The sequence below is a fragment of the Gopherus flavomarginatus genome, chromosome 5 (genome assembly GCF_025201925.1).
Source record: "Gopherus flavomarginatus isolate rGopFla2 chromosome 5, rGopFla2.mat.asm, whole genome shotgun sequence".
Classification (NCBI taxonomy): Eukaryota; Metazoa; Chordata; order Testudines; family Testudinidae; genus Gopherus; species Gopherus flavomarginatus.
The window spans coordinates 107431432-107503520 of NC_066621.1; the positions used below are offsets into that span (position 1 = coordinate 107431432).

Genomic DNA, 72089 nt, shown 5'->3' on the forward strand with positions numbered 1-72089 from the left:
TGGATAGGATAGAGTACTGCTCATAATCTGTGTTGCAACTTCAACACCACTTTATAGCATAGTGGTTAGCAGTGAAGCAGGAAGGGGCAACTCTCAAACTAGTTGTTTGCACAAAAGTTTGGCTTCACGTAACTATCCATTGTCCAGTTCAGGAAAGGACAATGGAGGACCATTGGAGTTAATGGAAAGACATTGAGAACTCGAAATTGAAAAGAACATCCCAGCTCCAGAACATTAAATCAAGAAGGAATTCCCCCACTCAGATTAATCACGAGTCACTGTGGACTGAAAGAAAAAAAGAAGAGAAAAGGAAAGGAAAAAACCTTTTAAAAGCAGGCTTGGAACTGAGGTTTTTATCCAGAACTTGGGGGACAGTCTAGAGAAGGGAGGTTGTCTCTGAATACTGGATCCCTGCTATAGCTGGGAAACTGTTCTAAGGCAAAAGGTAACTTAATAGAAATGGGATTTTATCTAATATGAAAATGTGAAGCCTGAGGTTGCACCTTTATGTTTGTTTTTGTGTAACTTGTATAAGTTTGGTTTCCCTTATTAGTTCATTATTGATTCTGTGATTTTTCTATTAAATAAACTTCTTGTTTATTTTTACCCCAAGCAGGTTTCTGGTGCACAAACTATATGGAGTGTGTGTGCCAAAGTGACCTGATATCTGGGATGCTAGTTTCACACCTTTGGGGCTGAGTATCTGGCAGTTAAGATTTTGTGGAGGACGTACTTGGGGAGACTTGGGACTGGAAGGGCTGTCTGTGTGGCCTTGCAAAGAGTGATTGGGGGGCTGGTGAGATCTTGTGCTTGTGGGCTGGCTTCATGTGTCAGCACAAAGGCCCCCAGGGTTCCAGGGCAGGCGGTGACAGAACTCATTACTACTATGAGTGGTCCCAAAACATCGCAGTCACCACCTTTGTATCTCCCTAATCCTCATGCAACAGGGCACTGGTTCGCTGCTGAGAAATAAGTTAAAGCCTCTAAGCTCTAAATGTAACCAGGTGCAATGGTCCTCAAGGGAACCATAGAAGATGCCTCTGAATGGGGGTTGGAAGGGGCTGGTGTAGACCCAGTGATACCATCCAGGAATCCCCCATGTAGCCAGTTAAGCTGGCTTTAAGGTTTTATTGTATTTCAGCCCATGAAACAGTGATTCAAAAACAGGTTAAATAACATGCCCAAATTCACCAAGAAATTTAGTGGCACAACCCAGGAGTAATGACTCCAAATCTCCTCCTCTAACTTCACAACAATATTCTCTCCAATGAAATTGGCATTTTCTACATATTAAGAGCATGATCGTGCTTAATATAACTTGTCTACTGACCAATGGTCTGACTTAGTGGTACATGATAGAAGGATTAGGCCTGACCTCTACCACCCTCAAAGCTATTTGAAGATCTTCAGCTAATCTTCTTGTCCTAAACTTATTTTTGTTTCCTCCACCAACACTTTGAAATCAGCAAGTACTGAAATCTGCAATTGGACCAAGCCTATAGCAGAATACCATTCCCTACATGTGAATTAGAAATAGAAAAAAAATTAGGGTATAGGAAGTTTTGGTTCTTGTATGACATATACTATTAGTAATTTAAATTCTCATTTCTGAAGGATAATGGAAGAGTCCAAGAGTAGTACATGAGCATGTTGATTTTATACAGCAAGCTGAACTGTAACATTTGTGATTATTTTCAGGAGTACGTCTTGAGATGTGTAATTATTTTCATTTTGGTTTTTGGTTTTTTGCTTTTAAAATTAACAATTTTCCCCATAATTTTAACTTGAATGTGTCAGCTATGTTAAATCTAAGCATGTGCATTGATAATAAACATCCACCTAGTGGAGAAGAGTAAAATTGATTTCCATCAGTGACAGAACTGCAAAGATAGCCTGAACTATACTGTAAGATATTCTGATTTTTATATTAAAATGTATTCATAATTATTTTCCAGAAAATAATTTTTAATACTTGTGAGTGTCTATAGATTATGATTTCCATCCGATTTAAGTTCTTGGTCTGGATTTTCCATTAGAACTTTGAAAATGTTCTGCTGTACTGTACTGCTATAAAATGTGATGTAAAGCTACTGATTTGTTCCACAATTATCGTGAACAATAATTGGAAGGAGATAATTTGTTACTTTTTCTTGCACAGCCATATATGTGATTATTCATGTTAATAAAAGAGATGGTCAAACATCTACCAAGCAATGATGACTCATCTTTGCAGTTCATACATGTATAAAATGGCAGAATAATGAGTGTTCCAGAGATCCCATAGGTTTGATTTCCCGAGCACTGGACTGAGGTGTTTTAGAGTATGGTCTTGATAACTGCCTCCATCTTTATTTTTTGCCTAAAAGCTTACAATTCCAAAGCAACCAGGGCAAAAAAAACAGAGGTAGCTATAATATACTTAATTAACTCTAAACTTAGCTAATGCCAAATACCAGATGAACTCTGGTTACAGGAACTATATTTATAATTAAAGATAATTTGGGCTTGCTTAATCTATATTTGCAGAGTTCAAGTTCTTGTCCTGAAGGTATTATTTCTTCGTATTATTTAAAATGGCCACACATGTAAAGAGTAAGAACCTGCAAGGGATCCCATTTTAAATACTTTTCAGTCAATTCCTGTACAAATTTCTCCTAAGGACCCAATCTTGTAGAATCCTTGTAACTGTAGGATAGAAGCTGAGTTTTGCAGATGCTGTGGGTCTGACCGAACATGTTTTGAGGATCTAGAAGAATTATTTTTTCCCCACCGGGACCAAATGGGCAGAGGCGTGGTGAGTTTTTTTCATCTTTCTCACAGCATCTTGGAGGCATAGTTAGCTTAAATAGCAGTAGGGCTTAGTAATTATTGATAGTACTTGGTAGTGAGAGTAGTTCACCACAATTTTCAGCCATTTGTCAGTGTGGTTAAAGAAATAAGAGACTTGGGATTTTGCTGGTGGGCCTTGTGGCTATGAGGTAGGGGGAGCCCTTGTGGCCCTCATGGGCTGAGGTTCCCCCCTCCTTCCTATTTAATATCTTGTGGGATGGAAAAGGGAAGCAAAAGGATTGAGAGGCATAAAATCATGCCTAGGGGCAGGCTGAAATGAGTCTATCCTGAATTACAGGTTATATGGTAGTCAGTGCTTAATTTGTGCCAAGACTTGCCAGGGTTGAGATCCGGCACCTCTGAGCTTGGCAGTTCATAGCTGCGGCACCTCTGGGCTTGCCAAATCAGACAGGAAAATAAAAAAGTTGCTTGAGCCCCGGCACCTCTTTCATTACAAATTAAACACAGTTGGTAGGAACTCTGCAACTTTACCACATTGTAACAATTTAAAATAATTAGGTGAGCTGTAAGGCAGTGAAGAATCAAGCCTCAACTCTCCAGACATTTTTGGTGTGTAGCTGAGGCTGCCACTTGTTTCACCACTTCAGGTTCACATAAATTGATTACATTAGTCTTTCAGAGCAGCAAAGAATCCTTTGGCACCTTATAGACTAACAGACGTTTTGGAGCATGAGCTTTCATGGGTGAACACCCAGTTCGTCGGATGTATTCACCCACGAAAGCTCATGCTCCAAAATGTCTGTTAGTCTATAAGGTGCCACAGGATTCTTTGCTGCTTTTACAGATCCAGACTAACACGGCTACCCCTCTGATACTTGATTAGTCTTTCAGTCAACAAAAGGTGCTTAACAGACAACACCAGAAAGTTAAATCTTCTACCCACAGACCACTTCATTACAGAATCTTTATGTTACCAATGGATCAGTGGATGGTATTTGGATCTTGTTTATATCTAGACAATGATTCTTAGTTTAGATTTGGGACCAAATTGGGGTGATGGCTCTAAAGTAATGTAGTCTGCTTGTGTAAGATTTAGAGCCAACATGGTGAAAATCTCACAATGTCATCTCTTCTCATAACATTTCTACTCTTAGGCCACAATCCAACTCAGTGGGGAAACAAATGGAAAAACGAGCAGTTCTGGACTTTGTGGATGGAAGATACATAGTAATAGCATATAGTTTATAGTATCATAATATTAATTACTAGTACTTTATAAATTTATATTATTTATGAATCATTCACAAATCCCTACAGCAATTTTAAGCTTATTTCCACTGCCAGGACTGAAAGAAAGATATTTGTAAGTGATTGGTGCACCAAAGAAAGAAAGAAAGAAAGAAAGAAAGAAAAAGAAGTTCCTGGCAAAGTTTGTTCCTTGCTATTGTTTGGAAAGTTTTGTAAATGCTTAATACTGAAAATTGGGAGCCTAGTCTCCTTTCAACGTGCACATGAAAATCTCATTATGCATGTGTATTAAGGTGTATATAAACTCATGTGATGTATTATGCAAATGAGTATATCAGATCAAAAATAAAGTCTGACTATCTTAGATTAGTTACTGCTGTACACCATTATTGAGTGTAACTCTTCAATGTAGAATTTTAAAATATGTAAAAATAAGAAGGTTGCATAATGACACTAAGTTTCAATTAATTTTTATGTAAAGAAATTCTCAAATAGTCATTCTAATGCTATTCATCAGTTCCAAAAGTACAAGTGAATTAGACCCATGTCTAAATAAGGATTACTCACAGCTATTTGTAGATATTAAAAAAATGCCTGCACATTACAGCTAATCTTACTGACTAATACTTGCCAACAGTATTCATCAAGAGATTAAGAACAAATTCAGAAAGTAAATTTAGGGGAAACTTAAAGCAATCCTGAATTATTTTTGAAGATTAATGTAAGTAAGAGAGGAGATAGATGTAGATAAGGCTCTGGGGGTTTTTCGCCTTCCTCTGCAGCATGGGGCATGGGTCATTTGCTGGAAGATTCTCTTGAAATCTTTAAACCATGATTTGAGGACTTCAATCCTCAAATCATGGTTTGTTACAGGAGTGGGTGGTTGAGATTCTGTGGCCTGAGTTGTGCAGGAGGTCAGACTAGATTATCATAATGGTCCCTTCTGACCTTAAAGTCTATGATTCTATAAGCAGTGATAAGAGAACAGAGAGTAAGATTACAAATGCAACATTGCAAAACACCTGCTCAGAAATCAATGCTTGATACATGGAGTGGCCTGCAGGCCAAAAGAGACTGGCAGTGTGACCAATGGCCTCCATCATTTTTGATGTAGAGGCATACCTTACTGAGTACAGGTTCCAGAGTGCACTGCTCCATCATTAACTGAAAAGCAGGTCACAAACCACACTTCTGTGTTATATTTCCTATAGAGAAACAGTGAAAGGCCTATTATGCTTTCAGTCCAGGCAGCTGTTGTTTTAGATTAAGGAAAACAACAAACAGACAAAATATCCATGAGAAATAAAGCACACTGCATCTCACTCTATATGATCTGCGATCTTGAATCCTCTCACAGTCTTGCCCTCTAGATCAGTGCTTCTCAAACCGGTCTGCTGCTTGTTCAGGGAAAGCCCTGGCGGTCAGGGCCAGTTTGTTTATCTGCCATGTCCGCAGGTTTGACCGATCGTGGCTCCAGGCCAATAGGGGCTGCGGGAAGTGGCACGGGCTGAGGGATGTGCGGGTCGCCCTTCCCGCAGCCCCCCTTGGTCTGCAGCAGCAAACTGTGGCCTGTGGGAGCTGCGATCAGCTGAACCTGCAGACACGGCAGGTAAACAAACCAGCCCGGACCGCCAGGAGTTTTCCCTGAACAAGCAGCGGCCTGACTTTGAGAAGCACTGCTCTAGCAAACAGAGAGGGAAACTTATTACATTAAAGGTGCAGTACAGACAAAACAGAATAATAGCTAAATACCTCACATTCCACATAAAGGAGGAGATTGATTAATCTGCTTTATATTATGTAAAATTAGGTATGGCTCTCAAATCTTTTGACAAATTGCCATTACAGCTGTTACTTGGGCAAACCCTATTGGCCTGGAATGGTGAACCACAGCCAGTGGGAGCTGCAATCGACTGAACCTGCAGACGCTGCAGGTAAACAAAAACCATCCTGGCCTGCCAGCAGATTTCCCTGATGGGCCGCATGCCAAAGGATGCCAGTCCCTGCTACAGGTAATGTTTCTGTTTGAGCCCACAGAGATATGTAGACAGAAAAGCTTCTCATATTCAGACAACAATGCATTCCCTCAACCCAGAAAAGTTTAATACACATGGGAAACATGGACAGACTTTTTTCTTCCATATGTTTCAGTCACAATGATCCTTCTAAACACTCAATGTGGTGGAATTTAGGTGGGTAGAGCAGGTGGTGAGATAGAGGCCTCTGCCGTTGGCCCAGTAAGAGTAAAGTAAACAAGGCCCAGATGCAAGAGCCCTCAACAAGCCAAAGGGCCACTTCACAACAGAGGAAAGTCCCCTCTATCCAGGTGTGTTCATGGCACTCCTGGTTCACCCTGCCAATTCTTACTTCTGTTCCCCGAGCCATAAGATGTACCCCAGCAATCTCCAAGGATAGGTGTGTGACCATGGCTCCCTTCCAGTCTTGTCTTAATCCACCCTTGACCTTTGCTACATATAAATCCAACTTTCCAAGAGAAGCCTACAAAGAGACACTCACAAATATTGCTGTTTTGTTTTCTTTCTTGCACACCCACTCTTTCAGTATGACAACACAATATTGCCTCACATCAAGGGACAAACATAATTAACACACATATCTAAAGACACAACATGAATGGATTCTAAAGAAAAGGACTGTTTTAAATTATTCTCTCCTTTCATGTGTCTTTTGCTTCTGGGATGAGTTGGCATGGCTACCAGAGGAAGCTAAAAGGGTAGGCAAATTACATTCGGTGCTCTGTAGTAGTGGTTCCCACAGGTTCAGAATTTAAGGGTGAAAACACCTTTTATCAACATGTTATTTAAAAGAGTTGTTTACACCTAGTGTTAACAGGACTGATTGTAATTAATTAGGCCTATGTCAGTGTATGTATAATTCCTGTCTCCTTAAAATAAGAGTTTATAATTCTACATTTTATTGCACCAATTATGTAATATGATTTAAAAAAAATAAATTTATTTAGAAGTACCAAATTATTTCAAAACACATTGAATATTCTTAATTTGAATCATTACTGCTTATTTTCCAGTAAAAATTTGAAAATTTGAAATAATTGGAGTTTATTTTCCAGTAAAAATTTGAAATACAACAAAATGATTTGGTGTTTGAATTGTTCGTATTTTAATTGAAAAACTGAAATTAAATATTTTGAGTTTTGGGTGTCTAAAAATTGATTTATATTTAAGAAAACTAAAATTTTCTTTCAAAAGTTTTCCTTTGGTCAAAATACCAATTTTCATAAAAAACAATTTTAGTGACAAAGTTAGACCAGCTCTATTATCCATACAATACGTTTATATCTAACCCATCATTACCTTATTATCTTATTCACAAATTGAATACCTCCTTCAATGAGCATTTGTCTCAGGTTACAAAGCTTATCTAATCTAGCATTTCCTACACCTATGGAACAGCCATGGTTTTAGAAATTTATAGCTACCAATCTGGATTGATTCTCAAGCTGGCCAACATCAATGGATGTTAAACTGTGGACTGTCAGAATGTAGCAGATTTGACATAGCAGTTCTGAATCCTCTTGGGAGCAAAAGTATCAAGTGTCTTCCTACCTAGCTGCCAACCCAGCCAGCTTCCCCATGAAAGATTTCTACAATGAAGTTACATGCTTCTGTTATCAAAGACTGTGGCAGAGTGAAAGTGAAAAATGTGTCACAGCCTAAACCAAGTATCACAATAAATAACAGAGGGAATTTGTAGTTTTTGAATTTTGAATTTTCTTATTTAAATCAGCAACCCTCTCCCGCTCCCCAATTTTGTTCATCTAGATGAAGCTGCCACAAAATTTCCAATGTAGTTTTTTATAGCACTACAAAAAGCACAAGCTCTGCTGCAGAAATTAGCTCCAGACTGCCATGGTGTACACAGGTCTCCTATTTTACTTATCTTAACCTTGTATATAATCACCAACACCAGCTTGTGAATACAGTTACCAGATTTCCATTTCGGCTGTAACTGCTCTTTCAGGGAAACCTCTCCGAGATTTTCATTGATTACCAGTCACTTCTCCAAAAATCCAAACTTATCGTTGTTCAGAACTCAGAGAAGTTACTAGATTAGAATCCTTTGTTTTTCCAGACTAGAGGTGGTAACCTTTAGTGTTTTTGTGCTTCCACACTGGCAAATGCATAGCTATTTACAGTAAATTGCAACATACCCTGGGAGCTAAGTGTTGTCTCAGTTGACCACTGAGAATGAGCTACAAGATAATAAGAGGAGAAGGACTGGAAGTTTACAGTGTTGTTCTCTCCACTGACTTTTTATGATAAAAAAAATAAGCATAAACAACTTGAAGGAAGAAGAGAAAGTCAGACTAGCAAAGAAAAGGAACAGATACTGTGTCACACAGAAACAATGCAAATCATGCACTCTTGTATTATTTGCCTATTTTTATAAGTTTAATTTTATAATCATATGACACTGTAGTGGTAAACAAATATACTTGTATATTAACATATGCACCTCACACACACATAGAAAACAAATTCCATCATATCTATTTTCCATCGTATTTTCTATCTGAAGTCATACTTTAACAGCCTAGCGTGATGGTTAGGGAAATGTGAATAAATGATTTTCTTAACACTATGTAGGGTTTGTCTACACATAAAGTGTGGCAGCGGTGCTGCTGTAGCCCTTCAGTAAAGACTCTACCTATGTCAACAGGAGGGATTCTCCCATTAGCATAGGTACTCCATCTCCAAGAGTGGTGGTAGCCAGGTTGATGGTAGAATTCTCCTGTTGACCTACGGTTGTGTACGCCAGGGGTTAGATTGATTTAAATGTGTTGCTCAGGGCTGTGGATTTTTCTCACCTTTGAGCAATGTCGTTTTACCAACCTAATTTTCTAGTATAGACCAAGGCTACAAATTGGGTGAAATCCTGGTCCTATTGAAGTCAATAGGAGTTTTGCCATTGACTTCAATGGAGCCAGAATTTCACCCACTTTGCAGAGCAAAATCCACAAAATGCTTAGCAGCCAAGTGTCATCCCTGATCCATATTATCATACTGCAATTATCTTAGATGACATTGTAACTCAGATAGCAGTGTGGATAAATACGGTAGCTGTGGTTAAGTTTGACCCCTATGTTTATTCCTTGTGATAGGCATACACTCTTCTCCCCATTGTTGTATTAATTTAGATGGAATAGATGGGCCCAAGAGTCAAAGATGTTAACTTGATTCTGTCATAACCAAACATTAAATAAATAATGTTAAACAAGGTTTGGTATATGGAGAGTGTGCAGTCAGGTGGGGTAAATGGTGCCAGTGTAAATGAAAGTTGGTTGAGTGTCATATACTATTGTAACATGCACTAATTGATTTATTGATGTGCCCCCTATGACTTGAAGTGGTTGTGACATTTGATTAATTTCAATCTGTTATATCATGTTTTTCTAATGTGACAAAGTTCCTCCTCTACCTTGGTGGGTCCTGCGCTTATTGGCAGATTTGCTTACCTCAGTGATCTTCCCCACAGTCTGAGTCAACTCCTCCTGTGTCTGATCAGGAGTTGGGAGGTTTGGGGGGGAACCCAGGCCCGCCCTCTACTCTGGGTTCCAGCCCAGGGCCCTGTGGATTGCAGCTGTCTATAGTACCTCCTGTAACAGCTGCATGACAGTGACAACTTCCTGGGCTACTTCCCCATGGCCTCCTCCAAACACCTTCTTTATCCTCACCACAGGACCTTCCTCCTGGTGTCTGATAATGCTTGTACTCCTTAGTCCTCCAGTAGCACACCGTCTCACTCTCACTCTCAGCTCCTTGTGCCTCTTGCTCCCAGCTCCTCACACACACTTCCTCTCCTCTGGCTCACCCCTCCCTGACTGGAGTGAGCTCCTTTTTAAACCCAGGTGCCCTGATTAGCCTTCCTTGATTGGCTGCAGGTGTTCTAATCAGCCTGTCTGCCTTAATTGATTCTAGCAGGTTCCTAATTACTCTAGTGCAGCCCCTGCTCTGGTCCCTCAGGGAGCAGAAGCCTGCTTCTCCTGGGGCCAGTACTGACTCTTCCTTCTACCACTCTGCTGTAGAGGAAGGAGGGAGAGGGCTGCTGCTGCTGCTGCTGTTCCTGCTGGGCGCTGGGCCCTCGCTGCTGCTGTTTCTGCTGCTGTTCCTGCTCCTGCTGCTTCCCTGGTTGGGCTAGACACCACCGCCTACCCCTCTCTCTGCTGTCTGTTTGCTGGCTGGCTGGTGGTTCCCCCCCACCTCAGTTACTGCTGTTATTCCACCTACAGCCCCTTGGTGGGGGGCTGCTGGCCTGCTTCCCAGAGAGGAGGGGAATGAGGGACCCCAGCTCTTGTTGCTGAGGACACCACCCTCTGAGCAGGGTCCCTCCTGCCTGGATGCCAGACCATCACCACCTGGAGCTGCTGGGGCTACTGTGGCTGTTGCTGGGGAGCTGTTGGTGCCCGGAGGAGGAGAGGAAGGAGAGGAGGACCACCTGCTGCTGGAGACAGTATGAAGACCACTGTGGAGGGGGCTTTTCTGGACTGAGTCTTTTTCGAACTGTGCTCTTGTGGTGGGGGTTTAGACTGTGTCTGCTGGGGCACCGGGGGTGTGGCGTGGAGCCTGCCCCCAGTCCATCCGTGTCCCCCTTCGCCCCCACCACCATCGTTGCCCCCTCCACCACCCCCGCTGGCTGTTTTTCCTTCTGCTTTGGACTCCTGCCTCTGGGTCTGAGCTGCTCGCCTGGCTCACCACGCCCACTTCCACCATTTGGGCCTGCAGCAGCAGCAGCCAACCATTGACTTTTTGGCACAAGTGCCTGTGGGTGCACCACCTCCCCGCTCATACTGGACTGACCCCCTCCCCTTTGCCACATTTGTCCACCCCACCTATTTCCCTCTGCTGCCTGATAGTTCTGCCCCGGCCCTGTAGCTGTCCCTGTGGTCCCTCTACCCCAATCTCAGCTCGCCCTTTCCCCCTACCCTGTGTTCCCCCAGCCCTGATCGGTTCCCCCTCATGCGCCCACGCCCCCTCTCAGGCGCTTGTGCCCTTCCCCATTTGGTTTCCCCTTGTTCACTGCACTCCCCCCTCTGCCGTTGCCCCCCCGCTCCCCTAGTGCAACTGGAGGAGCCGGAACCCCCCTCTGCATTGGTGCCCTGCAACAATCCCACCCTTAGTCCTTGGTTGCTCCCTACGCCCCTTTAGCCTTCACCTTCTGGCGCCCTCCTCCCCTGCCTGCAGCCTAGCGGGGAGGGGTGGCCGCCTCCTCTCCTTCCCCTCCCCTCGCTGTTTGTCCCCCTCACCGCTCTCGTTATGGCGGGGGATGCGGAGGGGGAGACCCCTCGCGATGCTCCCACTGCCCCTCCTCCACCTGCCCCCGTGTCCACTGCCCAAGCCTCTACCTCGACCGCCGCTGCCGATCCACCTACCACCGCCCCTGCTGGGGCACCGGCGGCGGCGAGTACTGGGGAGACCTCCGTTGCTGCCACGTCTCTCGCCCCTTCTGATTCGGGGGGAGCCCCCCCAGCCGGTGGGAAGGGTCGGGGTGGGAAGAAGGGTAAGGGCACCGCTAGAAAGACCAGGCCCTCCATGGTGGAGACTGCCCCCGCTGCCGCAGCGCCGCTACCGGCTGCGGCATCCCTCCCCGTTATTCCCTCCACCAGCTCTGCAGGTGTCCCTCCCCCCGGCCCCCAGGGCATACGCCCAGGTGGCGGCGGTCCCCCCGCCTGCTGCTGCTTCCCCGACCGCTGCTTCCGCCAACATCTACAGCGGCCGGAGCCCCTTTCCCACTTTGACCAGGAAGCACGGCGTCCGTTGCCTCCTGGTGCCCGCCTCGCCCCACGTGGAGACCTACGTGCGGGCGTTGGCGAGGGTGGTGGGGCCCATGGCCATCGTGGCGGCCTCCAAAATGTACGGGAAGGTGGTCTTCTTCCTGGCATCGGAGGCCGCCGCCCAGGAAGCGGTAGAGACGGGCCTGGCGGTAGGGGGCGTGTTCGTCCCCCTGGAGCCGTTGGAGAACCTGGGAGTCCGCTTGATCTTGACCTCCGTCCCTCCCTTCCTGCCCAATGCCGCCCTGCTGCCCGCCCTTTCTGCCCTGGGACGCCCCATCTCTGTCATCAGCCCTCTCCCCTTGGGCTGCAAGGACCCCGCCCTCTGTCATGTTCTCTCATTCCGCCGGCAAGTGCAGCTTCAACTGCCGCCGGCGGCGCGTGGCGGAGAGGCGCTCGAGGGATCCTTTCTGGTCCCTTACCAGGGAGCCCACTACCGGGTGCATTACTCGATGGGGGAGGCCCGGTGCTACCTCTGCCGGGCGATGGGGCATGTCCGGAGGGACTGTCCCTTGGCCCAGCACGGAGGAGCGTCCGGGACCCCCGAGCCCTGGCAAGGCGCCGGCCCTGTCATCGCCGGTCCCTCTAGCTGCCCGGCACCCGAAGCTGCCCCTCCTCCTCCTTCTCGGTCCACCTCTGTGGAGGAGGGTGTGGCGGGGCTATCGCCGGCCGTGGGAGAGGGCTCGTCCCAGGGGGAATCCTCCCCGGTTTCTGCTGTCCCACCACTGCCTCCTCGAGTCCCTGAGCCATTGCCCTTGCCCCCCGAGCTGACCCCTGTTAGCCAGCCCCCGGATGATGCCATGGAGGGCTGGTCCTTAGTGCAGGGGAAGCGGGGCAAGCGGAAGGCTCGAGTTTCTTTACATCCTTCAGATTCGGAGGCCCCCTGGAAGAGCAGGAAGGGGGGCGCCGATGTCGAGTCTTCCGCCTTGTCCCCTGATGACTCCGAGTTTGTGGTGCCGGCTGGGGATGCCGTGGCAGCATCGGAAGGTGACACCGCCCCTCCTCCGGGGTCCCTTCCCGTGGATGCCCCCGAGGGAGCCTCTCTCGCCCCCTTCCCACTTGGCGCCTCTGAGAGCGCCGCGGTGGGTATCGCCTCGGGTGCTGGCGGGGAGGGCCCTGGGGTGGTGGACTGTGATCTCCCTCCCATCTACGCAGAAATCGAGGCCCTGGGTTTGACCCCGGTCACGCAGGGGGAGGACGACCCTCTGCCAGCGGGCCTCGATCTGGGCGACCTCACTACGTCCCCCCTGTCCCTGGGTTCCCTTCCCCTACCCGCTGTTTCTGCTCCCACCTCTGAGGGTCCCCTGGAATCTTCCCTCGACTCGGCTGCGGGTGGCACTCTGTTGGCAGCTGCCGAGCCCCTTGGGGCGACGGCCAGTGCCCCGCTGCCGAGACCCGCTTCCCAGGGGGTGTCCCTCTTGGGTGTGGAGGACCCGCCCTCCTTCCTCAGCGGGGACCCCATTGACCACCATCTCTCTCTGGGTGCCGAGGCTGCCGCACGTGCCACAGTGGCTGAGCCCGGCATCGTTAGGGGTCCCCTGCCCACTTCCCAGATCCTTGAGCCTGGCCAGGAGGAGCCACCTTCTGGTGTCTCACCTATGGAGGCTCCGGATCCTGCCTCTACCTCCTTCCCGGATTCTCTCCCTGATCCCCGCCCTACTCCTGTTGGCTCTGTCCTTGTCCCCCCCACTTCCTGTGATGCCAGTGTCGCCCCTGGCAATACCTCCCAGGGAGCGGGTTCACTAGTTCTTTCCTGTCCCGACCCCCCAAGGGCTGCTGTTCTCCTTCCACCGCCCCTTCTTGAATCTTAGGGAGCGGGGCGGGTCATGTGGCGTCGGTCCATCTGCTGCCACGTTGGGGATCTGCCCCCTGCCTACCCGCCTTGGTGGGCCACGGGGCTGTGACGGGGGCCCACTGGGGGCCAGTCATCGATCAGTGACCCCACCCCCCCATGCGCTGAGGGAGGAGCTGCGGGAGTTCCTTGAGGACGTCCGTGGCTCCCGGAACAAAGTCCATCTTGCGCTCCAGCGGTGGGGGGATTTCCATCAGGTCCTCCGGGCCGCGAGGGCCCTCATGCGGGAGGGTAAGAGGACCGGGAAACAGGCCGCCGCGGCCTACCGGCGGGTCCGTGTCTTCCGTGACTCCTTACTCACCTTCGGGGTTGGTCACGGATTGCTGCGCGGCCTGCCGGAGGCCGTGGGCGTGTCTGCCAGCGAGGATCCCCCCCAGCCCTCCTCATGGCGCCGATCATCCTTGCCACCTTAAACACCCGAGGCTGTAGGATGGGTCTCCGCAGGAGCCAGGTGCTCTCCTTCCTCCGGGAGGGGGGGTACTCTGTGGTTTTCCTGCAGGAGACCAATACGGATCCGGCCGCTGAAGCTAGCTGGCGGCTGGAGTGGGGGGACAGGGCCTATTTTAGCCACTTCTCTGTCTGCGCGGCTGGAGTGGCGACCCTGTTCTCCCTCGACCTACGGCACGAGGTGCTAGGGGTCGCCGAGGCTGTGCCGGGTCGCCTGCTGCACCTCCGGGTCCGCATGGAGGGGCTTGTGGTTCATCTCGTCAACGTTTACGCCTCGACATCGGCCCCGGAGAGGCTACGTTTTTATCAGCAGGCATCCGCCTTCCTCGGCTCCCTGGACCCTCATGAGTGCCTGGTCCTGGGAGGGGATTTTAACACCACCCTCGAGGAACGGGACTGCTCGGGGACCGAGCAGTGCCCGGCAGCTGCGGATGTCCTCCGGGAGATTGTCGACCACCACTCCCTGGTGGACGTCTGGCGCGACCACCACCCAGGCGACGTCTCGACGTTCACCTTCGTCCGGGTGGAGGCCCATCGATCGTGCCACTCCCGGCTGGACCGTATTTACCTGTCACGTTTCCACCTTTCACGGGCCCACTCCTCCAGCGTTCGGCCGGCCCCCTTTTCGGATCACCACCTTGCCACCGTGACGGCCTCTCTCTGCGCGGAGAGGCCGGGGCCGGCCTATTGGCACTTGAATAATAGTTTGCTGGAGGATGCGGGCTTTGTGGCGTCCTTCCGGGAGTTCTGGCTGGCCTGGCGAGGGCAGAGGTGCGCCTTTTCCTCGGCGCGGCGGTGGTGGGATCTGGGGAAGGTGCGCGCCCGGCTCTTCTGCCGTGACTACACTCGGGGTGCCAGCTGACGGAGGGATGCGGCGATAGGGCAGTTGGAGCGGGAGGTCTTGGAGCTGGAGAGGCATCTGGCCGTCGACCCCGCGGATCCATCCCTCTGCGGAGCGTGCCAGGAGAAGCGGGAGGAGCTCCGGGCCCTCGAAGACCATCGGGCCCGGGGTGCTTTTGTTCGATCCCGCATCCACCTCCTTCGGGAGATGGATCGCGGCTCCCGCTTCTTCTACGCCCTGGAGAAAAGGAGGGGGGCCAAGAAGCACGTCACCTGCCTCCTGGCGGAGGACGGCACCCCCCTCACGGATCCGGCGGAGATGTGCCAGAGGGCCAGGGCCTTCTACGCCACTCTTTTCTCCCCGGATCCGACCGATCCTAACGCTTGCAGAGTGCTCTGGGACGGGCTCCCGACGGTCAGCACGGGCGACCGGGACCGGCTAGAGCTGCCTCTCACTCTGGCCGAGTTCTCAGAGGCCCTCCGTCACATGCCCACCAATAAATCTCCGGGCTTGGACGGGCTGACCGTGGAGTTCTACCGCGTGTTCTGGGACGTCCTCGGCCCAGACCTGGTCACTGTCTGGGCTGAGGCTTTGCATAGCGGGGTCCTCCCTCTCTCGTGCAGGCGAGCCGTGCTGGCCTTATTGCCGAAGAGGGGGGACCTCCACGACTTACGGAATTGGCATCCCGTCTCGCTCCTCAGCACGGACTACAAAATTGTTGCGAAGGCCATCTCGATGCGGCTAGGGTCCGTGCTGGCGGACGTGGTCCATCCAGACCAGACCTACACCGTCCTGGGCCACACCATCTTTGATAACTTGTATCTGGTCCGGGACCTTCTGGACTTGGGGTGTAGGGATGGTCTGTCGTTCGCCCTCCTGTCCCTGGATCAGGAGAAGGCGTTCGACCGGATGGATCACGGGTATCTCCTGGGCACTCTGCGAGCGTTCGGCTTCGGACCCCTGTTTGTGGGTTTTCTGCAGGTGCTGTACGCTTCTGCGGATTGTCTGGTCAGGCTCAACTGGACCCTGACCGAGCCGGTCAGCTTCGGGCGGGGAGTGCGGCAGGGGTGCCCCCTCTCGGGCCAGCTGTACGCTCTGGCGATCGAGCCCTTCCTCTGTCTCCTCCGCAAGAGGTTGACGGGGTTGGTGCTTCAGGAGCTGGGGCTGCGGCTGGTCCTGTCAGCATACGCTGACGATGTGCTCCTCGTGGTCCAGGACCCGGGCGACTTGGCGCGGGTGGAGGCTTGCCAGGCTGTGTACTCGGCGGCCTCCTCCGCCCGGGTAAACTGGGTCAAGAGCTCCGGCCTGGTGGTCGGGGACGGGTGGCAGGCGAGCTCCCTCCCACCTGCGCTTCAGGCCATCCGGTGGAGCGCGGGTCCACTGCTCTATCTCGGCGTTTACCTTTCTGCCACGCATCCGTCTCCGCCGGAGAACTGGCAGGATTTGCAGGGCAGGGTGACGGAGTGGCTCCGGAAATGGACAGGACTACTCCGGTGCCTCTTCCTTCGGGGGAGGGCACTGGTGCTTAATCAACTGGTCCTGTCCATGCTCTGGTACCGACTCAACACCCTGGTCCCGGCCCCGGGTTTCCTGACCAACCTCCGGACGGTGATTCTGGAGTTCTTTTGGCCAGGGACGCACTGGGTCTCTGCAGGGGTCCTCCACCTGCCCCTAGAGGAGGGGGGGCAGGGCCTGAAGTGCTTACGCGCTCAGGTCCATGTCTTCTGCCTCCAGGCCCTGCAGAGGCTCCTGTTTGGTGCGGGTAGTCTGGCGTGGAGCGTATTGGCGCACGCCTTCCTCCGCCGCTTCCGAGGGCTCTGATACGACCGGCAGCTCTTTTACCTCCATCCGAGAGGTCTTCCGCGAGACCTCTCCGGGCTGCCGGTCTTCTACCAAGATCTCCTCCGGACCTGGAAACTCTTTTCAACGACCAGGTCTGTGGTGGCCACCATGGGGGTTGACCTCCTCGTGGAGCCCCTGCTACACAATCCCCAGCTTCGTGTGCAGGTGGTGGAGTCCCCCACGGTGTGCCAGAGGTTGGTCTCGGCAGGAGTCACCAGGGTCGGAGACCTCCTGGACTACGACCGGGGAGACTGGCTGGATCCCCTGACGCTCGCTCAGCGCATGGGGCTCTCCAGACCTCATACTCCCCAGCGCGTACTTCAGGAGGTGAAGGCCGCTTTACTGCCCGCTGCTCGGGCCTACCTCGACCGGGTCCTGCGAGAGGGCACGCCCCCGCCCACCCTCCACCCCAGGCCCCGTGGACATTTTTATTGGGCCCCTGCCCCGTGGACCCAATCGGCCCCCTCACCCTTTCACTGCCAGCCGGCTGCATGATCTGCAGCCGGTTTTGTTCCAGACCGCGCCACGGAAACATCTGTACTCGCTCGTGCTCCATACTCTTCACTACCTCACCCTCGCGTCCCGCCCCGATACCAAATGGCGGGACCTCCTGCCGCCTCTCGAGGGTGAGGAGCCCCGGTGGGCCAGCTTGTACTCTGCCCTGGTCCCGAGGCCCGCCGGGGATATCAGTTGGCGGCTCCTTCACGGAGCCGTGAGCATGGGCGTGTACTTGGCGCGGTTCACATCTGTCCCTAGCACCTGCCCTTTCTGTGGTGAGAAGGAGACCTTGGCGCACGTTTATTTGGAGTGCGTCAGGTTGCAGCCCCTGTTCCAGCTCCTCCTGAATATTTTCCTGCGTTTTTGGTTGCACTTTTCCCCTCACCTTTTTATCTACACGCTCCCCATCCATGGCCCCACGAAGTCGCGGGATCTCCTTCTCAACCTCCTCTTGGCCCTGGCCAAACTGACCATCTACACCACCAGGGAGAGGCGGTTGGCCGACGGGATTTCCTGCGACTGTGGGGCCTATTTCCGTTCCTCCGTCTGCTCACGTATCCGGGCAGAGTTCCTCTGGGCGGCGTCCACTGGCTCCCTTGACGCCTTCGAGGAGCAGTGGGTGTTGTCCGGGGTTCTCTGCTCGGTGTCCACATCGGGTTCCCTTCGTTTAGCCCTATGACCTCACTCCCAATCCTGTTTTTTTCATTAGTTGTCCCCCGTAATTATTTGGTGTCCCAGACCTGTGGGTCCTCCCCTTAGGCTGGGAGGAGGCCCTTTAGAAGTGGGCGGGCTTCGCCCGCCCACCCCCGCTGGATGCCAATAGGACCAGTATATTTGCCCTCTACCAGACTCCTGTACCCCACTGGCCTGGATCTGTCACACTAAATTGTTAAGTAAAGTCGTATTAACTTCTGTCTAAGTATATTGGTTATATAGAGTTTACAGTTGGTACTTCTGCATTAAACCCATTGCATAAATTAGCTCAGTTTTATTCCTGAACACTCCCAAGGTATGCCTCTGAGTGTGTTCACAGGGCCAAGCCAAGTGGATGCACCAAGATTAATTTTCTTATAAGTAAAAGCAGAGGGTAGACAGAGGATTTCCACTATCCAACATCACCACTAGGTTGCTCAGGATATCCTTTATTGTTGACATCAGGCAACCTGGTGTGTGTTGCCTGTTCCCAAGTAACTCTGGAAGGAAAGCAGGATCACATATAAAAGCAAATAGTAAAGTAAAACTATGTGTGGTCTGATATCCCATTCTGCCTACTGCAGGGCTGTTACACCTTCTTCAGAAGCACTGTCTGCTAGCCACTGTCCAAGACCAGATACTGGACTAGATGGACCTTTGGTCTGATCCAGTCCCTAAGCTGTTCCTAAACTGCCAGAATCTGGTACTGGACAACAGAAGATGGGTTACTCAACAAATTGTCCTGTTCTGTTCATTCCTGCTGAAGCATCTGGCACTGGCCACTGTCAGAAGACAGGATACTGGGCTAGATGGACCATTGGTCTGACCCAGTATAGCAATTCTTACATTCAGTCTGGCAAGTTCTATGTTCCTAATGTGGATGTCATCACAGAAATTGAAGATGCACGTTGAACACTAGATGAACTGATGTTAGAAGAGTTTTCTATCTCAAGATGGAAGAAAGTTATATACTAGAAGAATTTGTGGAAGTTTCATAAAACTGGTTGCATTAAGGGCACAAGTTTAAACACTGGCAATTACTGAACATAGGGCAAATTCCATTTGCCATGATAAACTAGGTTTAGTTTAGTAGTGAACTCCCATTGGGCAGGTATGGACCAGTCTGTCTCTACATCGCTTCCCTCAAGCTTTCCCCCATTCTCGGATGGAAATGCTCTTCCATTGGTTTGTTCTTAGTACTCCTAATTTAAAGTTTTCAATCAGAACTGAGCAAACACACTCATCAGACTTTGCAAAATTAGTACAGCATATACATAAATGAAGACGGGTGGCAGAAAGGGAAAACTTTCAAAAGTTCAATTCACAGCCACTGTGCAATTAAATCTAACTTGTATGCTCTTGTGCCCCAGACTGCTCTGTGGCATCTCCATCGCTGTCATCCCAGGAAGCGACAAAGAGTCCTGTGGCACCTTATAGACTAACAGATGTATTGGAGCATAAGCTTTCATGAATGAATACCCACTTCATCAGTTGCATGTAGTGGAAGTTTCCAGAAGCAGGTATAAATATGCAGGCAAGAATCAGTCTAGAGATAACGAGGTTAGTTCAATCAGGGAGGATGAGACCCTCTTCTAGCAGTTGAGGTGGGAACACCAACTGAGGAGAACCTGCTTTTGTAGTTGGCTAGCCATTCACAGTCTTTGTTTAATCCTGAACTGATGGTGTCAAATTTGCAAATGAACTGAAGCTCAGCAGTTTCTCTTTGAAGTCTGGTTCTGAAGTTTTTTTGCTGCAGAATGGCTACCTTTAGATCTGCTATTGTGTGTCCAGGTAGATTGAACTGTTCCCCTACAGGTTTTTGTATATTGCCTTTCCTAATGTCTGACTTGTGTCCATTTATCCTTTTACGTAGGGACTGTCCAGTTTGGCCCATGTACATAGCAGAGGGGCATTGCTGGCACGTGATGGACGTGCAGGTGAATGAACTGTGCAGTGATGTTGTGGCTGATCTGGTTAGGTCCTGTGATGGTGTTGCTGGTGTAGATATGTGGGCAAAGTTGGCATGGAGGTTTGTTGCATAGATTGGCTCCTAAGTTAGAGTTACTATGGTGCAGTGTGTGGTTGCTGGTGAGAATATGTTTAAGATTGGTGGGTTGTCTACTGTGGGCAAGGACTAGCCTGCCTCCCAAGGCATGTGAAAGCAATGGATCGTTGTCCAGGAAGGGTTGTAGATCCCAGGAAGATTCTACTCAGTGACAGCCAGTTGAATTTCTGGCTCAAGAGCTAAGATTCAAACTAGACAAACCTGGCCACATGAACTTTCTGAACAAGTGCTTTGCATGGCTTCTTTGGTCACACTTTTAAGTCTCGATTGGCTAAATGCAGAACCCTCAGAGGAATCACCTCCAGGCAGATGTTTAGCCACTGGGGGCCTCTGCCAGACAGTATGCTGGCAGACAGTCATAACCTGAAGCTGAATCAAGCCCTCAATGCTTGTGATACTTCCCACTGTCCCCAAAGAAACAGGAAAAATATAACAACATGGGGGGGAAATCCTTTACCCCGCAATATTCTTACTCTGTGATACTTCATTAAGTGCTGTCTCCCTGGCCTAATCAACCATAAAAGTTAATATTTCTCTCTCCTACCTTCAATGGAATTTACTTTACTCCTATTACTACCACTTTCTTACCCTCTGCCTCCCTTTAATCCAGTCATGGAGATCAAGCAAACATCATTTATGGATAACAGCAGCCAGCAAGAGACACAATATTGGGTAAAACAGCACATACTGCTATACTACCACCAACTTACCACTTTAGCTTTGGCCCCTCATAAGAAGGTTAAACAAAGTCTATCGTGTACAGATACTCAGTGTACATATTAGTTATGTTTGTGCATGTGAGGAGAGGGGCCTAGGATTTAGCATTTCAAATATTTGTGCTTGTGTGTGTTTGCCTTGGTCAGAGGCTTTTCTAATGTTTCAAGGAGCATTTTATTAAGCTAAAATACACAAACTCTCACCTTCTCATTGTAGTTTATGTTCTGGATGTTGGAAATACCATATGAAAACCAGATCTTATGGTATTTTGGCTTCAGACATGGTTATCTGAGGCATTAAAATGGTAGTGAAATAGAAATACAAATATAAGCATTTATTTGGAGTTACCCTGAATTGCGAATTTGGCCTTTGAGTTTCCTGTTTAACCCAAATGCAGAGCCCTAGGGTGGAGCTGAGTCTATGACAGGTACAATGACTGGTTCGGTTTGAAGGTCCATACGAGGGTTAATATATTTATTTTCACACAATGGACCTAAGTCTCCACACCATTGTACAAGTTTAACATCTGTAAAACTCCACTAAGGGTACATCTACACTGCAGCCAGGGGAGTGATTTGCAGCTCATATAGATGTATCTGCACTAGCTGTACATAGCAGTGAGTATGTGATGATGCTGGCTGCCATATGACCGCCTGGACCTGTACTTGCTCATACAACCTGTGTCATTAAGATTGCAATGATATTTTTAGCAAGTTAGCTAGAGCACAGCTAGCACTGGTTTATCTACATGAGCTGCAAATCGCATCTGCAGCTGCAGTGTAGACATACCATAAGTCACAGGCACAAAACTGATGTAGAATCAGACCCAAGATATTTTCTTGAAATATACATATCCAGCTGGAGATTTAATTCCTATTTCTTGACCAAGAAAAACTTCTGTGCTTTTATTCTCTAGTTTTTGATGTGTTTACCATCTGTTCAAATTAGTGGTTAGCATTAGGAGATCGGTTGTGCCTTTTCCACATCTCCCTGACACACAGCACTCCAGTAAAACATAGAAATCAGTGGAAGGGCAGAGGATAGCCCAGTAGCAGATAAATTCAGTGAATATTTAATTGATGCCATTTCCTGTGCCTCAACTTCAATATAATGTTTAACATGTGAAACGAGGATCATTTGGTAGATATATCAAATCTTCATCTGTTTGGCACTAGTGGAAATTGTCCACCCAGCTTTATTTCCCTGCCTATTTTTGCTGCTGATATGAAACATAAAAAGATCGAGATTACACAAGTCATTCAAGGAGCTGGAGTTTCTTAGCGTATTAAATGAAATGGCATAAAGGATGATGCAGCATCTGTAAAGCGAATGCATAAATTGGATGATAAGCATTTGAAGTAATCTAATTTCCTCAGTATTGTAGAGTTTTGTTTAATCTGATTTTAGACTAGTACATAGACGCTGTAAACTGATTTGAGAACAGTAGGCTGCAGTCACTTGATGTTTTCCTTTGGCTTAAATGCTGCAATTCTTTGGCACAACCACCATTCTTAAAATAGATCTAGATATTCACAGAGAAACAGTCTTTCCTTACGCTTCATACACAGATAGAAAAGATTTTGAGCAGAGGACTGAACCTTGTTCCAGCACAGTATAATCAGAACTTTTGAAAGTAAAGCTTCACTTGCTGCCAGACCCACTGTTTTAAGAATCACAGGTCCCCGGACAAAATCTCTTAAGCACATTCAACCATATTCTAGTTGCCTAGGAGTTTTGGACACAGCCAGAAAAATACTAATCCTGACCACTGTGTGAATATATTACCTTTCTAGCAGGTGTTTTATCAGATGTTCTGTAATCAGTCCTGGAACTGGTTGCCAAAAAAATTCTTTCATCTGTATGAGGATTTGTACAGTACTTTTATACATGGAGCCCACATCTGACTTCACATGATAAGAGGAATTTGTAATTTCTTGGCTCCATAAACATTTTACTAAAACTATGTGCATTGATTTCTGTTGCTCTATTACAACTTAGCTGGAAAATTGGAGGTACAGCTCTGGTAAGAAAAAAGTATATTCAACTTTGCAGCATAACTCTATAGGAGAAAAAATTGTTAAAAATAGCACTCACTTATAATACAAGATTGTGTTTTAATTCCAAGACTTCTGTTTCAAAATACAAAACAGTGCATGCTGTGGTCAAAGTCAAAGTAATGATAAAGTAATTCACTAAGCAATTTCTAAAAGGTGAAATTCAATGATATTGCTGTTGTCAGGCCAGGTGTTAAAATATTATTGGGTGTTAAATTAATTCTCACCCTGTTAACACTTGTCTGAATTGTAACAGCTGCTAAACATTGTTCCAGAAGAGCAAACTATGGCTATACAAAAAACAGATGCCTAATCAATAGGACCAATAGAACTATATGAAAAAAATGAAGAAAGCACTGTAGGGCAAGTGAGTCCTTGTGGAATGTCTCAACTTAATGAAAACATTGTTTTCATATATCCACGTAAATAACAATTACTGAAGAAGCAAAACAAATAGTCTTTCTTCTTTTATTTCTGGTTTAATACATTTGTCTGGAAGTACAAACAGCTTTATTATTAGAGACAGCACATCTAAACACTGGATGCTGTTCCAGGAAGAAGGACTGCTGAACAGACATGGGGTCCACCTATCAAGGAAGGGGAAGAGCATATTTGGCTACAGACTGGCTAACCTAGTGAGGACGGCTTTAAACTAGGTTCAATGGGAGCAGGTGACCAAAGCCCACAGGTAAGTCACAAACATGGAGACCTGGGAGAAAGGTCAGAATCTGAGGGGAGCATGGGCTGTTATAGCAGAAATGAGGGAGAGACAAGACAGAATGGGGCGGGAGGAATCAAATCAGTATCTTAGATGTCTGTATACTAATGTGAGAAGTATATGGAATAAGCAGGAAGAATGTAAAATGCTAGTAAATAAACACAACTATGACATAGCTGTCATTACAGAGATTTGGTGGGATAATACGCATAAGACTGGAATATTAGTATAGAAAGGTACAGCTTGCTCAGGAAAGACAGGCAGGGAAAAAAGGGAGAAGGTGTTGCCTTATATATTAAAATGTATACACTTGGACTGAGGTTGAGATAGATATAAGAGGCAGACTTGTTGAAAGTCTCTGGGTAAGGATAAAAGGGGTGAAAAATAAGGGTGATGTCATGGTAGGGGTCTACTACAGACAACCAAATCAAGAAGAAATTATAAAGCTGCGCACAAGCGACCAGGGAGCTTAGCGAACAGGAGCTGCTAACAGGGAGTTTTGCAAGGGAGTTTGGAAGGGGAGTAGGAAGGGAGGGGGCTCCCTTGTTGGTCTCATCTGTGACCCATTGGTCCCTTGAACCCATAACCTGAGCCCCATCGAAAACCCTTCTGTTCACAGCAAAGAGGAGCGGACAGAGAGCTGTAGACAGGAATTTGAGACTTTGACAGAGGGAGGCTTAAAATGGTGAGGAGGACCCGTAACACCTGTGCCAGCACTGCTTCTGTCTCCTCCACCTGCGCCTGTAGCCAGACAGAGCACCAAAGCATGGATGCTTTTACCCAGATTCTGGTGTGGGCTTGCAAAGACTGTAATTTGCAATTTCCACTTACTGATATCCAGGCTGGGGGTGGCATCCAATGTGAAAGGTGCCTACTGGTGGAATCTCTCAGGCAGCAGGTGGGAGAGCTACAGGAGGAGGTGGCCTGGCTGAGGAACATCTATGTCCATGAGCAATTCCTGGACAGTATCCATGTGGAGACAGCTGATGGTGCTGTCCCAGTTGACGGGACTACTGACACTGCAGTGGAAGAGGAGATGCCTCAGGGTGTACCTGACACACCAGTGGAGGAGGAGGCTCAGGGTGGACACGGCCAGCTGGTTACTTCTAGCAGCGGGCAGTGCTCCACCGCTGCTGCGAACCCTCCTGTTGTGGTAAAAGATACAGCAGAGAAGAAATCACCCCCAACAGTTAAGGGGGTGAAGTCTCGTACCCCTAAGGCTGGGAGGTCTGCTGCCACCACTGATAAGAAACGTAGGGTAGTGGTGGTTGGAGACTCTCTGCTGAGGGGGACGGAGACACCCATCTGTCGCCCTGACCGTTCATCCCGGGAGGTATGCTGCCTGCCAGGGGCCCGTATCCGAGACGTTACAGAGGCTTTGTCGAGGATTATCCGGCCTTCTGACTACTATCCCATGCTACTCATCCATGTGGGCACAAATGATACTGCGAGGTGTGATGCTGAGCAGATCAAGAGTGACTACAGGGCTCTGGGAGTACGGGTTAAGGAGTTTGGAGCGCAGGTGGTATTCTCTTCGATTCTTCCTGTTGAAGGTAGGGGTCCGGGCAGAGACAGATGCATTGTGGAGGTGAATGCCTGGCTGCGAAGATGGTGTCGCCAGGAGGGCTTTGGCTTCCTCGACCACGGGATGCTACTTGAGGAAGGACTGCTAGGAACAGATGGCGTTCACCTTTCGAAGAGAGGAAAGGCCTTATTCGCGCACAGACTGGCTAACCTGGTAAGGAGGGCTTTAAACTAGGTTCGACGGGGACAGGTGAGCAAAGCCCACAGGAAAGTGGGGAACAAGACCTGGGAGATGGGTTGGAAGCAGGAGGGAGCACGGGCTATAATGGCAGAGAGGAAGGAGGGTCAGGGCAAAGCTGGGAGGCAAAATCAAACAAGTATCTTAGATGCCTTTATACAAATGCAAGAAGTATGGGTAATAAGCAGGAAGAACTGGAAGTGCTAATAAACAAATACAACTATGACATAATTGGCATTACTGAAACTTGGTGGGATAATACACACGACTGGAATGTTGGTGTGGATGGGTATAGTTTGCTCAGGAAGGATAGACAGGGGAAAAAGGGAGGAGGTGTTGCCTTATATATTAAAAATGTACACACTTGGACTGAGGTGGAGATGGACATAGGAGACGGAAGGGTGGAGAGTCTCTGGGTTAGGCTAAAAGGGGTAAAAAACACAGGTGATGTCGTGCTGGGAGTCTACTACAGGCCACCTAATCAGGCGGAAGAGGTGGATGAGGCTTTTTTTCAAACAACTAACAAAATCATCCAAAGCCCAAGATTTGGTGGTGATGGGGGACTTCAACTATCCAGATATATGTTGGGACAATAACACCGCGGGGCACAGACTATCCAATAAGTTCCTGGACTGCATTGCAGACAACTTTTTATTTCAGAAAGTTGAAAAAGCTACTAGGGGGGAAGCTGTTCTAGACTTGATTTTAACAAATAGGGAGGAACTTGTTGAGAATTTGAAAGTAGAAGGAAGCTTGGGTGAAAGTGATCATGAAATCATAGAATTTGCAATTCTAAGGAAGGGTAGAAGGGAGTACAGCAGAATAGAGACAATGGATTTCAGGAAGGCGGATTTTGGTAAGCTCAGAGAGCTGATAGGCAAGGTCCCATGGGAATTAAGACTGAGGGGAAAAACAACTGAGGAAAGTTGGCAGTTTTTCAAAGGGACGCTATTAAGGGCCCAAAAGCAAGTTATTCCAATGGTTAGGAAAGATAGAAAATGTGGCAAAAGACCACCTTGGCTTACCCTTGAGATCTTGCGTGACCTACAAAATAAAAAGGCGTCATATAAAAAATGGAAACTAGGGCAGATCACGAAGGATGAATATAGGCAAATAACACAGGAATGCAGAGGCAAGATTAGAAAAGCAAAAGCACAAAATGAACTCAAACTAGCTATGGGAATAAAGGGAAACAAGAAGACTTTTTATCAATACATTCGAAGCAAGAGGAAGACTAAGGACAGGGTAGGCCCACTGCTCAATGAGGAGGGGGTAACAGTAACGGGAGACTTGGAAATGGCAGAGATGCTTAATGACTTCTTTGTTTCGGTCTTCACTGAGAAGTCTGAAGGAATGTCTAGTATAGTGAATGCTTACGGGAAGAGGGTTGATTTAGAAGAGAAAATAAGCAAAGAGCAAGTAAAAAATCTCTTAGAAAAGTTAGATGCCTGCAAGTCACCAGGGCCTGATGAAATGCATCCTAGAATACTGAAGGAGTTAATAGAAGAGGTATCTGAGCCTCTAGCTATTATCTTTGGGAAATCATGGGAGACGGGGGAGATTCCAGAAGACTGGAAGGGGGCAAATATAGTGCCCATCTATAAAAAGGGAAATAAAAACAACCCAGGAAACTACAGACCAGTTAGTTTAACTTCTGTGCCAGGGAAGATAATGGAGCAGGTAATCAAAGAAATCATCTGCAAACACTTGGAAGGTGGTAAGGTGATCAGGAATAGCCAGCATGGATTTGTAAAGAACAAATCATGTCAAACTAATCTGATAACATTCTTTGATAGGATAACGAGCCTTGTGGATAAGGGAGAAGCGGTGGATGTGATATATCTAGACTTCAGTAAGGCATTTGATACAGTCTCGCATGATATTCTTATAGATAAGCTAGGAAAGTACAATTTAGATGGGGCTACTATAAGGTGGGTGCATAACTGGCTGGATAACCGTACTCAGAGAGTAGTTGTTAATGGCTCCCAATCCTGCTGGAAAGGTATAACAAGTGGGGTTCCGCAGGGTTCTGTTTTGGGACCGGTTCTGTTCAATATCTTCATCAACGATTTAGATGTTGGCATAGAAAGTACGCTTATTAAGTTTGCAGATGATACCAAACTGGGAGGGATTGCAACTGCTTTGGAGGACAGGGTCAAAATTCAAAATGATCTGGACAAGTTGGAGAAATGGTCTGAGGTAAACAGGATGAAGTTCAATAAAGATAAATGCAAAGTGCTCCACTTAGGAAGGAACAATCAGTTTCACACATACAGAATGGGAGGAGACTGTCTAGGAAGGAGTATGGCAGAAAGAGATCTAGGGGTCATAGTGGACCACAAGCTTAATATGAGTCAACAGTGTGATACTGTTGCAAAAAAAGCAAACGTGATTCTGGGATGCATTAACAGGTGTGTTGTAAACAAGACACGAGAAGTCATTCTTCCGCTTTACTCTGCGCTGGTTAGGCCCCAACTGGAGTATTGTGTCCAGTTCTGGGCACCGCATTTCAAGAAAGATGTGGAGAAATTGGAGAGGGTCCAGAGAAGAGCAACAAGAATGATTAAAGGTCTTGAGAACATGACCTATGAAGGAAGGCTGAAGGAATTGAGTTTATTTAGTTTGGAAAAGAGAAGACTGAGAGGGGACATGATAGCAGTTTTCAGGTATCTAAAAGGGTGTCATCAGGAGGAGGGAGAAAACTTGTTCACCTTAGCCTCCAATGATAGAACAAGAAGCAATGGGCTTAAACTGCAGCAAGGGAGATTTAGGTTGGACATTAGGAAAAAGTTCCTAACTGTCAGGGTAGTTAAACACTGGAATAGATTGCCTAGGGAAGTTGTGGAATCTCCATCTCTGGAGATATTTAAGAGTAGGTTAGATAAATGTCTATCAGGGATGGTCTAGACAGTATTTGGTCCTGCCATGAGGGCAGGGGACTGGACTCGATGACCTCTCGAGGTCCCTTCCAGTCCTAGAGTCTATGAGTCTATGAGTCTATAAGAAGAGGTGGATGAAGTTTTCTTTAAACAACTAACGAAAGCATCCAAAGCACAGGACTTGGTGGTGATGAGGGACTGCAACTACCCAGACATCTTTTGAGAAAATAACACAGCAGGGCACAGATTATCTAACAAGTTCTTGGAATGTATTGAAGACAATTTTTTATTTCAGAAGGTGGAGAAAGCTACTAGGGCAGAGGCTGTTCTACATTAGATTTTGACAAATAGGGAAGAACTCATTGAGAATTTGAGAGTGGAAGGCAACTTGGGTGAAAGAGATCATGAAATGGTAGAGTTTATGATTCTAAGGAATGGTAGTAGGGAGAACAGCACAATAAAGACTATGGATTTCAGGAAGGAAGACTTTAGCAAACCAGGGAATTGGTAGGTAAAATCTCAGGGGAAGCAAGTCTAAGGGGAAAAACAATTGAAGACAGTTGGCAGTTTTTCAAAGAGACATTATTAAGGGCACAAGAGCAAACAATTCCACTGTGTAGGAAAGATAGGAAGTATGTCAAGAGACCACCCTTGCTTAAACAGGAGATCTTCAATGATGTAAAACTCAAAAAAGAGTTGTACAAAAACTGGAAACTCAATCAAATTACAAAGGATGAATATAAAGAAATAACACAAGTATGTAGGGACAAAATTAGAAAAGCTAAGGCTAGGACCATAAAAGAAAACAAGAAAACATTCTACAAATACATTAGAAGCAAGACGAAGTCCAAGGACAGAATAGGCCCATTACTCAATGAAGGGGGAAAGACAATAACAGAAAATGTGGAAATGGCAGAGATGCTTAATGGCTTCTTTGTTTCAGTTTTCACCAAGAAGGTTGGTGGTGATTGGACATCTAAATAGTGAATGCCAGTGAAAATGAAGTAGGATCAGGGTCTAAAATAGGGAAAGAACAAGTAAAAAATTGCTTAGATAAGTTAGATGTCTTCAAATCACCAGGGATTGATGAAATGTATCCTAGAATACTCAAGGAGATGGCTGAGGAGATATTTGAGCCATTAGCAATTATCTTTGAAAAGTCAAGGAAGATGGGAGACATTCCAGAAGACTGGAAAAGGGCAAATACAGTGCTCATCTATAAAAAGGGAAATAAGGACAACCCGGGGAATTACAGACCAATCAGCTTGACTTCTGTACCTGGAAAGATAATGGAGCAAATAATTAAGCAATCAATTTGCAAACACCTAGAAGATAATAAGGTGATAAATAGCAGTCAGTATGGATATGTCAAGAACAAATCATGTCAAACCAACCTGATAGCTTTCTTTGACAGAGTAACAAACCTTGGGTGGGGGGAGTGATAGATGTGGCATATCTTGACTTTAGTAAGGCTTTTGATACTGTCTCGCATGACCTTCTCATAAACAAACTAGGGAAATACAACCTAGATGGAGCTACTAACTGTTTGAAAAGTCATTCCCAGAGAGTAGTTATCAGTGGTTCACAGCTGGAAGGACATAATGAGTAGGGTCCCACAGGGATCGGTTCTAGGTACGGTTCTGTTCAATATCTTCATCAATGATTTAGATTATGGCATAGAGTACACTTACAAAGTCTGTGGATGATACTAAGCTGAGAGGGGTTGCAAGTGCTTTGGAAGATAGGATTAAAATTCAAAATGATCTGGACAAACTGGAGAAATGGTCTGAAGTAAATAGGATCAAATTAAATAAGTGGTGGCAGATGACAGAACAAGAAGCAATGGTCTCAAGTTGCAGTGGGGGAGGTCTAGGTTGGCTATTAGGAAAAACTTTTTCACTAAAAGGGTGGTGAAGCACTGGAATGGGTTACTTAGGGAGGTGGTGGAATCTCCTTCCTTAGAGGTTTTTAAGGTCAGGCTTGACAAAGCCCTGGCTGGGATGATTTACTTGGGAATTGGTCCTGCTTTGAGCAGGGACTTGGACTAGATGACCTCCTGAGGTCCCTTCCAACCCTGATATTCGATGATTCTATGATTCTAAGTTCGTGCCTCCAGGCATAAGTCTGAAGTGCAAAGAAAAATCATTAAAACTCTAAGCAAAAAAACTCTTCCACGTTCACCCATTTTCCCTTGGGAATGGGTTGACACTACATTAGGTGGCTGAATTTCAGATGATTTCTACTCCATACCATGAATCCCTTTCTAATATAACTGATGTTTATATGATTTACTGTTTTCAGCATTTTCTAGTAATACATGACCTCATCCTGACTTCAGAGGGAATTATAAGGGCTGAGTACTATTCAGGATCAGACCAAAGATTTATAATCTAATTATTTTCCTTTTCCTATTTTTCCTTACCACAGGCAAACAGACATCAGTTCTGGTTTCGTAATACTTTCAGTGGCCTTAAATAGCAGCATGGGTGAGTTACTACAATTTGCATTTTTATGGTTTTCTATATCATATTATGTATAATGTCACTTTTTATTTACCTGTGCTCCATTTTGATCACAGCCATAAAATAGTCTTCTTAAATGTCAATAACAGTTCATACTCCCAAAGAGTAGGATATGAAGGACAAAACACATAAAATAACTTGACTCCATTTAAAGCCTCTCCGTGCTTAGAAACAGAATCAGGGATAGATAGAGGAACTATTCAATACATTATTGTGCCTAGGTGGTTTTGGGGGCACAATAATGTATTGAATTACTTCACTTCTGCATTTGCCTTTAAGATTTAGTCTTTCACGTAACTGCATCTTTACTGAGATCTCACCACTCCTCCATGCAAGGAGGAGCAGAGGGTCAGCAGCCTCTATGGCTTTGTCAACACTGCAATGTAAGCCCAGGGTTAGTAGAAATAAAGTTAGCAGACCCTGGGTTTGTTAACCTAGGGCTTGAGGGTATTTTTATTTTTAACCCCAGTTTAGGAATTGTTGACCCTGGGTCCCAACTTAGAGCTCCAGTGTTTGGACTGCATTATGAGGGCCCAATTCCAACCCCCACACCCTAGATTTCCTAGCACCCTCTCAAAATATAGCCACGCTAGCCCTTTGGTTGTGATGCAGTATGGAAAAATCTGAGTGTCCAAACTTGACCGTCCAGAGGACAAATTGTCAGTCCATAGGATTGTGGAATACTTTTTGCAGACTACCAGAGCACAAGTCCAGTTGGGCTGCATATACAATGTAGTGCAATAGGGCTCAAACTCTGGATCCTAGCTTGATTCAGGCTCTGATCCTCCACCCCCATGAGGTCCTGAGACTCTGGATCTGAGCTCCTGGTTATCACGATTTGTGTGTAGATGGAAGGGGGGTTAGGTCTGAGTCTGAGTTTGAATGCTGAGCATACATTGGAATGTAAACATACCCTGTGGCACAATCTAGGACCCCAGAGAGGATGCCCAATGTGGGTGGGATTCTCATAGGATAAGGGACTAGAGGGGTAAATAGGTGGCTACATATTGGTGAAGCTGAGAGGGATGCATATCTTTTCCCTCCTCCGAGCGTGGAGGTTACCAGGAAAAGTTATCAGCCTGGAGCTATTACCATCTGTGCAGACCTGCTGTGCAGTGGGGATCTCTCTAAGAGGGAAATTCTGCAGGCAGCAATGGCAACACACTAACCCTGATATTGCAGGATTGCACTGGACTGATGTACAGGGAAGAAATTGGAGATCCAGAGCTATCATGAGGTACAGGGTCTCCACAGAAAGGCCACGGTCTCCAACAGTTCCTGAAGAGCTGTATGTTTTGAGAGTGCGGGAGGAGTGGATCAATGGCTGATTTTGGAGGGGTAAGGTAAGTATCCCTTGCCAGTAACCTTCTGCTATCTGGGGTTAAAGCAATCTGGTTTTCAAAGTATGGTATACTGTGTTGAAATGTCCCCTTCACAGGTGGATGGCTGTCTAGTCACACGGGAGTGGGGAATGTTATCTCCTTGCAATTTCTCCTCTCTCTTACAGCTAACAACAGCTCCTCAGAGGAGGTTTTGTGAAGAAGAACATCTACAGAATTTTGAGGGTTGAGCAAGGGATTGTCCCCTCTTTATTGCACTGTCCTCTGACAACCCCAAGAATTCTATTTGGAAACCACATAAGGAATTAACATAGGTCAGAGATGAATTAATTCCCTATAGGCTCCTGTCACTCTTATATCCTTGGAGTAGGGTTGGTACCTCTAAGGTACAAAAAACCAGGACATCTGGGATGATGCTAGGCCCATAAAACTGGACCACTGGCAGTGTGTACTGAGCACCCTTACATATTTCCCAGCATAGCTCTCTCTAAAAAGGTATGATCCTGAGAAAATCTGGACTGGTGACAACCTTACCTTCAAGGTCTCCCATGTCCCCCTAGATCAGGGGTTCTCAAACTGGGGGTTGGGAAGTGGTTACAAGGGAGTTGCAAGCTGTCAGCTCCTAGCCTGGCCATGCATGAGACTGTGAGCCCTGAGCCCCTCCAGCCCAGCATTTTATATTTAACAGTGTTAAATACTAAAAAATGTTTTTTTTTTAATGTATGGGGGCAGAAGGTCACACTCAGAGACTTGCTGTGTGAAAGGGATCACCAATACAGAAGGCTTGAGAATCACTGCTCTAAATAATTTTCACTGAGGAAAATTATATTTTTTCCCACCGTAGGTCCCTGTGTGTCTGACCTCTAGAACTAGCCTGTAAGCCAAAAAAGCTTGTAGGCCATCTGAATACTTCTAGAGATGAAGTTCATGTAGCCAGGAAAAAAACCCTCACTTTGGCATTGGTACATTGGGAGACTTTCCCAAGAGCTTGATCTCCATATATGGTTATCAGACTGCACAATCATCACATCAGATTTTGATCTCATTTATATTGGTGTAAATTGATAAATTCATTGTCTTCAATAAGAATATGCCAGTAAAATTGAGATTCAGATCTAGCCATTGACTACCCCTAAGAAGAGGGTAGCTACAGAATATTGACTGGTGATATAGGTCTGCAAGTGAAAGAAGGAGCTATTATGGGTGTGGATCGAGAAAACCCTAAGGGTTAGGGAAAGCTGGAAATCAATAGCTTAATTAAGACTCACTTAGGCCTTGAATCTAAAGTTCATTAAAAACTTTTGTATTTTAGCATTTAACTGCATTTTATACCTGCTATAATATTGTATGAATGGAAAAGCTGAAAAAATACTAGTTTCAGGCTACAGCCAACTGACTGAAGCAGAAACAAAGTCAGGTACATCATAGCAACGTTGTTCAGGAGATGACAGAAGACATTTTCGGGGGCTGATAGCATAGCTATACAAATTTGCTCAACATTGTAACTGGACACATATGGCCAGATCTCTAAAGTGTGGAGGATTACTACAAGTTGGGAAGTTTTCTATGGAAATACACATAAATGAAATAAAACACAAGTTGCAAGCCAGCAACAAGCTATCTTTACTGTGCTCATAAATAACTGTTGCCATACCATAACTTTTAAGATATATTGTTAAGGTGGACTAGCCATTGAGTGGAATCCTACACAAAATACCAACACTTGCATTTGTTTACACAATTATCGGATTATCACATGCAAATACAGGTGCACATAAGAATGCAAGTCTGTTACAGAAAACTAGTTGGCCTCCACTCTGAGAAAGTTAGACTATAAGATTTCCAAAGACATTTTTACACAGCAGTTTAGTGCTACACAATTAACATATTCATAAGCCACGGGACAAATTAAAAAGCTCATACTGGTGAGCAGTTATTCAGTGTAGTCTGTAGCATGCTAAATCTTGCTAGGCTACCTTGGGGAGAAGATGGGCTCTGCTCCTGTTCCATAGTCCAGGCCACATTCTTTCAGCTGTGCTGGTCAGAGCATCTGCCCTCTTATGGGGTTGAAGTAGCAAGTGGAGGGAGAGGGAAAGAGGAGCCAAAGCAGTCTATAAGGTCAACATGCTTCCACAGTTCACAAAGAAGCCTTTAGGACAGGGAAGTTAGGGGGAGGGAAGAGAAGAGAAAGTACCAACCCTTCTCCTTTCTGAAAGTGTCTGGACAGCCAAAATTCTCGAGCTATTTTGCTGGCCCACCACCCATTCTTCTGTTGGCCAGAGACCTTTGACTTGCAGTTCTGCTTCTCCCTGTGCTTAATAAGGATCCTTCCTTTTAAGGACTCACCCACTTCCAGCCTTGACAAGCTTCACAGGGATTGATTGTGTCCAGAGGAGCTCTTTTAATCCTTTCTTGGTTTGGTGGGGATTTGCCCCACCACGTAATCAACTGCCTTCAGTAGGACAACAACTGAATAAAGATTCCCCTGTGAGTCACTAAATGATTTTAATTGGCTCCTGAAAACAATGGAAAAATACTTTAAGTACAGTATTTTAAATTGTAAGATTGTCATGCTGTAGAACAAAAATATGAGCAACCTCTTTACAATTTTCTATATATAAAAATGCATTGCATATAATGACAGCCCTCTCTACATTTTGATCTATACTATAGAATGAAAAGGTAGCAAAAATGTGTAGCCCGCAGTTGGAAAATAAAGGAACAAATAATTCTTTGCTACAGTACAATAATGAAAGACTCCAGGAGGGAAGTCTAAAAATAGTATGTTGAAGCTGTCCTTGATTTACTAAGACAAGGCAGTTATGAACTGTATTTGAAATGTAGCTATTGATTGCATTGTGGAATTCGAGAAGACAGAAGAGGCCAATTTGCATGGAAACAAATTAAACAATGTGTGTTGACTGCAGGATGCATATCACCTTATCATAGATAATCCAGAGTTGGGGAACTTTAGAGTATAAATCAGCTATCCAGTCAGATCAGATAATATCTGATAAATACTAGAGGATTCCAGGTTGCTTTGATATGTTGGTATAAATTAATATGTGAATCACAAATAATTTACTCAGATGTGAGTTTATGTAGGATGGTCTGGAGTTTGCATTCAACTAAATTTAGACCTATGATCTGCTGACAAAGGTGCACACAACACTGTCCATTTTGCTTCTCAGATACCAACAATCAGAACAGTGGGAAACAAAAATGTAGGGAAATTTCTAGTCTCACTGAACCATAAGAGAGCTACATAAAATGGAATTATCAGTTACTAAACTGAACCAGAAACACTTAGTATTTGTTCTACAATTGGGGATAGACAGTGATGCATGGAAAGGAATTTTCTCCAATTTTTCTGGTATTATTAAGGACCTGATACTACAATAATTCTATTGTCAAGCTATTGACTTTATTTGGACTCTCAGTCTCTAAGTATATTTAATAATTTTAGAAAGATCTCATGGCCAGAAATTAAATTGTATTGACAGTAAAAAGAACAGGAGTACTTGTGGCATCTCAGAGACTAACAAATGCATTTCAGCATAAGCTTTCATGGGCTACAGCTCACTTCTTCGGATCCATAGAATGGAACACACAGACAGAAGATATTTATACATACAGAGAACAGGAAAAGGTGAAAGTACGCATACCAACTGTAAGAGTCCAGTCAATTGAGATGAGCTATCATCAGCAGGAGAAAAAAAACCTTGAAGTGATAACCGAGATGACCCATAGAAGGTGTGAGGAGAACTTAACATAGGGAAATAGATTCAATTAGTGTAATGACCCAACCATTCCCAGTCTCTGTTTAAACCTAATTGTATCTAATTTGCATATTAATTCAAATTCAGCAGTCTCTCTTTGGAGTCTGTTTTTGAAGTTTTTTTGTTGCAAAATTGCCACCTTCAAGTCTGTCACTGAGTGGTTAGAGAGGTTGAAGTGTTCTCCCAGTGGGTGAGATTCTGTATTAAGCCTCTAAGAGTATGTTTACACTGGAATAAGAGACCTGTGGCATGGCTGTGGCTGCCCCAGGTCAGATGACTTCGGCTAGCGGGACTCAGGCTGGAGCCCAGACTCTGTGATTCTCCTCACTTGTGGGGTCCAACAGCCCAATGTCAACATAGTCCTGTAGCCCAAGCCCCATGAGCCAGGCCAGCCACGGGCATTTATTGCTGTGTAGACGTACCCTAAGGAGAAGTTTATACTTCAAGATCGGGTTGTAATTCCCAGTTTAAGGAGACATGCCAACACTAGCTCTGATAGAAGCATTGTGCTACTGTGGCAGCACAAGTGGTGGGAGGCTGCACCAAGTACATGCCTGGGGTCCTGGATGTGTATGTAGTTGGGGCAGCTAGCCCTGAGTTTCGCTCTTCTTTGGTGCACTAGCTCAGTCAGAGCTAGCATGAGTATGTCTCCTTGGACTCAGAATCACACCACCCCAGCTCAAAGTGCAGACGTACATTAAGAGGCACAACACAGAACTCACATTCCAGCAGCAGACACTTGTCATTTAAGAGACCTTCCACCATCAGATGCTCTAGGGTGCTGCCTTCTGGGTTGCAGCACTGCCTAGATTCTCCACATCACTGCATACTGGGGTCCCTGCCCCTATCATCATCAGCCCACTCACAGGGCACCTCCTTCACTGGTGCATATGAGGGAATCTTTGGGAGGCAGCTTTATGCTTGTCTTCCACAGTGGCTGCTACAGGGGATTCCTCCCATGCTTGGCAATGGAGCTTCTAAAGGCCACTTTAAACCACTTCAGCTTTTTTCATGCAGCATAAAGGGGCTAGAATGGAGATGAGGTTCTTTCTAATTGACAAGGCCATGAAAGTACTTTTATTATATTTTTCTATATGTTAACCCATCTAACAGTATTTATCCCCTACTTCTGGAAATAATTGGAAGCCGTTGTGGAGAGGTAGTTACCGATGGAGTAAAAAGACGTGGATAATGATGTTGAGAGTACACTTACAAAATTCACAGATAACACAAGATGGGAAGAGTTGCAAGCACTTTGGAGGACAGGATCAGAATTCAAAAAGGTCTTGACAAATTGGACTGAAATCAACAAGCTGAAATTCAATAAAGGCAAGTGAAAAGTACTACACTTAAGAAGAAAAAATGGGGAATGGCTGGCTAGGCAGTAGTACTGGTGAAAAAGATCTGGTGTTTATAGTGGCTCACAAAATGAATGAGTCAACAATATGATGCAGTTGTGAAAAAAGCCAATGTTCCGGGGTGCATTAACAGGAGTGTCTTATGTAAGAGACAGGAGGTAACTGTCCTGCTCTATTTGGCACTGGGAGGCCTCAGCTGGAGTACTGTGTCCAGTTCTGGACATCACACATTAGGAAAGATGTGGACGAATTGGAGAGAGTCTAGAGGAGAGTAACAAAAAGGAGAAAAGGTGTAGAAAACCTGACCTATTAGGAAAGATTAAAAAACTAGGCATGTTTAGCCTTGAGAAAAGAAGATAGGGGGTGGGGGGCATGATAACAGTCTTCAAATATGTTAAGGGCTGTTATAAAGAGGACAGTGATCAATTGTTCTCCATATCCACTGAAGGTAGGACAAGAAGGAACCAGCTTTATCTCAAGCAAGGGAGATTTAGATTAGATATTAGAAAAAAGTTACTAACTATAAGGATAATAAAGCTTGGAATAGGCTTCCAACAGAGGTTTTGGAATCCCCATAATTGGATGTCTTTAAGAACAGGTTTACCAAATACCTGTCAAGAATAGTCTAGGTATATTTGGTCCTGTCTCAGCACCAGGGGCTGGAACATATGACTTTTTGAAGTCCCTCCCAATCCTACATTTTTATGATATTAACATTTTGAACATAAACAGGAACAAAATATTGTAATCTAAGAACATGCTTAGTTTATCATGCTATAAACTTGACTTAAAATCACAGCAGGTCATAGAGCAGCCGACCCAATCACAAGCATTCAAAAATCAGGAATCAACCACTCCCCCTGCTTCAAACATAATGAGATTTTCTTAGGAATCATGAAATTAAAACAATAAATAATTTAGTTTTTTTTTTAAATTTGATTTTAGGTTTATTTCTTTAGGGCTCACTGTTGAGTTTTGCTCCACAACTAGGGTGACCAGATGTCCCGATTTTATAGGGACAGTCCCGATACTCGGGACTTTTTCTTATATAGGTGCCTGTCCTGATTTTTCACACTTTCTATGTTGTCACCCTATTCACAACGATGAGGAAAAGAAACTTCCATTTAAAAAAATAATCTGAGATTCTCATAATTATTTGAGTACGGAAGTCAGAAGAAAAACACCAAACATAGAATTAATGTTAAAATAATGAGAACTGCAACAGTAAAAAAGGGACATACAATGTAAGATCCTGGTCTGAAAAAGACTTACACATGTGTTTCTCACTGGGACTGCCTACACAGCGTAAAATGAAGAACATAGATTCATAGATTCCAATGCCAGAATGTGATTCCCAATTATCAATCACATTTTTCTGATTACATTCTTCCTCTCAGCTGATTTGGTTCATAATTGTTTTCATGAGAGTCTTTACTATGCATCTGAGTCACAGTGTATATATTTGTTTTTTCTGGCTACTTTCTTACAACACGTGTACATTATATTTATTAGCCATGATTATATTAAAAAAATAAAAATAGAATTTAAAAAAGCTAGTCCTCAAAAACATGATATTAATCTACTCTCTAATCTATTAAAAAGACTGGATGATGTCAGTGGTAATCCAAGCTACTGTCCTGCAAGCACTTGTGCTTAACTTTACACAGCTGAATAATACCAGTGATGTTAGGCATGTACAGAATTGTTTGCACAGTTATGGCTCTAGAATAAAGGTAGATTCTATCTTGCAGCTAAAAAGAATGAGAATGAACTTTGCTCCTTTCCTTTCTCCACAGTGTATAAGTATTGCTCCTTTCCTTTCTCTCCTCATATACACACAAAGTAGTTATGTGTGTGTGAAGTTAGATCAATCTGCATCTGGTACATTTAGCTGCACTCTGTGCCAGGGTTCTGGCAAAGGGTTTTGGGAAACTTATCCCTTTTAATACAAAGTGTTACCTGATGTGAAATCATAAAATGTGCTTTTTGTGATCATCAGTGGGAATAAAACTGAACCATTTGAAGGTCTATGGGAAATGAACATAAAATGGACACGAACCCAGTTAATATGAATAAAATGCATGGAAATAGATTTGGGTTTTTTTTCTTACTACTGAGAAGCCTAGAATTGCATGAAGAACTGATCCCATTGATTTCAACAAGACAATTCACGGTACTTAACGGATGTGCTTAAGTCTTTGCCTGATCTGCTAACTCAAGGTAGTTCCCTTTTGTCAGTTGTGACAAACTATTCTGAGACATCAAGGACCATTAAACTCTTTTAGGTTTTGAGAGATTTTTGTTTTTAATTAAGGTAATTTTTAAAAACCATTAGCACTCCTTCTCTGACTGGCAATCTTAACTTTAAAAAAAGTTACAATGCATTTAATGCTAGCAAAGCAAAAATATCTTAATAATTCTGTTTTTATATGACAATTACATTCCTGCTGCTCTGCATAGGTATTCAGAACTATTTTATAAAGAAAATATTCATCTAATTTAATGCAAGCAATGGTTGGGATGCATAAACACAATGAACAGGACTCTTACATCAGAGGATGGGAGTTCCTTCCTCCTCTTCTTTTTTATGAGAAAGGGTTATATATGAGTTAGTTTCCATGGATTTTTATTTTATTAGTCTTGTAGATAATTGGGTTAGGAAAGCTGTGGATTTTGTTGAAGTTTGTTTAATCTTTTTATAGTGTTTAGTTTTATATTGTTTATACTACATAGTTTACTTTTCACTGGCTTGGAAGTGTAAAATGGTTGGACCTCTCTTCACAGTCTTTATTGCATGTCTTTTCTTCTAAGCTTGTTGCTTGGCCAGATATGCACTTGGGTTTTTATCTATAAGTGTCTCAATAAAATTGTATTGGAAAAAATATATTCCTAACATTGCCATCAACACTATGTCAACATCTTGCTCAGGCTATTGGTTAGCACAGTCATTGTTTGTGTGTGTGTTACTAATGAATGTAGCACAATTATACTTGCAAATATTAGCATCAGAGTTGATTATAGGAGGCGGCTATTTGCCAGGTTTGCGTGATGAACTATAGAATGTGCATAACGTAACAGGGCCTGCCCTCTTGTTGCCCAGCAGAGCCCTGCTCACCCTGTTGCAGAAACTCTAATGTGTGCTGTTAGAATTTGGTTGTTGTTCACTCTGGGGGCTCAGAGGGACCGGACATGCAACCAGGTTTCTCTCCAATCTCCCTGATACAGGCTCTTATAAGTTTAGAACAGTGAGTACTAGATAGATAAGGCGAGCTAAGCTTATGTTTGTTTTTTTTATTTGCAAATGTGTATTTGGCTGGGAGGAGTTTAAATGTCTATTTGGCTGGGAGGAGTTCAAATGTGTATTTGGCTAGAAGGAGTCAAATTTGTATTTTGCTAAAAGGTTTTTAATTTGTACTTGAACACTTAGGCTGGGAGGGTCTTCCCAGTGTCTACAGTTGAAAGACCCTGTAACATATTCCATCTTAAAATTACAAAGATAATTTTTACCTTTGTTCTTTCTTTAATTAAAAGTTTTTCCTGTTTAAGAACCTAATTGTTTTTTTTTTATTCTGGTGAGACCCCAGGGGACGAGGTCTGAATTCACCAGGGAGTTGGTGGGGAGCAAGGAGGGAAGGGGGAGAGAGAGGCTAATTTCTCTCTGTGTTAGGATTACTGTCTCTCTCAGGGAGAATCTGGGAGGGGAAGAGAGAAGGAGGGGGCAAGGTGGATTTTCCTCTCTGTTTTAAGATTCAAGGAGTTTGAATCACAGTGATCTTCCAGGGTAACCCAGGGAGGGGAAGCCTGGGAGAGGCAACGGTGGGGGAAAGGTTTTACTTTCCTTGTGTTAAGATCCAGAGGGTCTGGGTCTTGGGGGTCCCCGGGCAAGGTTTTAGGGGGACCAGAGTGTACCAGGCACTGGAATTGCTGGTTGGTGGCAGCGCTACAGGTTCTAAGCTGGTAATTGAGCTTAGAGGAATTCATGCTGGTACCCCATCTTTTGGACGCTAAGGTTCAGAGTGGGGAATTATACCATGACAGAGTCTTTGGCAGGGCCCTGCCCTTCAGTTCAGCTTTGCTCATCATACCCATCTTTGCTTCTATCTTATCTCTCTGAGTGGGGTCAACCCATCCCATAGAAGGCTTGCTTAGACAATAAGTTGGCTTGAGGCTATTGGCTGAATCTAAGTTTCCCTTGCTGAAGGAAAAGCAGGGTTCTACTCTCCTTCCTTGTCAGGCCCAAATTAAGCTGGGCTTCTTCTTTTAACTCCCCTTCTCATGCCTGCTGCAGGTGAGGCAGGATAGGTGCAGTTACAGCCAGAGGTCTGCAATAACCCCTTCACACCCCCTTCCCCGTGTGGAATTTGTATACTCCATCACAGTGTGAAGGTGAAACTCAGTAGAGAATCTCTTGCTAACATTCTCTCCTGTGACTGTTCATTTTCTCTCTTTTTTTAATGGCTGGGAATGAGCTTAGTTGCAGACTAGTAACATATGGTAATGGACTGAGGAGATGAGCCTTCACTGAAATATAACACGCACAAGGACACTAAAAAAAAAGTAAAGTGTGAAAATTCGTTGTTGAAGCAGCAATAGCTTGGCTGTTGAAGTAATAGCAGCTTGTTGTGCTGTTGGGAAATGAAATGTGTGCCCACTGTGCATAAAAAGAGCTTTTGGGGAAAAAGGCTTAAAAGGTATATTACACATTTTCTCATTTTTTTCTTTGTGTTAATGTTATGTAACGTGGCAGCCAGTGCAGCAAGTGGCAATGTAATGAATAGGGATTAGAATGAATGTATCCTCAACCTGCCTAGGCAAGTGGGGGTAATAACACAGCTCCACATCCTCTTTACATTATTCACACACATTGTCCCATTGAATAGGATCACCTGTGTAAGTAGGGTGTGCAGAATCTGGCCCACAACAGGAAGGGTTAAATCTGTAGAGCAACCTCTCCCTAGAGAACTACACAGTCAGTTGATATTGCCCAGATTTCCAAACAGCAACAGTCTCATCCTCTTTTAAAACAACAAATGATGCCTATAATATCTTGGGCCTGATACTACTCTCAGTAACTCCACTGTTGTCAGGGAGCCAGCTGCAGCAAGGCCTGTCTCCTAGCAACACACTGGACACAGCTGATCTTGGCAGGGCCTGCCTGATTGATTGCATATCCTGATGGGTGGAGGGGAGGCGCTAGCTACTACTTGACCCAGCAGCAGCCAAACTTTGCCAGTTGTTTGTTGTGTTCTAGGCCTGCAACTGTGGTTGGTCCTGTTTCCCGTGCCTGCCAGGTTGCTCTTGTGCCTGCTTCAGTTCCTGCTTATCTACATCTTTGATACTTCTCATTCCACTTCCTAACAATGTTTCTGAGTCACCCATTGGCTTTGGCTTTTCAACATGATCCTGGGCATCCCATAGTCCTGATTCTTGACTCCAGCTCACCTGTGTTTTAACTAGGTTGCCAACCCTCTAGGATTGTTCTAGAGTCTCCAGGAATTAAAGATTAATTTTTAATTAAAGATGTCATGTGATGAAACCTCCTTCAGGAATACATCCAACCAGAAGTGGCAACCTTAGTATAACCCCTTGCTTGTTCAGAGTTTGTCCCACTCTATTGGTTGCTAGGCCAGATAGAGATTAATGAGCCTGCTACAGCCCTAGTTAACAGACATGTTTTATAAGTCATGCAGTAGAAACTCATGCATTTAGCTCCATCGATCCTAATCTTGATTCCCTACTGCCAATACTCCTGTATGGGTCAGCATGACAAGTGGTGACTTGTATGGGGTGTCGGCAACAGAGATCAAACGTTGGAACTTAATGCATGAGCTTCTACTACGTAAGATAAAAGAGACATCTCTATTAGCCAGTGCTGTAGCAGGCTCATCAATCTCTAGGAGGCCTACCCACCATTTGAGGGGGCCAGAGTGCTACTCTGAGCAAGCAAGGGTTACGCTAATTTTAACCTCCTGACCTGACCACCTCTAGGGCTTCAACCTGACTGCTCCCATCCTGGTTGTGATAATAGATTCATATAGTATAAAGCCAGAAGGGACTATTAGAACACCTAGTGTGACCTCCTCTGTAACATAGGCCATTATATTTCACCCATTATATTTTTACCCCTATGTTAATCTGAATAATATGCTTTATCAAAACAAATCTTCCAGAAAGCCATGCAGTCTTGATCTGAAGACGTCAAGAGAAGGAAAATCCACTTTACTTGCTAGTTTGTTTCAACAGTTAAAACAGTTAAAAATTTGCTTTTTGTTTCTAATTTGACTTTGTCTGTCTACAGCTTCCACCCATTGCTCCTTGTTATGCCTTTCTCTGCTATATTAAACAGACTTAGGTAGCCAATATTTTCTCGCTTGAATGTGCTTATACACTATAATCAAGTCACTTCCTGATCTTCAGGAAGTAACTCCACTGAAGTCAATGGGCCCCAGTCCTCCACTATGTACAAGCTGTGCTTGGATGTAGTAGAGAGGTGCCCACAGAAAACTAGTTTCAGCTCCCTGATCCTTGACTGTCCAAGCCCAGCATAAGTTCTAGCAACAAGGAGCCCCCTATACCTTATATTACTGGCATAAGGTCCATAATGAACCTTACGCTGGCGACAGATCAGGAGTAATGGAGCTCTGCTACAACCTTTCCCTGGAGTGCGCCAATACACTCTTCTCTCCTTATGATTGTGGAAATGGGGTGGTTAGCATAGGAGTTGGCAGAGTTGCTCTGCTGCTTTGCATTGACTGGGAGATGTCCTACACAAACAGAATTCCCCACCAGCAATCTTCAGCCACTTTTAGGTCAATTTGCACGCAATATAAAGGGGAAAATGGCTTCGGCAGATTGGAAAAGCTAGGTCCAATGGATTTATACCAGATAAGAATTAGGTCAACAATATTAATTTCAACCTAAAGATACACGGCAGTATGAGTTGTGGCTAATTATGGCCCAGCATTCCAGTGTCAGTAAAACTCATCACTATTTGAGGAATATAACTTAGGTATCAGTCACGATGCCATACTGCTCCGTAGGCTGGCAGAATCTGGGAGCATTGCTGAGGTGTCTCACATAATCCCCTCTAATTACTCGGGTATTCTCATGTTTTAGAGGCACCCACAAACAACCCTCTTCCGCTGTAGGAAGGTTGACCGGAATGGTAAAAGGGATGGTGTTAGGGGATTACAGGCAGGAATTCTATCCATGTTTAACCAAGGGCTTTACTCCAGCAACAAAGGAGGTTGAAGCTGTTGGGAGATAGCAATTTATAGGAATCTTTGGTTACATCAAAATCATACTATTGGGGCATGAATGCAAATATTATCCAGGTCTGCTAAATGGCACTCTGTCAATACTGAATTATTAGATTAATGAAATCATCTATCTGTTCTAGTTTTGTACTGCTGTCCATCACCACAACATCTGTGTGCCTCTAAAATTAATGTGAGGATTTTCTATAGCACTTCTATTCAGTTTTCTGAGGCAATACATCAATAATATAGGCCTTAAATGTAAAAGTGCATGTGCAAACTGCTTCATGTGCTTGGGACATTTGTACCTACCTATTTTTGCGCATGTGAAAGCCTGTCATGTGTGCATGCATTAGGCATTTCCAGTGTCACTAATCCTTATTTGCCTTCTGGTTTCTGAGCCTGTAGATTTTCAAGTTTTTTGTTCACAACTGTGAGGACTAGAAACATTTTTATTAAATTAAAGCTGAGATTTTCACCTCATTTCTTAAGGAGTTGGAGCTTTAAGCAAAACATTAAGTATTGTGAGACTTACATAACAAGAGTTGGCAATAGCATATTTTATATGCGCTTTTATACACACACACACAAATTGGACTGGACAGTTTATGGATCAATAGTACGGACAGTCTTTCTGGATCTGATTCTGATCTCAGTTACACCAGTATAAAACTAGTGTGAGACAGAACTTGGGCCTCAGCCTGTTTCAGATGTTACTCTTGTACTCACCCTTTTGATTGTCTTCTACCCAACATTTTTGTTTTAATTTATTGAAGAAGTTGTCCCTGTAATGGGAAACAAGCACAGTTTTCTTATAGAAACTTATTGTTTATGTCTGTTGGCTTGCTGAGAGCTGGCTTATAGCTATGTGGAACTATGCTAAGTAGTGATCAGATGTACTCAGTGAATGCAGATCATGGTTTTATTTATGTAAATGACTATTATTTATATTTATACTTGTACTGATGTACTCAAGTACAGAGCAAGTTTAAATAAAGAAGTATATATTGGGGGAAGTGCCAGAGTATGGATATGAGAGTGTATGTGTGTGTATTGTGGGAGCATTAATTCAACCCTCTCTCTGCATATGTATTATAGATACGGTCTTTAATTATAAGATCAGGTACTATTTTGGTATGGCACATTCAGCAGCAGTACAACTTCCCCATTGTTCCTTGCCGGTGTACATCAGTCTAATTATTCTGGAAGGACAACTTTGAGGGGTGAGAATACAGTTCAGTTTCTATAGGTTTGGCCTCTCATTGTGACAGACAATTTGATTGATGGTGTACATAATGTGGTTACACCTGTCGCGCTGCAGGGAGCTACAGAGCAGCTTGGGAGAGGGTAGCATAGGTCAGGGGTGACGGATTCTTCCTAAAAGTTGGGGACGGGCACAAGACCATGCCCCCTCCGTGGCCCTGCCCCCAAGCCAAGCCGGAAACTGGAATTGGACTGGGGAGCCCAGGCTCCTCCACCTGCTTGGGCTGGGGTTGCCCGACAGCAGCCCCTGGCCCATGCCCCCGCCCCCCCCAGTCTCTCCACTCAGGGCAGGTGGAGGGTCTGCAGCTCCCCACAGCTGTCCACGTAGCTCTTATTCTGACCCGGCTCCGGCTTCCAGCCTGGTGAGGGGGCTTGGGGGCCAACGAAGTGAACCCAGGCCATGGTAAGAGCATCTAGGCAGCTGTAGGGAGCTGTGGATCTTCCATGTGCCCTGGGTGGGAGATCCAGGGACAGGGACATGGGCCGGGGACTGCTCTTACCCCCCACCGGGCAGGTGGAGGGTCTGTGGCTCCCCGTAGCTGCCCGGGCTCCCTTGGCTGCTCTTACCCAAGCTGGTCTCCAGCTTCTGGCTTGGCCAGGGAGCAGGGCCTCAGGGGGAAGAGGATGGATACAGGGTGGGGCCTATAGCTACAAGTGGATGGACCAGGCCTGGCCACTTTCAGAAGTGGGAGGGCCATGGACTCTTGGCTCCCCTGTTCTGGTGCCCCTGGCACAGGTACATGAGCTCCCCAGCTGATGAGAAAAAATAGTATGTGATCATATAATTAAATAAAATATCATAATGAATATATAGCAAGGGGGGAAATTAAAAGTGCACAGGCAAACTTAATTTTGTCTTTTCCTAACATTTGACTTTTCAGTCTTAATGTTCTTTTTGTGTGTGTAATAAGTATTTACAGTGATAGGCAGCCTATCCACCAGTAATTGGAGATCAATGGGTGGGAGCAACCACAGACTTCACCCAGGGGGATAAGGAGGGCTGTGACAGACACATGCCACGATGTGTATATCTCTAGGGTCCAGAATAATTATGGGCTAGATAAAGACTTTAAAAAACATACTGCGAGATACTAACAGAACAAGCTGACTTAGGTTACTCTTTATGGATTATTCTTCTCGATACTTCCTTCTTGTAAGTTAAATCTTTTATTACTTATTTAATGTAAAGCACAGGGAAAATTTTCAAGACACAGTCATTCATGCAATGTGCCTGAAATCCCTTCACAAAGAATGCATGCACTCTGTACGAAAACCGAATAATTTTCACAACTTGCCATTCCATGACTTCTGAGAGATTCTCATAGCAGAGGAAGATGCTGTAAAGCTATTGAGATTTTATCAACTGCTGTCAGGAGGGGAAAAAAAACTCAGCAGCCTAGTTGTGGCTATGAAGGGAATGGGCTAATAGCACAGATAGTCATCAGAGAACATGTGAGCCCTTGAGACCACTTCTGAGATATGATAAAACATGTCTATGTATGAAGGAGACCTATCTCAGGAACCTTAGAAATCAAAAAGTATTAGTTTTAGGAAGATTAAATTTAATAGCTTTCTGAGGAAATTTGTGCCACTTTTTCACACAAAGAGACAGCAAGGTGCTACCATCTGTTCTATTAAGATTTCTAGAAGGTTGATATTGGAGATATACATGTGATCTTTCCAACATTCTGAATGGTAACAGTTGTCTATTATTTTAATATTTTAAAAACTGAGGCCATGTTCCTCTTCTACTGAATGCATTTCATATTTAAAAACTGAATGAGCTTTTACGTTTAAGAATGAAAATAAGATTTCATTTATTTTCCCCCAAAAAACCTCATATATAACTGATAAAAGTACTATAACAGCAGTAAAATCATAAATAAAAAGAAACCTAGTATAACAGAACTCTAAAGAAAGGGAACTCTCAGAATTATTAAGATATCATCAGACACATAACATTGCTGTAAATATTAGATGGCTCATATATATCGGGCTATAAATTATAGGTTAAAGTACAATTTAGTAGCAAACTTACACAACAGTGAAAATGTATTGTTGAAAGTACTTTTGTACACCTTATTTGGCTTCAGTTTTGCAGAAGATATTTTGACAAAACAGAAAAATGCCCTTAGTTTTTAGAGCTAAATGAGTTATTCAGAGCTATATGTTTTACAAGACAGGCAGTAAAGCCTTGTGGACAGGGCAATGGACTGGAACATGGGAGACCTGGGTTTCCTAGCTCTTCCACCGGTCCGTTGGGAGAACTTGGGCAAGTCACTTCCCCTGTCTATGCCTCAGTTTCCCCGTCTCTAAAATAGGGATAATGATACTGACTTCCTTTGTAATCAGCTTTGGGATCTAAAAATGAAAATCACTAAATAAGAGGTAGATATTATGCTATGGTATCTACAGAGCTTCCATCCCCATAGCATCTATCATAGGTGCTATACTTTAGGGCTCCAGTCTGCAAATCTCACATACAGACATATACACAGAAACATTTTTTTTGTGTCCATGCTATCTAAAGAGGTACTACTACTATTACTGAAGAAGCCACAACAGGGTATACATTAGCAGACTTGCATGCCTTGTGTGTGTTGCATAGGCATTCCATTTCCAGAAAAGTAGGCCAGTAACCTACTAATGCACCATCTGGAGTGGCTAATTGCTATTAAGAGTATGGATTATTTTGGTTATTCTAAAGAACGGGTTTTTAATGAAACGAATCCTTCTACTGGCAATATTTTTTCATAGTGGAAGGATGAGGTAAAATGGTAGGGGAAGGTTAAACTAATTTTCTCTAAAGTTTTTTGGTTGTCTTCTCCTGCTTCTCTTATATCCACATGTAATATAATGGATTTAGAGGAGTTTTCTTTTGAAAGCTGCCTTCTCTGCTAGCCTCTCTCCCCATTCTCCCTTGTTCCCCCCCCCTTCCCCCAGGTTCTCAAAAAGCTGAAGTGGGAACCTTAAACCAGCTTCTAAGTTAGGCCTCAGTCTAAACTTTAGCATAAAAGCTACCCAAGCACTTCAGGAGTGCTGGAGCTGGTCAGGACAAAACGGAAACAAGGTCTCAGAAAGAACCTCTCCTAGTCCAGCTGCTGAGACCCAAAAGCAGCAGGGAGTTTAAACTGAAGATAGGGACTGAGCTGAAAGTTTGTTTATGGCTCCCATATCATTTTAAGAACTAGGGATTGGAGGAAAAGTGATAGGTGGAGGTCCTTAAGGGGAAGGGGAGTGGGGCTTGTGATGGGTTCCCTCTAGAGTTCCATTTGGAACTGGGGTACCACTGAACCTTGCTGACCCACTGGCCTGGGCTCCCTTTACACTATTCTGCTGCAACTAGCCTGCAAAGCCTTCTTCCAGGCTCAAGGCTGCACTTTTACCAGCACACACACTGGTAGGGTCACACCCAGATGCAATTACATACAGACACTGTGATCAGCTCTGCATGGGGATTCTTCAGCTAAGGTACTTCCCAGCTAAGATACTTCCTTCTGGGGTATAAACTTAAAATTATACTGTCTTGCGCTACACAGAGAACTATACAGCGCAAGCCCATGAAGTTTGCCCCACCCTCAATGTGGAGAGGAATATACAACAGCTTTCTGCCCTGAGATATGATTTCCACACACACTGGTTTTAGACAAAGCAAAAATAACTTTATTAACTATAAAAGATAGATTTTAAGTGATTATAAGGGATTGCAAATAGATTAAAACATATTATCTAGCAAATAAACAAAACAGGCAAACTAAGCTTAAAATACTAAAGAGATTGGATATGAATAGCAAATTCTTACCTTAAATGATGATACAAGCAGGCTGCAGGCTCTTAAGGGACAAGCTGCGCTGTCTTACAGTTTAGAAATCCAAGTTTTTCCATTCACAGGCTAAAAATCCCTTTAGCCTGGGTCCAGCACTTAACCCCACTTCATAGCTTTGCACATGGCAGGAACCCTTTGTTTCAAAGCTTGGTTCCCATGCCAGTCAGTGGAAAATCACTGCTATCCCAAGATGGAGTCCAGCACCAGGTGGCCTAATCACATCTCTCTATAGTGTTCCAGTGGTCATAACTTGGAGACTGTCTGTAGCCGAGCATCCCCAGGAAGGCTTCCCAGTGGGATATAAGCTTCTTCTGAAGCTTATTGTTTTCCTAATGGCTCACTAACCTGAATGGGCAATTCCCAGCCAGCCATCTAGACCGAGACTCTTTTGCCTAGTGGGTGTTCCCCAGGTATAAATACATTTGTAATACAGATATATAATCATCATTCCTAACTTCAGATACAAAAATGATACATTCATACAAATAAGATAATCATAATCATAACCTTTCCAATCATATCTCTCATGACCTATTTTGCATGAAGTTTGTCAGAATTATGCCATATCATAATAATATCTCTATGAAGAATATGGAGTGCAGTGTCACAGGGCTGACAGGGGATTTATGCAGGAGGTGGGGAGGAATACTATAGGCTTTATAATCAAAGATTCACAGTTGCAGAAGTGAGCAGTGATTTTATGTACCTGAGCTATGGGTGCCCAACAGAAAGGGTCTGATTTTCAGAAATTTCTTAACATTCATCCTCTGAAAATCAGAAACCTTCAAGGTGCTTCCCAAAATTGAGGCTACCTAAATGACTAATCACTACTAAAACCCATTTAACACAATAGACAGAACTTCTTTTGTCTGTATGGTGATGAGATGCCAACTAGAGGTTGGGGCATAGCTGTAAAATCAAAGTCCAGCATCCCCATCTAAAGCAGATGTATGTTTTGTGGAACACAATCAAGGAGTACATATACAGGTATGGGAGTAATAGCCATATTTTATAGCCAGTGCGCAAGCTTTCTGCCTCAGTGGTGCACTAAATCAGTTTCATCAGTGCTGGAAGAGGAGACAGTACTGCAGTAGCCTTAAAGGAACATATATTGCATCGTTGGCTTCAGGAAAAAAAATTCTAGGGATTGCTCCAGATTAAGGGATCTTAAGAAAACAATCATTCTTAAACTCCACCACACATAGGGAACAATCTACTTAAGAGTTACATTTTACAAGTGTATATTTTTGTTGCTGTTTATCCTGTAAAACTGGAGCTACTTTCGCCTATCGCTAGATACTGATATCAGGAGATACTCAGTTCTTTACCTTGAAATTTGCCATTGCTTCCAATGGGAAATGCATGACACACATGAGCTAAGTTCTACAAAAAATTAAATGCATGACACTCCCATCTTCATTGAGTAGATGGTACACTGAATATTTTTCAGACCAACTAATATTTGTTTTGACATAGGGCATATTACTCTGCTAAGCATATTGCTGGTTATAAAAATGTATAACAATTAGAAAGGCATAATATAACAGGTATGCCATTGCCTCTCAAATAGAAAATATTTGTATCTTTCAGAGTCACATAAGTAGGATACAAACATAATCTTTACAAATTTTTAATGACACAGTTGGAATTCAGTCATTTTAGTACACAAAATTCTTTTAAAACATTATTTTATTTAACTGTAGTTTATAGTAAACATTGCTTTCACAGAAGTAGAACAGGGTAGCAACAAGCATTATTTATAAATTAATCCTCATGCATTTTCTGTTGTTAATAAGTGCACATGATTATAATACATGAAAACATCCAAAAATGAGTGTAATGCTATAAAGTAAGCTCCAGTTGGTTTATCCTAAGAATCTCCACATTTTCAGTGTTTTAAACTAGATATTATGGTCTAATGACAGAAATGGAAGAAGAAAGCTTAACCTACCAATCAGTCCAACATTAACTTAGCATTTGATCCAAATTCCAGTGAAGTCAAGAAGGAAAAAAATTCAATGAGCTCTGGAGCAAGACCTTCTAAAAAAAGGTTTTAAAGTATGGTTGCGGTTAGGAAAGTGATGTTATACAAGTGACATTGCTGGGTTCTGTATTTATTCTCTCTACATAACTTCAGAACAATTTGATCAGTTTGCAATTTAAAAAATAAATGTTCTAACTTTCCTAAATTCAGCCTGGGAACTAAAAGCTAGTATGTTTCATACATATTTGCCAGTTTTGTTGCTGATGTGCAAGACAAAGGAATCTGGCTGGCATTCCCTTCACTGCATTGCCTCAGCAGGGCTAACAATAAAAACATGTTTTTGTCAGTGAAGTAAGCAAACGTGATATACAGAAAGACATACCAGGATGATATATGACAAGTAAGATTGTGCCATTTTTACATAAACACTACTGAGTACAATGGATAGATAAAATGCATCTGAAGAAGTGGGTTTTTTATCCATGAAATCTTATGCCCAAATAAATCTGTTAGTCTTTAAGGTGCCACCAGACTCCTTGTTGTTTTTTCAGAAATGCAATGGCTTAGAACTCAGCTGGTGTAAATCAGCATAACAAGTCACAGCTTAAATTAAGAAGTTCCAACATTGTTTTGAAGATGACTGACCTTTAGCCAATGAGCTCATTTATTATAAAATGCAAGAAAAAATACAAACAATGACGTTAAGCCAAAACTGTACTCTACCACAACCAGACAGAGGTCAGTCTTTTATTTTTTTACACAGTAGAGCCAGCTGGATTCTACTGTGCTTCACACATCGGCAACTAAGTTGTCAGTTTTTTATTACTGATGATAGAATTAGTCCAGATTTACACATACGAGGGAATTAGCAAAATTGGTAGTTCTGAGGTTTTGAGTAATTTTTATGGAACTCTCACACATGCAAGCTCCCTCCAATGGGTGTTTGCCTGAGTACTGTCATGGTTAGAAGGCTAGCGGCACATTGGGCTGCATTGGTAGGAGCACTGCCAGCAGATCGAGGGAAGTGATTATTCCCCTCTATTCGGCACTGGTGAAACCACATCTGGAGTACTGCATCCAGTTTTGGACCCCCCACTACAGAAAGGATGTAGACAAATTGGAGAGAGTCCAGTGGAGGGCAACAAAAATTATTAGGTGGCTGGGGCACACGACTTATGAGGAGAGACTGAGGGAACTGGGCTTATTTAGTCTGCAGAAGAGAAGAGTGCGAGAGGATTTGATAGCAGCCTTCAACTACCTGAAGGGGGGTTCCAAAGAGGATGGAGCTAGACTGTTCTCAGTGGTGGGAGATGACAGAACAAGGAGCAATGGTCTCAAGTTGCAATGGAGGATGTCTAGGTTGGATATTAGGAAAAACTATTTCACTAGGAGGGTGGTGAAGCACTGGAACGGGTTACCTAGGGAAGTGGTGGAATCTCCATCCTTAGAGGTTTTTAAGGCCTGGCTTGACAAAAGCCTGGCTGGAATGATTTAGTTGGGGTTGGTCCTACTTTGAGCAGGGGCTTGGGCTAGATGACCTCCTGAGGTATCTTCCACCCCTAATCTTCTATGATTCTATCGTTCAGCTAACTTGTGCTCAGGCCTAGCAGGAACTCACACAGACGCAAGTGATCTGTAAGGAATTTTAACATTAATAACCCTGTCCAAGCAAGATCATCAGGTCATAGATCAAACAGCACAGCTTCAACAAGAATTTTGGTGGAACAGCCCAATACACCAACCACATACCACAAGTAAAAATTGAATAAAACTGAATAAGAGGGGGAACTTTGAGGATTGAATTCAAAGGCATTTTTTTTAACAGTCACGTCTTTCAGTTTCACCATCTCATATTCATGACTTGAGCACTAAGATTTACTTGTGTGAATACTTGTGGATCATGAATTTTAAGCTTAAATACTCAAGTATTTTTAATAAAACTAATTTATGAGAGCTAGATTCTGATACCCATACATTTAATATACCATATTCCATGAGCAATCCCACTGATTTCAGTAGGATTATTTGTGGACTAAAGTGCCATTTAATGTAAGTGAGGCTACCAGAATGTGGCCCGAGTTTATTTTCAGTATATAGAATCTTGAGTTTGTGCTGTATTTGGTTAGTTGCATAGGCTTATCCAGTTGGAGAACTGAAACAACATCACATGACTTATCTAGAGCGTAGGTGCTTACTCAGTGGGTGCTCTGGGACTGGAGCACCTATGGGGAAAAATAGTGGGTGCTGAGCACTCAACAGCAGCCCCACTATCAGCTCTCCCCCCCGGATGCCTCCCGTCCGCTGGCAGGTCCCATGGATCAGCGCCTCCTCCCTCTCCGCACCGCCTGCCCACTGCAATCAGCTGTTTTGTGGTGTTCAGGAGGATCTGGCGGGAGGAGGAGGAGTGAGGACGTGGTGTGCTCAGGGCAGGGGGTGGAACTGGGTAGAGCCAAGGGATGAGCACCCCCTGCCACTTTGGAAAGTTTATGCCTATGATTTAGAGAACAGAGTGGAGAAAGGTAATTCCATTCAATGTTTTGAAATTTGGTTTCATTCTGATTAGAAAGAAAACTCCAACATTTCATAATTTTCCTTGAAAGGGAATGGAATCTTGGCTCTGAGGCAATTTACGTCATGGAAACCCTGGGATCCCTGAGTCCAAGCAGTTGTCTGTCCATGTGCTGGGCAGGCAAACTGTCACAAAATCAGATTTTCAGCCTGGATTTTATCAGAACTTAAGGGGAAATCAGACTGTCTCCATAACACCTTTGGCTATGTCTATACTACTGCAGGATCGACACTGTTCTGATTGATGCACCAGGGAGTTGATTTAGCGGGTCTAATGAAGACCCGCTAAATCAACAGCAGAGCACTCTCTGGTCGACTCCGATACTCCACCAGGAGTGAGAGGAGTAAGGTAAGTCAATGGGAGAGCATCTTCCATCGACCCAGCATGGTGTAGACATGGTAGTAAATTGACCGAAACTACATCGACTCCAGCTGACTTAGGTCGACTTACTGCAGTACTGTAGACATAGACTCTCATTCAAATTCTGACTAAAGAATTTTCTTTGTCATTTTGCCAATCAGTTCTACTTTTATAGTTAGCCAACTGTGTTGATTTCAAAAGTTCACAACCACCTGTTAGTAAACAATTATCACTTTTAAAAATATCAGCTGAGAAACTGTGAATAAAATAAATTAGAGAATTTCAATGTCTCTGTAGACAGTTCATGAACAGGGAAAAAAGGCAAAGTTTAACAAAGAAGGGGGAGTGTTCAAAGGCACAAAGGTCGTTGGAATTGAATGGGTATTAGCTATTCTTCTCTTTGAACCATTGAATATATTCTTCTGAAAGATTAGAAGTAAATTATTTAGTGAACTGTGTTATGGGCATCAGGATTTCCTTGAACAAGCAATGCCTATATATCTCCCCTTCTATAACAATTCTACCCCAGATACTTGTGTATAGAAGATCTATACGAATCTTTATGATGATCTCTGTGGCTGCTGGATTATGCCCTACGCCAACTGCACCAAGTATCTGTGTTTTGACCTGTATCTAGTAAAAGTGGGTCTTTTTTTAGAATTTTGATTACCAGGCTTGGGGAGTGCTAACTACACTACCAGGGAGAAATATTAAAAGCCTGAACATTAGCTGCTAGGGGTAATTTTGTTATACTGAATAAGAGGTACAGTATTAAAAAGGTGAGAACATTTTTATTAGCGCATTACCTTTTTAGCATTTACTTTCCCCAATAAGCTACTTTACAAGTCTTCAACCCTTACAATATTTCCCTTCACTTCATTATGAGAAATCATGTCTCCCACTAAAAGAAGCTGGGAAGGAAAAAGATTACTGTAGCAAGAGATAAACAGTACAAGTAACTACTGTATGAATCAGTAACTTGGTGTTATAACTTCGTGGTGACTATAAAGGTGAAGAATGAAAAACCTTTGGCATTTACCCTCCTCAGTAAAAGACAGTAGGTTATAAGGATGTATGAGATACAGTACTTCAGGAAAGGATTAGTCATACAAGCATTCCTTCTCTGCTTTCATATCTAATTATGGTGGATGTTTATTCAAAGAAAAACAGTAACAGTTTGCAATCTCCTTGCTGCCAAAGAAACAGGGAAAGGCAGTATGACTTCTCCTTTTTAAAAGATCAAAATGCATCGACACATATGAGGAATAGTCTGACAAGTAATCACAGAGGCTGCCTCCTCCCCAGAAAGCACACTCTTATCATTAAAAGAGTTCAGTAAGGGCCTGATCCAAAGCTCTTTGAAGTCAATGAGAATCTTTCCATTGACTTCAGTGAACTTTGGATCAGACTCTTAAAACACTGAAAGTGAGGTACAGAGATCATCAGTATTTTGAGACCTTCACCACAAGGATTTTAACGTTACAGGGCTCACAATCCTGTCTGCCCATGTTATAGTCTTGAAATGTAAGTGCATTGTGGGGGGTTTGTGCCTTCCATTGAACTATCCAGCATTGGCCACTAATGCAGATAGGACAACGGACTGAATGGAATATTGGTCTGTGGTGACATGACAAATTCCTGAGCCCCTAGTTTCAAACTATAAAATGCAGATTCAGCTTCAACAGCCATTACTGGAGAAACACTGGTGTCTTGTATGCAACACATTTTCCAAAGCAAGATTTAATTATATGTGCAAGAACGAATCAGACAATTACTGTTTAATACTTCAGGATTGTATTTTACTGGAGACAAGTCAAAAGTTTCTTCATACGTTGTATTTCTTACAAGAAGATGACACTGTATTTCCTGATTGCTCCCGTCCCAGGTTGGCTATTGCAGGAGATTTGTGATAGAGCTGCCTGTGTGAAATACCCCCGTTCTCTTTACTTCTGAATTTGTACCTCTAAGCTCTCATCTGTCATCCTGCTTGTCCCAACTCTGTCCTCAGTCATGCTGAAAATTCTTTATATGTCATCATCTTTGAAATGTCATGACATTCATGGATCAATAAAATCCTTTAGGAAGAGCATGGGAAATGTCTGAAATAAGCTTTCTAAATTGAAAATGATTGTTTTAGGAAGATGAATAAAATGAATACAATAGAAGAGAACAAAATATGTTAACAAGGTTGATTTAATTTGGTAATTTTCTTCTGTTTTATATGATTGTCATACATATTACACATAAATAGGAAATTAATAAATTTGGGATTAGATGATACACGACACTGGAGGCTCTCACATAGTCTCACCATTTTAGTACTTTGTACCAGGTGATGTTTACCAGGATCTGTGAATTCTTATTTAAAGGAGTCATTTCAGAAGTGGCTTGGTTAATACCGTAAATGGAAAATGTAATTCAAATATGTACAGCCTTGGAGCAAAGATTGAAGAGAGGAAATATCTCCTGGTAGAAGAAAAGCTGCTACAGTAAAAGGACAAGGAAAGGGAGTTGGAATGACGGTAGAAAAACCATTAAAGCCTGCAGTTTAATAGCCAGTATTAACTTAGAACATAAACAGAATGCCAGGGTTCCTAAAAGCCTACAAGATTACTGTCAGAGTTTCAGAGTAACTGCACCTCTGTGAGGGCACCCACTTAAAATTTCTGGCTCCCAGCTGTCACTTATCTTGGGTGGAGACTCATATGTTTCTCTCTACTGACCAGGGTTTTAAGGCTGCACAATTCTGTATCTTACACAGTGATATACCCAGCAAGCCAGTTGGCCTAAAGGTTAGCACCTGTGCTTTGATGTGTATTGCCAACAGTTACAAGTTACCTCACACTAAGTAAGCACCTTTATTCTGAAGGCAAAAGCACTAGAGAAAAAAGATATGAACATTATAAAAATCCCTATATGCATGCTAGGTCACCAGATAACACCTATCAGCCTTATGGGACCCTGGTAAGCCGAAGTCTTTCCAACCCTTCCTCAAGGGTTGGGGCCCTTTGACAGAATGTCCTGTCCATGTGCTGGATAAGAAAGAAGGTCCTGATAGCCTGTTTTTAAGCTTAAAGCCCTTTCTTTGTCTTCCTAGTCTCTGGAATCCAAGTTTGAAATCAGTATATGCAAACCTCCAGGATGTTGACAGTGCAAGTGTTTAACCTTAAATACCCTGCACTGTTATTAGTTCCTGAAGGAACTGTGGTAACCCTTCTTTATGGAGTAGAACACAATCCTGTATATGCTCCCTGGTCTGCAGTGATACATAACCTTAATACAGCATGTTCTCCCGATGTACTGCATGTGGGTGCAATATCTGTCACAATTACAATACAAATAAAAAGTCTTACCAGAATATAACACAACACAGTGGCTTGAGATCTCAGAGAGTGAAAGTTTCTTTTTATTTGTTAATGCAAAGAATAGAAACAATATATTTTCTCTTAGAGGATTGCTTTGATCAGATGCGCAAGCAGAAACCTAGGATTATTTCCATTAGAAAATAATCCATTTTATGCATCAATAATATGGAAGTTTTGTATAATTCTTAAGGAGATTCAAAGTAAACTCAAATTTTCAAATGACAGAGGAATAAGATGATCTAAAAACTGGGATTAATATGGGGGAAAACATATAAAAGTATGTTAAACAGGTAACCTAAAAGATAATAATAAATTGCTAACAGCTTCAGTGAGTTCAGGAAACAACAGGATGAATGTAAAATAAGAGATTGTAAAAACAGTGGGAAACATTTGTTACTGTATATATATTATGGGTTTTATTTCATGTTTGAAAGTAGTTTCTTTAAACATGAAAGATTATATATTCATATTGCTGCAATATCCCGCCATGATCTAAGATCTACTGTGAGCGAGTAACTATAAATACCATGACATTCTAGCCGTAAAATAAGCTACAGTAAAAGGGAGAAATAACACAAAACATAATAATAATAAAAAAAATAGGTGCAGCTCAGCTACTGCACCAAGTTTCTGCTCAGCACACAGAATGCAATGTCTGAATCTGCACTGACTAGGGCCCCAGTAGAGGTTAGAGCAGTGTTGGTTGTGGTAACAGTCCCCAAGGGACTTTATACCAATCTGAGATAACCAGAATAGAGAGTCTCTTTATCCCTCTCTACCTGCATCCATGTGGCAGGACCCCTGGGGGGAGGATTGTGTAGGAGCAAGCTATGACAGCTTGGTGCCCAGTGGCGACTGTCCTGTATCAGTGGAATCCTAACTGGGGAGTCATGGCTGGTTTCCACTCTTTGCACAGATGAAATAGACAACACTAGAGAATCTGGCCCATAGAATTTACATTAGCATGTGAACAGCCCCTGATGAGCAAGCTCATACTGTATATTTTTCACTTTCATTGGACTGTGTGACTGAGGGTTTTGGAATATACTGATATGAATGGCTAGGTATATGGTTCTACACTGAAGAGTGTTATTTAAATTGCATGGTTAGGAACATAGAAATTGGTCTACTGGAACAGGCTAATGGTCCATCAAGTCCAGAATCCTGTATCCAATGGTAGCTAGCACCAACTGGAAGGTGAGAGAGGAGAAGAGGAGGCAACACCAAGGAAAATAAAATCATTGAAGTAGAGTCTGTGGAGACAAAGTGGTCACAATTACAAAGCCAGCATTTACCAGTGTTTGAGATCCCTTGGTGTTTCTCTATCCTTAGGTAAATTAGAAAAGTAGTATTTCACCTACTATGGTGTGGTAACTCTTGGTAATTGTTGACCATTTAATGATAATGACTGTAGAAGGAGAAGGAGAAGCAGTCATGCATAGAAACACAAAATCCTGAGGATGGAGTAACTTTGAAGGCAGAGGACAGACTAAAGAGGCTAAGGATGCAGAAGAGATACTTGAACTTGGCCAGGAGCAGAACAGGGGGAAGGGATAGCTCAGTGGTTTGAGTATTGGCCTGCTAAACCCAGGGTTGTGAGTTCAGGGGGCTAGACTCAATGACCTTTCAGGGTCCCTTCCAGTTCTAAGAGATAGAATATCTCCATTAATTTATTATTATATTTATTTATTTATTATTTATGTTATTATTTATTCATTTATTATATTATTTACAACATTCATGACCTTAGTAAGAATGGGTCTCAGTAAAGAAGTCAGGAGTCAGATTGCGGATGATCCATGAGAGACCTGGAAGAAAAAACCCTTGAACAGAGGGAGTAGATGACAATCACTCAGTAAGTGAAATTATTTAGAGTATTTAGAGTTAAAAAAAAACCTAGATAAATTCATGGCAGATAGGTCCATCAATGGCTATTAGTTAGGGTGGAGAGTGATGATGTCCCTAGCCTCTGTTTACCAGAATCTGGGAATGGGCATCAAGAAATAAATCACTTGATTACCTGTTCTGTTTATTCCCTCTGGGGCAACTGGCATTGGCCACTGTCAGAAGACAGGATACTGGGCTAGATGGACCTTTGGTCTGACCCAGTATGGCCATTCCTATGTTCTTATAATCATTCAAAAAGCTCTTGAGGAGTCCCTCACAGAACTGTTTAGTTTAGTTTAGCTATCTAGTTCGTAGGTGTGGTTTAAAGAAATATTATAAAATAGGACTTGCCTAAAAGACACGAACAATGAATATGAAATGGTCCAGTTTAAACACTGCAAAGGTAAACAGTGGGGCTGTCTCATCTTAGACCTTTCCTTCTTTGACATAAACAGTATGTAAATAAAAACAAACACATAATTCTCCCCTAGGGGAGAGAATGAACCACACGTGACAGATGTTAGTCACGTCACATGGTGCAGTAGTGGAAGGTACAGTAGTGGAAGGTGCTCAGGTAATACAGGGATGAGGGCAATTTAAGAACCTACACTGAACAGAACAGATCATACCCCAGGCACAACTTCAGGAAAGAGAGCATCTCAAGGAAACACAGTCCTTCTGGAGATTCCCAGAGTACAGGAGAATTATGTAAGCTGCACCATGCCAAGGGATAGTATTCCAGCATGGTAGGGACTGGCAAGACTGTGGCCCTGCCAATTTCCTCTAAAAGGGCACAGAAGCAGTAGTCCTTGTGCTCTTCTGAATGTAAGAATGTCCACTTGTACCTCCTTCTTCTGTGCCCCTGCACAAAGGCCAGGGATAACTGACTCCTTAAAGCAGACCTCAATTAAAAATCAGTAGCGCTAGGCCTTGGATGTGTTTTTCTTTTTAAAGCATTTAAACTCTAAGGTGAAATTGTACAACATCCTCACTCCTTTTGGCCCTCGCTTGCTCATCTGCCCTCAAAGCGTTGCAGCTGTCTCAGCAATGTTTCATTTCAGCAGTTCTTTTGGACACACTGTTCTCCCAAAGCTTTGCATTTCCTTTTTGCTCAGAGGCTCAAAGTGTAAGGTTTTCCACCCACACCCATAATTCATGGCCAACCTAGAGGATGTATTCAGGCTTGCTATGCAGAGGACGGCTATCAAGCAAGTGGCTGAAAATCTAAAGGAGTTGTTTGCTGGAGCTAGCCTGTGTAATGATCAGTTTACTGCAGCTCTTGTAAACATACTAATTAAGGTTTAGTCATGCTAACCCTCAAAAACTTCTACTGTAAAATGTGTGCATTTATTGATTGTATATGGAATGAAATAGGAGGCTCTATCTACAGCTTAGCCACTACTGTGATAACAGTTAATATATCAACCATCTCACACTGAAAAAGTGCCTGTGGCATAAAAGCAGTAGGACCCTGTTCACATGTGTTTTGCTTTGCAGTGTGTCAAATTGACTGTCATGATACTGTTCACCAAGAATTTTCTGTGCAGTGCTGCAGGCTTCTGTCACATAGTTTTGAGTCACCTGCAAATTGGCTTATCAATTTCAGTTAGAGAAATAGCGGCGGACATATTCTGTAGTTGTGTGCACACTCCAAAAGTGTTTGCAGAAGCATTTTAATGCAATAAATATGATGATGTATTCTGCATTTTGTTTTCAGTTTTGGCCACTATGTACAGTATCAGACACTCCTCTGCTAAGCCTGTGCAAGAGCCAAAAAACAAGTGGGCACGAATGCAAATATATATGTGCAGCACTGCTTTGATCATAACAATTGTAGCATGTCTCTGGCACATATTTGATTTGGTAGTGTGGAAAATATTACTGCTGGTGAGATTCAATATAAAGAACAGTATTTCTTTGAGTGTCTCTTTGAGACCTTGTAATGGATTAAAAAAAGCATGGTGTGATCAGTACACACAGAAACTTATTGCCAGCTCTATGATTGATCTCACATAGTCAAACGGTTCCAAAACGTATTTGCTTATTTGTGGTAATGGATATCATAAGAATATGAAAATATTTTGTGCCCAGTTCATTTCAGGATAGGAAAACTGCCTAGAGATAGTTGAGGATTTCAGTAAATATTGTTTTTAAGAGTGAATTTAGGGTTGGTAGCGATAGGTTCTGGCCTGAGAGCTCTAGAGGCTGAAGTTCTCTATTTATCTACAGAACAAAAAGATTTAGTGCAGGCAGCAGGAGTACAAATTTCCCCACACAACTAATATGTTTTGACCTCATCCTGGAGCGAGCATCCTAGGATGAAAGCATAGTACTATCCATCCATATCCATTTAAGCCTTCAGGTCTCTTGTTAATAGGGGAGCTAGTTAATGTCAACTGTGGTAGTACTTTTTATAGTGTAGCCTGGGTTGAGACCAGAATCTCATTTCACATAGGTCATGAAACAGCGCTGAAACAGTAATGACTTCAATTCATGATTGTCTTACACAGGATTTGAACCTCTGCCCTCAAGGTTCAAAACTCTACTCCCATCTATCCAGGTTGTCAAGCAGTTTTTAAAACCACATATGTAGTAGTTTCTGTGAAGCCCTGGAGATTTGGCTATTGTGCAGTACAGTGCTAATCCTAAACATCATAACAACTGAAAATTCAGGAACCATTCAGTGATAGATTATCAGTTGTTGGTAAGTTGGGTCTTGTTTTATTTTATATTTATACTCTAAACGGTCCAGGTCATTACCATGGACTAAAAAAAAAAAAAAAGCTTCTAAAATATCATTTTAAATACAAGATGGGAGAGATAATACCTTCTATTGGGCCAACTTCTGTTGGTGAAAGAGTCAAGCTTTTGAGTTTACACTGAGCCCTTCATGTAAGATCAAAGCATCTCTCTTTCACCAAAAAAATTGGTCCAATAAAAGATATTACCTCACTCACCTTGCCTCACTAATATCCTGGGACCAACAAGGCTACAAAAACATTTTAAATACAAAAGTGTTTTGAGGGGCATGAGGGAAAAAAAACCCTTAAACATTAAGATGTTTGCTCTTTGATGATTTACAAGTGGTCAGTTCATTGAAAATTATTTGTTTTCTTTAAAATATGAGACTTGGATTAGGCAAACTCAAGATTCCCACCTCCACCTGCAATCTCACCCTCTGACTGGACCATTTATAGAAAGAAATTAAATAATTACTGTATCCCTGCTTTTCATGTGAAAGCCCCTTTGCTTTGCAGTGGTAACCTATGGAGAGCTTCATTAAAATCAATAGTGATGTGAACATGGGGCGGCAGGGGGAGGGGGGAAATTAGGGCACCGTTTAAAAACGTAAATTATCTATTTTAGTATCTGAGGGATCTGTTATACTAAATCTAGACGAATTCCCTGTGGACATTTCATCCACTTCACAAAAAACCCATATAATTTGCCACCATTGGCAGGCTTTGCTCAATAGAGGCCCAAGTCTGGGGTATTGCAGGTCAGATGTACATTATGCTGGAAGAGTTGTGTTGGAATTTACACTCACTGAAGGCCACATACCCTCCTTGGATGTGCATGGGACAAAATCGTTTTGAGGTCACTGGGAGTTAACCATTCATGTCTGAAGAGAAATATGTTCCACATGCCAAGACTCTCACTAATTATTCACTCCCATGAACACTATTCGCCAATAAGCTTGAAAGAAAGCTCTTCCCAAGGAGACCCTCCCGCTCTAGGAAGTGACTCATATTAGTATCTGAAGATGGAATTTGGCCATAAATCTTTAGACTTCTTTGTATCCCTTCGAACTAGCTGCAGCTTCATTAACGTTGCTCTTTGTGTGGTATTTGACTTAACCCATAGAAACAAAGCAATGCAGCACAAAGACGGGGAGATAAAGAGAGATGTACTTGCAAAAGAACTTCTAAGTAGAGAGAAATGCAAGAAATTAAGCTTTCCTGTGCAAGTAAGCTTTAAACAAAGGCCAGGTACTGCAGGACTAAAAATAAACTGTTCTGTTTGGTTTTTTGAAATCACAAATAAAGCTGTTTAAAAACATATTACAGTTTCAAGATTACAGTTTCATTATTTAGACACACAAAAATGGAATGTCAGAATTTGATGGTGAAACAACTGGAGAACAACCATTATTCCTGACCAGAAATACTTGTATTAGTGGTAACATATTAAGTGGCATATATAATTATCTAGGGCTCAAAATTCAATCCTAATTTATGCAGGGTGTAATTCACCTCATGCAGAAAAGCTGTGCACCATTTAAGTCCTGATAAGATCTGTTTTGAAAGCATAAGTGGGATCTAACTGATGATTAAATATTGTGATGGCACTCTGGATAGGGATATATTACCATCATTGCATACAGCTTACTGACACACGGATTTTGCAGACACTTAAGCACATGCTTAACTTTATGCAGGTGAGTAATCCCATTGAAGCAATATGACTAATCGATATACTTTAAAAGATGTTGTTAAGTGCTTTGCTGTATCAGGGCCAGAGTGCTTAGTACCTCACAGGATCAAGCCCTCCAAGAACAGCAGAATCAGCCCTTTAATTTAATATTAGTCCATTTGTTCTTTCTTTGCAGGCCAAACCTTGCAAACCCAACTAATTCTCGTTGGCAAGAATTATGAGAAATTTCACATTAATAGGTAGAACAAGTTTAAAGATATTTTTAATTCATCTTTTTCTGGAATTCACTTTCTTTTCTGACATAATACAACATGAGGATTACAAGTATCTGCAGAAGAGTAATTAGAAATGAAACATTGCCCACGTTATTAAAACAGACTGATCAACTAAAATAGATGTATATTCCAGTCCCAGTTGACTATGCCATTTTATTTGTGTGGATATAATAATAGCAATTAGAATTAAAATAGAACGAAGGTTAACTATTTCAGTTCAGAGGCAAAAATAGATTCAAGTGAAGCAAGTACCGCCTACATAGACAAGGCACCATGATTGTGTGATAGGTTATATGCAGAAAATACAATGTACTATGCAGCAATCATCCTTAAAATGTTGGACCAGATCCTGTCCTGCACCAGGGATGCTTTGTGTAACTTTGGCTTGGCAAAGCTTTCTTAACCAATTGCCTGTGGATTTTCTCAGCCAAGGAAAAGGACAAATGGCCAGAATACTGCTGAGCTCCAGTTTTCTAGTTTCTGCAACAGTCCTTGGACCACTGCTGTTGGTACAACCTAGAGCAACCCTGAGGAACAAGGAGATGCAAAAGTGTCTTAGCGCTATCTTTGTGAAACTCTGTACACTCAGAGGATCTGGTCCATTGTCCTTTACTCCTTTGCAAGTAATTAATGTTACTAGGGCAACACCCCAGTAGATTTAAGTACTTAAAAGTAATACATGTTCACATTTTAATGGTGTCCCCTTTAGTTGCAAAGTGTTCCATGTTAGGACCAAATTCTGCTGGAGCACTGAACATAGGTGTCTTTCAAAATGTCAATGCCAACAAGGGGTACTCAGGGCAGAAGTCTCCTGCCCCAGTTCTTGAATCCCTGGAAATTGGTCCAAACTGTCCCTCCTTACCACAGGAGCCATGATGGGGCTCAGGAGTCAGCGGATAAGGTGCTTATATTTTGCATTTCTTCCCCCTGATCTAACGGTGACCACTCTGCCTAGCAGGAATAACTGTTACTTCAGCTTTTCGTGGAAATGTTAATATAGTACAAAGCATGTGAGTGTTAAGTTTCAGTACCAGAAAAGTATTTTTACTTAAGCAGTCTCTGTTGGTTGACACAGGAAGTTGCCTCAATAACCAGACTGCAACTGCCCAAACCTCTGATGGGAACTTTATGTACCCACATAGCCTTGCTGAATCTGTATTATTGAATTTGGTTACTTAGTTTTTTACCTATTATTTTACTGGTTATTAAATCTGTGTTTAATTAAAAGAAAAATAATTAGTGGAGATCCTGGACTCATAATTAGAGTATCAGAGGAAGGGGAAGCTGTGAGAGCATCTCAGAATAAATGTTAAAAGTCCAATATCACCCTTGCCTGTTGGCAATTTCACCAAGAGGCTAACGGAGTATGAAGTATCTAATTGAAAATATTTTTTAGGTTATATTTAAGGCATGCTAGTAGGACAGTATGGTTGTGGTCTGTATTTCTACCACACACACTGTACTTCCTGTGTGAATGAGCAGAGGATTTCATTTGATAGGGCTGTGAATCTGGCACCTTTAACCAAAACTGTATTCACTTTACGTAGATGACCTCAGGCTGTTGACTTGCAGCACAAACCTAACATTACCAGAGAACTACTTCCATGAATTAGTTCAAGAGAAATTGTGTCAGTAGTACAAAGGGGCAGTGGGACAGGAAAATAAATACTAGACACTTAATGAACCTTGAGACCTTACCCAAATTTGACTAAAACTTATGTTTCTGAGATACCTTGGAATAGAGCTGATCAGCTTATCAACTGCAATAAATTATCCAGCACATTTATTGGTTTGTAAACTGATCCTGGTTTGTGCAAATATATTAGTTACTTACATGCATTCATCAAAGAATTTATACAAATAGTTTTTAACCTAGGGATTTCTTGTGGAATGTTCACGTAGACTATTCACTAGAGCTTAAATGTACACCTGCATAGAGGTGTGAATTTCATTCTATTTGTGTTGTGTTATTGGTTACATGCTATTGTTTCTGATCCCTGACTATATGATTGAAACATTTTAAACAGGACACTAACTGAACACGAACAATTCTCAACCAATACCTTTGTCTGAAAGCAGATAAAAGTATTTATACAAAGAGCAGCCATTATCTATGTGTGGGTGAGAACAAAAGTCCATTTGCATGAATGTTTGCCAATAGCAAATAAAAAGGTCAAGGACCCTAACAGCCAGTGGCAGTTGGTGCCCACGCTCTCTCCCTCCACCAAACAAATTATTTCTGAAGTTTCCCCATCCCTCACTATACAAAATAATTTCTGATCTCCCAAATAAAATAAGCCAAACTGCTGAAAAACTTAGGTGTGCTTTCTCCTTCGTCTTGAGTTCCTTTGCTGTAACTCTCATCACTGTTCTTCTATTTCCTCTGGACCGCTTGATAAGAATGGATGTAAGCAAACAATATGCATTGTAATATAGCTAAATGTAAATGTATACCTAGGAACAGGTGTGGCTCCAGGCACCAGCGCAGCAAGCACGTGCCTGGGGTGGCAAGCCATGGAGGGCGGCCTGTCGGTCACTGTGAGGGCAGCAGTCAGGCTGCCTTCTGTGGTGTTTCTGCGGGAGGTTTGCCAGTCCTGTGATTTCGGCAGTAATTCGGCGGTGGGTACGCTGCAGGTGCGTGACCGGTGGATCTCCCACAGAACCGCTGCCGAATCTGTGTGACCGGGGCAGACCTCCTGCAGAAACGCCACCAAAGGCTGCCTGACTGCCGTGCTTGGGGTGGCAAAAAACATAGAGCCGCCCCTGACTAGGAACAAAGAACATAGGCCATACTTACAGAATGGGGGACTCTGTCCTGGGAAGCCATGACACTGAAAAATTTGGGGGGGTCTGGTGGATAATCAGCTGAACACAAGCTCCTAATGCAATGCTATGGCCAAAAGGGCCATCCTGGATGCATAAACAGGGAAATCTTGAGTGGAAGAAGAGAAGTTATTTTACTTCTGTACTTGGCACTGGTGCATTTGCTGCTGGAATACTGTGTCCAGTTCTGGTGTTCACAAATCAAGAAGGATGTTGATAAACTGGAGTGGGTTCAGAATGATTAAATGATTAGAAAATATACCTTATACTGATAGATGCAAGGAGCAAAGTCTATTTAGCTTGACAAAGAGAAGGTTAAGGAATGACATGATCACAGTCTATAACTACCTATATTAGGAACAAATATTTGATAATGGGCTTTTCAATCTAGCACAGAAAGCTATAACAGGATCCAATGGCTTGAAGCTGAAGCTGGACAAATTCAAACTGGAAATAAAACATAAATTTTTGAAAGGGACTGCGATTGACCATTAGAACAATTTATCAGTGGTCATGGTGAGTTCTCCATAACTGGCAATTTTAAAATCAAGGTTGGAGTTCCTTTTTGGAGAGGATATGTTCTAGTTCAAAAGGAATTATTCCAGAGAAATTCTCTTGTGCTACATGGGATGTCAGACTAGATGATCACAATGATTCTTTCTGGCCTTGGAATCTATGAATCTCCTTCTGAAAACAAGCTGGCAGCCTCAGGTCACAGACTTCCTTTCCACACACCTGCCAGCAGGTCACTCACTTGCAGGACCGGCGCTAGGGGTTTGAGTGCCCTAGGTGGCCGGCAATTTCGGCGCCCTGCACGCTGGTCCCGCGGCTCCGGTGGAGCTGCCGCAGTGGTGCCTGCGGGAGGTCCACCGGAGCTGCGCGAGGAGCTGACCTTCTGCAGGCAGGACTGCGGCGGCTCCACCGGAGCTGCGGACCAGCAGACCCTCTGCAGGCACCACTGCAGCAGCTCCACCGGAGCTGCCTGCCGCCCCCTCTGGCAAAATGACGCCCACCAATTATTCTGGCGCACTAGGCGATTGCCTAGGCTGCCTAAATGGTAGTGCCGGCCCTGCTCACTCGCCATTGCTTGCCCTGGATTGTATGCCCCCAAGCTACCAACTCCTACCACACCTGGTTTGCCAGGTAACAGACATCTATCTGCTTCTTCCCTGTAACTACAGACTAGCCAACTCTTCATTTCCTCAGCTTTCTCCCCTTGAGCCCTTGGTTGGTTCTGTACTTGATGTCAATGGAAAGCTCTGACCTGAGGCTACATACTTCTTTTTGACATATCCTTCTTAGACCTAGAAAAAACTGGGAAAGTGTAAGCATGTTCCAATTTTGGCCCTCCTCTGTACTTTAAATGGAGGGAGGACTGCCCTTTGAGGGGTTGGTAGCATATTTGTCCCTCCTTCCCCAGGCTGCACTCTACATGTAAAGATGCACAGAATTAGAACCTGCATCTGCAGAAACGGGCTGATGACACTCCCACATCACCACCGAGAGGTCATGCACCACCCCATCCAAGGAGCACTGTGGAGATTAGATGCTGCAGGAAGTGCTGCCCAAAGGAGCCAGAGCGACAGCACCCTGCACCCCTCTGTTTGGCTCATGCTCACTATTTAATCCTAGAGGGTGCCCAAGGAACTTGTTTGGGCACCCACATAGACTTCTGGCTTTCTGTGGCTCCAGACATTGCCTCGCTCTCAGATCCCTGGCCTGAGCCTGACTTCAACCGTGACTCTTGCCTTTTCACTCTGGCTCAGTTGCTACTCCTGATCTTTGGTCTCAGACCTCAGTCTGAGTCTTAACTACTGATTTTGACTCTTGCAACTCCTCTGATCCCTGATCAGTGACCACTACCTGTGGCCGCTCCTTGACTCTGTAGCACTGACAGGTCCAGTAGTAACCACTAGGCAAGACTGCCCCTTACGCTACAGTGCTGATGTATTGAAGTGGCTAGAATCTATTAGCCCATCCCTCCTTCTGCTCTCCTCAGGGATGCTAGAGAGAAGAAAGGAAAAAAGGCAACTGCCACAAACGGGTTTTGTTTATTTAAAGGAAGAAGAGAGCTCAAACTCAGCCCATGGTGTGTTGCCCTATTGGTCCCTTATGACTAGCCACCACTGCTAACAGCTGTTGGAAGTATGAAAAACAAATGTACAAAGACTTTTTATAGTATCCAACCCACACTTCCTTTATGCTCATTCTGAAATTCAACACTGAAGAAGTTGTGGTTGTGAAAGGAAGACTGAGGTGCTTCCAAGCATGGTGATACTCACTATCCTATTTGCTGAGTAGGAAGCTTGCTATTGGGCAATAATTGAACAGCAGGCCCATGAACTGGCTCTTCCAAAATGAAATTTGATTTGAAACATTTTTTTGCCCACTTTTCCATCTTCCCTAATTTTTTGCTTCTCCTTTCTTGGCTCCTCTGATTTTTTTTAATTCCTTCAAGGTCTTTCCATATCCTCACTGCTATTTTTCTAGACCATCTTATTTTCAACCTCTCTTCCCTCTTTTTCCACTTGAATACCACATATAAAACAAGGTTTCTTTATGACATTCATAGGATCTGATTGCTCACCTCATCTCTACTTGCCAAAGTGAATGCCTCATTTGCTGACTGATCTTAGATCAGAGAGGTGGTGTACTTTTGGCTGCAATCCAAATTGATTCCAGATGCTAGACAATCACTACGGTGTTTAGTGATCACTCAATGCTTATGGTGCTTGCAAGTTCTCTGTTTTAGTTCATGTCTGGATGTGCATAACAAGAAGAGCTTCACAGCACCCCTCCCAAATTCTCTGCCTGGGAAGCTCCTTAAAAACATAGCCCCCAATATCACATCTTCTCTTCCACACCAAAACTTAATAACAATAACACTTAGAAACCTGCAACATTAATATAACATACAAATACTTATAACCAATGTCTAAGCTTGCTAACAACATTCAATTAGTCTTTGAGGTGTCCTGCACTGTGGAGCTCCTGGGACACCTAGAGGTCTGCTGGTATCATAAGGTGGCAAGTCCATTTATCCTGGGGCTCCATTGTCTCAACCTGCTATAGTTGTTGCCCCTTATCTCCCTCCTTTATAGGTTTTGATGAAGTTGTCACCTATTCCTCCTCATTATCATAGAATCATAGGACTGGACGGGACCCTGAGAGGTCATCTAGTTCAGTCCCCTGCACTGATAGAAGGACTATGTATTATCTAGACCATCCAAGACAGGTGTTTGTCTAACCTACTTTTAAAAACCTCCAATGATAGAGATTCTGAAACCTCCCTAGGCAATTTATTGTAGTGCTTCACCACCCTGACAGTTAGGAAGTTTTTCCAAATTTCCAACCTAAATCTCCCTTGCTGCAGTTTAAGCCCATTGCTTCTTGTTCTATCCTGAGAGGTTAAGAAAAACATTTTTTCTCCCTCCACCTTGTAAATAACCTTTTACATACTTAAGTGTACATTTGGGGTGAAAACCTTATATCTGTGGGGCAATGTCTTGTGACACTACTGCTGTTTACAACCATTGTGTCCCATCATAGATATGCATAGTGTCATTTTCATAAAGTGGTAGCAGCTCCCATGACCCTAAATATTGGTTAATCTGTCTCTATTCATGTCCACAAGCTGCTAGTGACTCTGATATCAGTTTCTAGCAGTGCAGGCCTTCTTGTTCTTTCAATAGTGTTCCAGTGGGTGGTCCACTGAGGTGTGCATGCACATAATGTGCTGTTGATCAGAGAGTTTTGGTAGCAGTGCATACAGGGCTCCAATAAATTAATTGCCCTCAGTTCTTTTTGGCCTCCTGCTACTCTATCCCCCACGGACAGGGGTCCCCTTTTGAGAAGGCTTTTTGGCAGGAATATGCCTAAGTCCCATGACTTTAAATGCTGCTTCACTTGCTGGGAGTCTTTCCCAGTTAGTGATGGCCACTCCCACTGTATCCACTGTCTTGGGGATATACCCATGCCCTCAAAATGCAAAACTGGCACTCATTTTAAGATCTGCTTCAGGAGAGACAGGAAGATTAAATTTAACCTGCTCTTGATGGAGAGTTCTCTTCATCTGGCTTCGGATCCAGGCCTGTATAGTGACCTCAGAGACCATCGTTCCCCGTTAGCGTCCAGTAGACCTGCCAGTGACAAGGGAAAGACTTCTACCAAAAGGAGTACTAAATCTTACTGCCTTACTGTAGATTCTGCACCCTTTACAGGCTTCCACAGGGGCTTCAAGCAGTCTTGGTACTGAGAGCTCTAAATCAAAGTCCTCAAAGCTCATCTAAATCACATAGTACCCAGTGATCAGTACCAAAGCCTCTGATACAATCAAAACATTACTGAGATGTTAGAGACTCTCTCTGCACAGGGGCGGCTCCAGAGCCCAGCATGCCAAGCGCGTGCTTGGGGCAGCATGCCGCGGGGGGTGCTCTTCTGGTCGCCGGGAGGGCGGAAGCAGGCCACCTCCTGCGCCATTCCTGCGGAGGGTCCGCTGGTCCCGCGGCTTCGGTGGATCTCCTGGAGGCGTGCCTGTGGAAGGTCCGCTGGTCCTGTGGTTTCGGTGAAATGTCTAGAGCCGCCCCGTCTCTGCATCATCTACTGCATCTTTGATAACACAACCAGCAATTGTCTGCACTGCCAGCATCGCTCTTGGTACCACAGGTCTCAATGTTCACAGCCCACCAGATTGCTGAGCAACCTGACCTAGTATCATCGGAGTTCCAATTTTCCTCTCCAAAGAACCCAAGTCTCATTTACTGAGCTCAGTTAGAAACCCATTATTTCACCCATTGCTATCTCTGGTACCTCCCTTAACACCAGTACCCTGA

The 72089-nt window shown here is 43.7% G+C and overlaps 1 long non-coding RNA gene across 1 annotated transcript; it reads left to right on the plus strand.

Moving 5' to 3' along the window:
* Positions 1–23458: 23458 nt before the first annotated feature.
* On the plus strand, positions 23459–32053 carry LOC127051571 (uncharacterized). Its single transcript, XR_007774524.1, has 3 exons — positions 23459–23545; positions 30644–30702; positions 31921–32053. It is a non-coding gene; the product is annotated as an uncharacterized LOC127051571 (long non-coding RNA).
* Positions 32054–72089: the final 40036 nt, after the last annotated feature.